Raw genomic sequence first — 72089 nt, forward strand, 5'->3', positions numbered from 1 at the left:
CATCAGGAGCAGGAAGCTGAGTGTTCATATCTTCAAAAGCAACATGAAGTAGAAACAGTCAACTGGAAATACAAAGTGCTGTTAATATCAAGGCTGCTCCACCCAATCTTCCCAAAGCAGCACAAACAAGTGAGCAACAAGTGTTCAAGTTCCTGAGGCAATGGGGGACATTTCTCATTCAAGTTCCATGTAACAAACAGTGACCATGCACAGAACAGTTTTCTATGTCTGTAACTTATTGAAGTGAATTATTTAAATTCAGAGAGTTCTGGCAACTGAAGGCCCAGAGGTGAATCAGAACGGAAATTGGCTGGTACAGACAGTTCTCATAACTCCATTATTCTTAAACATTCAAAGAAGGATTTCTTCTAGCCAGATGCAAATGTGAAGTCACTAACTCTTCTTTTTCTTCACTAATAGCAAAGCATTAATGTTCCAAATTTTTTCACCAAAATTAATGGTGTATGGTTTTAGTTGCACTAAATGCTTTTATATTGAAAATATAGCCCTGTCTTTTTTCCCCTTTTTTTAATTTATTATATTTGTGTTTTAATTTTACACATCAGCCATGGGTTCCCCTGTCTTCCTCCTCTCCACCCACGCCGCCACCCTCCCCCCACCCCCTCCCCTCCATTCCCATCTCCTCCAGGGCCAAGACTCCCCTAGGCATTCATTTAAACCTGGTGGATTCAGTACAGGCAGGTCCAGTCCCCTCCTTCCAGGCTGAGCAAAGTGTCCCTGTGTAAGCCCAAGGTTCCACACAGCCAGCTTATGCACTAAGGACAGGTCTTGGTCCCATAGCCTGGGTGCCTCCCAAACAGTTCAAGGTATTCAGTTGTCTCACTTATCCAGGGCCTGATCCAGCTGGGGGCTCCACAGCCGTTGGTTCATAATTCATGTGCTTCCATTCGTTTGGCTATTTGTCCCTGTGCTTTTTCCAATCTTACAGTCCCTCCTCTTTCTTGACACTTGGACTCCTGGAGCTCCACCTGAGGCCTAGGCGAGGATCTCTGCATCCACTTCCACCAGTTATTGGATGAGAGTTCCAGCACAACTGTTAGGGTGTTTGGCCATCTGATCACCAGACTAGGTCAGATCAGGCTTTCTCTCGACCATTGCCAGCAGTCTACAGAGGATATATCATTGTGGATTTCTGGGGACCTCTCCAGTACTCTGCCTCTTCTTGTTCTCATGTGGTCATCATGAGATGGTTGTGGTGGCGCATGCCGGGAGGATTTGCTGAAGGAGCTGGAAGCAGGAGGATCACCAGTTCCAGGCCAGCCTGGGCTAGCCTTATCTTAGGTACTATTTAAAGAACACAGTTGATTTCATTTGTGATAGATAGTTTCATGTAAATTCTTTGATACATGAGATGTGTTCAGAGTTTCTGTCATTGCTATGGTGATATTTATAAAATTTTCTAGAATATTTCCTTATCATAACAAAGTTTTATAAAGATAGCAATCATTTCATTTCCCAGTGCAGATTATGACATTGTGTTTCCTAATACAGACACTTGAGTGGACATCACTGGATTTCTTACTATGTTTGGCAAATGATGCTAACACTGGGCAGCACTAGAATCTGGTCATGGATAACCAGATTCACTTTGTGAAGAACAAAGAGAAGTCATGAGGAGAGTAAGACACAAAAATATTTTCACGTAAATTCTTTGATAAGTGGGCTGTGTTCAGAGCTTCTGCCATTGCCATGGTGATATTTATAAATTTTCTTAGCACATTTCCATATCATATTTACATTTAATTTGTAAGTAGTTTTATAAAGATTGCAATCGTTTTCAGTGCTGATTATGACATCATGTTTTTCCTGATACAGACACTTGGCTGGATATCATGGATTTCTGACTACAATTGAGCAAGTGTGTTTACATTGGGAGGTATTGGAATCTGATCACTGATAATCAACTTTACTTTGTGGAGAGGAATACAGAGAAGGCTGGAGAGGAGTAAGACACACAAATCTCTTTGCAATATTCCCACACATGAGACCTTCATATACTCTGGGTCCTCTGTTGCTATTGTCCATCAGGAATCGTAAGAATTTTAAAAGCCTCTCCAAACACTGTCTCTTCAGAGACACTGACAAGACTTTATGATCAGCTTTTAGATACAGAGAAGGCTGGAGAATATTAAGACACACAGACACACACATCTCTTTGCAATATTCCCACACACGAGACTTTCATATTCTCTGGGTCCTCTGTTGCTAATGTCCTTCAGGAATCATAAGAATTTTAAAAGCCTCTCCAAACACTGTCTCTTTGGAGACACTGACAAGAATTTTATGATCAGCTTTTAGATAGATAATTGCCTATCAAATAAAGTTTGTGAAAAGTTGTTGACTCCCAAAGCAAGAGCTATCATTGCCTCTGTAGGTGAAATGAAAATTACAGTTCAGAAGGGACATGAGGTCACAGCCACAGACCTGTATTTCACACTTAAGATGCTTCCCTCTCCTTGATGCTGAATTTCAGAAATTTCAGGATGTTATACAGTGTACACTGACCAGAAATTTCTGCACAGAGTAAGTTAGGTGAGCAGTTTGTATTTAATCTGGGAAGTAAATCCAGCTACCAAGGGAAATCTTGGGAAGTGATTATTTTTGGAACGTTGATTCAGAAATAGAAAACATATGCAGTAAAATTTTTTGACTTTAGATTCTATGACTATCTTCAGTTTAATGTGTTTCCAAAATCTTGATTTTTTTTACCATATTTTTGACTTAATCAAGGGATTAGTCAGAATAAGCATTCAAATGTGTATTAATGATAACTTTATTTCTTCTCTGTGTATGTGTGCATATGAATGAGCATGTGGGCAGGGACATATAAGTTCAGGAGTATACTGTGTGTGTGTGTGTGTGTGTGTGTGTGTGTGTGTGTGTGTTCAGAGAATAACCTCAGGTTTCTTCTTCTGACACATTTTGTATTTTAAAAATATTATTGTAATATTTTTAAACAATGTCTAACTGGCCTGAAACATTCTGAATGTTTTCAGTTGGGTGGTCATGGAGTCCCGTTGATCTTCTTTATTTTTCATTCCAGTGCTTTGGTGACAGATGTATACTACCAAACCTAGATTTTTATTGACCTGTGGAGGCTCAAATCAGGCCCTCATATATTCAAGCAAGGACTTCTCCTACGGAATCATCTCAAAAATCTAGAAATATCTTAACCTTAAGGGTACATTATTCCATAAAATGTTAGTTCTCCAATGTAATATCTAAGAATCAATATAATATCTAAGAGTTAATGCCAGTAATCCAGAATCTGCAGCAAGAAATTTGAAGAAAGTTATAATCCAAACAACTTTACAAAATTGAAGCCTTTGTTAAGGTCTTTACAAAAAAAATAGAAATATAACATTTCTTATTGGCTTTGTCCCAACCCTACATCATGTCACCAATAATAGTGTTCTGTTTTGTTGTTTTTTCATGTTGTATTATGGGACATTCAATTATATCTATGTTAACCTATAAAAATGGGATTACTCTTGATCTGTGTTTGCTTTTCCTAAATACATTCATAATTTATGAACTGTTACTTTTTCGTTGTATTTGTTTTTTGTAAGTTTCTTCATCTTTCATTCACACTGCTTCAGAGCACAGCATCATCTGAGTATCAGCTGAGGCTCTGTACTATTAGAGGACATGTGGGGAAGTCTAACATTGGAAGCTAAAATTTACATCAGAACTGTGACTTTGATTGCAAACCACAAAATGGGATGATTGACATACAGTATTATACAACTTCTATTATGCACAATTTATCAGATTCCAAAATGCTTTCTATAATGTAATCACCATTTTCTGTGGGTAAGATGAATGTTCTGCTGTTTATCCCAAAGAACAAAGGAGGAAGATCACTGACTCAAACCATCATGGCCCAATGAAAACAAGCAATCACTTAAAACAAGCTATTTTTATTTGTGTAGTCAGACTACCTCCTCCTAAGGTGGGGTTTGAGAGACAAGCCTTGGAAATGAGAAAAACAAGGGATAAGGTTTTTAGACCTCAAGTGTTGCAGGATTGCAAATGGGGGATTTTGCAGGCACAGTAGTTGACCTTACAGGAGGAGAACATAAGAATTACAAGTTAGTCATAATGACTTCATGAAACAGAGACGTGATTTTAAAATGATCATAATGTAGTCATAAAAACAGGTAGTTATCAAAAAGTTGAAGACAAAAGTAGTGTTACAAACTGTTGGAAACAAAGACACATTGCTGTTTCCCAGACCTACAAAACCATTTGTAATTAAGGTTAAGAATGGGACATAGCCCAATCTTGGAGCAACAGATGTTCAATCATAAGCAGGAATGAACCCAGTTTGCCTTTATTGTAAGATGGGTTTTGAGCCTAACATGAAGGCAAGCTTGTTCATTATTCCCTACTTGTCTTATATATCCCTTTCAAATATTTTATAAGTCTTAGCATTCTTTATCTGTAGGTGTATAAAATTTGTAATGCATGCATGACCTGTTTATACATTATGTCTGTTTGGTGAGCATGGAAAGAACAAAGGTAATATAGATAGTCTTTCTGTTCCTTTTGTCAAGTATTTTTCTTTGGAAATAAATATTCCAGCCCTTTGTTAAGAATAAGGGGTGACCTACTCTCCTCTGTCTGAATTAGGGTTCTGCTATGTGAGCCCAGTAAGGCTGGAATATTAGCCAAAGGTGGGAAAGAGATTATGGAATTGGAGGATTCATCATAAACATCTCATTTACTGACCCAACTGAAGAGACAGGGAGCAATTACATCAACTGGAATAGTTTATATTAGCTCTCAAAAAGTCCAGGGCTTTCTGATTTTGTAGGACTTCTGAGGGTTTCCACCATGTAGATAATCTTTGGAGCAATTTGTAGTCTTCAGCTGATTTTCAATTGTGTCAACCAGCTGGGTGGAATTCTGCCAAGTCAGATGTAGACTGGGGACAAAAGATAAAGTGAAAGAATTTAAAGAAAACTTTTACATTTGGACTTTCCCACTCAGGAAGAGGCAATACTGGAGACTTGCTCAGACTTATACACATTGATGTGTTAGGTCTTTATTGTAAAATTACCTATGTAACTTTCTAAGTATTAACCATATGCTACAAGTTGTAAGTCAACTTTTGTTACAGATTTTTCATATTTTAACTATATAAAATAAACTTGTAAATTCTGAGGTACCCAAAGTTCATATAATAGTCAAAAATTGTGAGATAAGATGTACATCTTAGCACAATTTTAGGCAGCTAAATGAAACCAATATTCTAATTTTGTAGCTGCTCTGCTTTCCTCCCTTTTTCGGCCACAAAGTCAGGTGACTTGTCTGACATAGGACCGAAACTATCCAACTCCAGGAGCACCTTTCCAATACAGCAGAACAACATAATACAATATTTCCACATTACCCACACCAAAAGACATTTGTATCACTGCTAAACTGAACCCAGTGACCATAAAAAAAAACTGAGCATTGGTTATTGAAATAGCCATGGCAAGAGGCAGCAGAGGACTTGGTCCTGGGCCAGGGGAATGCACACAGCTGCCTATAGTGGCATACTGTAGAGGAGGGTGTCTGAAATACTCCAGCCCAGAAGTGTGGGAGTGATGGCAGCTACAGCTTGGTCTGGCTCCCATGTGTGTGTGAAACACAGGAACACATACAAGGGACAGAGACAGCAAAACCTAAAACAGTACACAAAATGTACAAGACATGGAATCAGTGAAAACAAATTGCATACTTCAGCAGGGACCATGACAACAACCATTGACATCTTTCAGAGTTTTGCCATTCAAAAAAGAAGCTTTTTAAGAAATAAGAGGCTTTTTCTCAATTTCTTCCTTTCACAACCCAGCTACTAGGAACCCATGAGATGTTGTTGGGTTTCCTGGTTCAATTAGGCTAGGCCTTTCTGCTTTCTGTCTCAGCTCTGGGTAATGCTTAACATTCAGTGTTGAGCTTATCCAATCACTTGATTCCCTGTATTACAGAAGGTCCTAGTGTTCCTTGGCTTTGTTGAATGGCCTAGGCATTTAAACCTTCCAAATGCATACTCAAATGGAGGATTCCATGATTTCTTGGCCCTCAGTCTCACCAGGGAATTCCCAGGGTCCAAAGGCAGGTCAGAAAAAGAACTGGTGGTTTGGAACAAAGGCCCAAATAATTACCAGATGGGCTGTGAAATGTCTGCCTTGTTGCCCTGGATGAGGAAATGTCTAACCTTATCAAACATTCCTCACCCTAACTTTACTAGATTAGGAATGCCACAGAACCAGAAAAGAAATAGAACCAAGCATCACTAAAAGAGTTAGAAAATTCCTATGACTTGCTAGAGTAGGCCACAATAAAAAAGAAAAAAAGGTGCTTTCTGTTTTCCTTTTTTATGATACTGCCATTTGTTCAGGCAGTCCAACACACTGAAAGCATGCCTTAGGGGCTTTGGAATAGGCCCAAGGTGTTCATGACTGTGGGTAGCTCTTCAGTCCTCGCATGTAAGGGTACCCTTGGGGCCCTAAAGGGTCCACTTTCTTAATTTCTAAATTTGGGTTAGTATCTTGAACTCCATTATTAATCCTAAAGATGGAGAAGGACCTCTAATCCAAAACATAATTGACAAATTAATGAAAACTAGCAAATAAAGCAAACATTTTCATTCATGCACACAAGCTGCCTCCCTCAAAAGCAGGGTTCCAGAAGCCAGTCTGAGACATGGAGAATACAAGGGGGTTTCGTTGTTGTTTTGAGACAGGGTTTCTCTGTAGCTTTGGAGCCTCTCCTAGACTAGCTTTGTAGACCAGGCTGGCCTCAAACTCACAGAGATCTGCCTGCCTCTGCCTCCCGAGTGCTGGGATTACAGGCATGTGCCACTACCGCCCTGCGAATACAAGGTTTTTTATAGGTCAGGGGTTGGGTTTTCCTAAATGGGGAATTTCACAGGCAACATAGGTGGGATTGCAGGAGTAGAACATAAGCATAATATAAGCATAAGTCAAAATGGCTTTCTGAAACAGTGATTGCAAAGTGGTCATAAGATAGACATAACAACAGATAGTCCTAAAAACATTTTGAAACAAATGTAGTGCTTGCTAGGTGGTTATAAATTTTCCAAATAAAGAAAAGGTTGCCATTTCCTGAAAGAATCAATATATGACTATGTGTAATTAAGATTATAGGTGGGGCACAGCACAATCCTTGAGAAACAGAGGTTTAATCTTAAACAGGAATGAACCTAGTTTGTCTGAATTATAAGATGGCTTTTGAGCCCAAGATGGAGGTAAGTGGTTAATCTAAGTTATCCTTATGTTCTGCTCCTGTAACCCTGACTATATTTTGCCCACCCATCACGAACCTCCCTCTCAGTTATAAAATCCTTGTCTTCCTCACATCCAGGCAAGACCCCCAAAACCCAACTTAGGGGGAGGCACCCTCTGTACTAGAATCAAAAGTTTTTGGTTTAATTAATTGCTTACTTTCATTAAAGTGGTCCCTCTCTTCCCATCGTTGGGATTAGCAGTACACCCAAACATATGGAGAGCTGGTGTTTCCTACGTGTCTGTTACAATGACACCACACATTGAATTTCATAGTAAAACTGGACATTCATCATCTGTTAATTCCTAACTAAGTTTATCGCTTTCTTTCTGACTTCCATTAAAGTGATTCAATTACTTTCATTCTGCTATCCATTTACGAGTATGCCACATAATACTTCCTGTGTCCCTATACTCCACAGTTCTTTATCTGAGTGAAAAAGTATACCTGCCTATGTCTGTTTCTGTTTTTATAACACTTAATGATATATAGCTCTTTGCATAATTTCTATTCTGCCACTTAACCTTCATGGTTATTGAGATTTTACTGTATAATAATATTCTATTGCATAAGAACAGAAACATCCTCACTGTTGTAAAGATACATATTCATTTCTATGTTTAAATTTCAGATGAGATATGCATGGATTTCCTTCATTCTGTTGCAAGAGTGGTTAAAGCCATTTTGTCTTCAAGATGACTTATAATTAGAAGGTCATCTTAATATTTAAAACCCAACATCTATTCAATTTGTACTCACTGGTCATTGTTTCTACAACAGCAACTTGAACTTACTCTTAATACTGACATTTCAAAACAGTATATACATTTCAATAAATATATACATTTGAAGAGTTCAGAAGTTTCACTGAAAACATACTTTTACAAATATTGTTGACAAAATAATTTTGCTAGTCAAGTCCTGTTGTGTTGCTACAATATCTTTGCAATCTTGAGCACGTGTACTTTTCCCATACCAACAATCACATCTCAAAATTTCAAGTTATGAATTTGCTCTGAGAAGTGGCTTTTGCAGCTGTTTAAGGAAAATGTTTTAAATGACAGAATGGACCACAGGATTTGTTCATAGGGATAGTGTTCTTACTCCAGAGTACAGTTGGTATTCTTGGGAATTTCTCACTTCTTTCCTGCTACCTCATCCATTACTATACTGAACAGACCTTAAAGACCACAGATTTGCCCATCTGCCCTGGAACTCCCATTTGGACCAGAGGTGAGTGCCTGGGATTATACTCAGAGAGGCAGCCGCCCCTGGGTCCCACCTCTAGGCACCATCCTGGGAGGAAATGCCCAACTTGGCCCCAGTTTCTGGCCAATCTGTGGGCCCTGTGGGAAGGCTCCCCTTTTCCAAGACTGCAGGCAGCCCCTGCAGTCTCCACATCCTGCCCCCACACCCATTTGCCCAAGACCCCAGCCACTTCCTGAGACTCAGAGACCAGCCCCCAGCTCCCATCCGCCCAAGAATTCCCATCTGGACCAGAGAGAAACCCTCAGGTGGACACTACAACCTCAATGCCTTGTTCCCACACCCATCTGCTGGAGACCCCAGCCACTTCCAGAGACTTGGAGAACAGTGCCAACATTCCATCCTGCCCCGGAACTCCCAACTGGACCAGAGAGCCCCCAGCACCTATCCATCCCAGAATTCGTATCTGGACAAAAGGAGCTCCCATCTGGACAAGATAAGGAGACCCCAGGGACTTCCTGAGACGCAGTCCAGCACCCCAGCTCCTATCCAGCCAGCACTCTCATCTGGACCAGAGCTCCCATCCAGCCCAGAGCTTCCATCTGGACCAGAGAGAGGCTGCCTAAATCTGTCAGCTCTGTCTGGAACAAGTACTCTTGTAAGACCAAGAATGAACCCAAGAGATGGGCAGACGCCCAGGCAGAAGTATATACAACAAAATAAAGAACAATACAGAATGACCAGAATGTAGCTCTTCTCCAACAGCTAGACCTGAACATCATGGAATGGAAGAAGAAGAAAACAACCTTATAAGTAACATCATGAAGAAGCTAGAGCCTTATATAGAATAAATCAAAAATAAAGTAGAGGAACAGACAAACAAAAAATGGGAAGAATGCTATAAAAAGCTAGAGGAAATGACAATTAAAGCAGAAGAAAACAATAAGTCCCTGAAAGAAAACCATAAAAAGCAAGGGAAACAGTCCAAGACCTGAAGAGGGAAATAGAACAAATGAAGAAGACACTAGCAGAAGGAATGCTAGAAATAGAAAATCTGAGTAAACAAACAGGAACTTCAAATGCAAGTATAACCAACAGAATGCAAGAGATGGAAGAGAGGATCTCTGGTGTTGAAGATACGTTAGAAGAAGTAGATTCATCAGTAAAAGAAAACACTAAAACTAACAAAGTCATGACCCAAAATGTCCAAGAAATTTGGGATACCATGAAAAGACCAAACCTATGAATAATAGGGATAGAGGAAGGAGAAGAATACCAACTCAAAGGCACAGAAAATATATTTAACAAGATCATAGAAGAAAACTTTCCCACCTTAAAGAAAGAAATGCCTACGAAGATACAAGAAGACTATACAAAACCAAACAGACTAGACCCCAAAAAAAGTCCCCCTGCCACATAACAACTAAACAACTAAACATACAGAATAAAGAAAGAATATTAAGGGCAGCAAAGTAAAAAAAGGTCAAGTGACTCATAAAGGCAAACCCACCAGAATAACACCCAATTTCTCAATGGAGACTTTGAAAGCCAGAAGGACCTGGAAAGATATAGTGCAGACACTAAGAGACCATGGATGCCAGCCTAGACTAATATACCCAGCAAAACTTTCAATCATCATAGATGGAGTAAACAAGACCTTCCAACACAAAACCAGATTAAAACAATACTTATCCACAAACCTAGCCCTACAGAAAGCACTAGAAGGAAAATTCCAACCTAAGGAAGGCAGATACACCCTTAAAAAACAGGCAATAGATAACACCACAGCAGTAAACCCCAAAGAAGAGAAGTACACACACACTACCTGCTACGGCCAGCGGGGTTTCAATGAGGGCGACCCACCTGTGGGAGCGAATGAAAGGACAGGGCGACACAAGAGACAGCAGCAAGACAGTATTCTGATCAAGCCACCAAACTTTATTTCTCTCCACAAGGCTTATATAGCATAAGGGGGGAAGGGGCAGGAAGGAGGGAAAGGGAAAAGGGGCGTGCAGAACATGGGAGGGGTGCAAGACATGTGAGGCAGATAGTGCAACTGTGAGATGTCGGCTAAGGTCACTGGTCAGGGGCTGTTTATTCTGTTGCTAGGCTACCTGACCCTGGAATGCTCTTTACTTCAGTTGTCATGGCACCTGACTGTGGGATGTTCTCTTATCTTTGGAGGCCTCTGGTTACTGCTCTGGGAAGGGGCTTATAACTTGTTCTTTGGTCTAGCTAGTACTTTCCATGGCTCATATTTGGTTCCTGCCATCTTGGTCCCTAACAACTACCACCAAAAATAAAAATAATAACAGGAATGAAAAATCACTGGTCATTAATACCCCTTAATATCAATGGACTTAATTCACTATAAAACTACACAGACTAACAAAATGGATACGAAAACAGGACCCATCTTTCTGCTGCATACAAGAAACACACCTCAAATTCAAAGACAGACACCTCCTAAGAATAAAAGGCTGGGAAAAGACTTTCCAATCAAATGGTCTTAAGAAGCAAGTTGGTGTAGCCATCCTAATATCCAACAAAATAGACATCAAACTAAAATCAATCAAAAGAGATGATGAAGGACATTACATACTCATTGCAGGAAAGATCCATCAAGATGAAGTCTCAATTGTGAACATTTACGCCCCAAACAAAAGGGCACCCACATATGTAAAAGAAACATTACTAAATCTTAAATCACATATAAAACCCCACACATTAATAGTGGGAGATTTCAACACCCCACTCACTGTGGACAGATCGGCCAAATTGAAACTTAACAGAGACATAATGGTCTTAACTGATGTTATGGCTCAAATGGACTTAATTAATATCTACAGAACATTCCACCCAAACAAAAAAGAATATAACTTCTTCTCAGCACCCCATGGAACCTTCTCTAAAATCGACCACATACTAGGCCACAAAGGAAATCTCAACAGATACAAAACAATTGGAATAACCTCCTGTGTTCTATTGGACCACCACGGTTTAAAGTTAGATTTCAACAACAGAAAAAACTACAGAAATCCTACAATCTCATGGAAACTGAATAATGCACAACTGAATCACCAATGGGTTAAGGAAGAAATAAAGAAAGAAATTAAAGCCTTCCTAGAGATCAATGAAAATGAATACACCACATACACAAACTTATGGGACACTATGAAAGCAATGCTAAGAGGGATATTCATAGCACGAAATGCCCAAATAAAGAAGTTGGAGAAATCTCACGCTAGTGACTTGATACCACACCTGAAAGCCCTTGAACAGGAAGAAGCAAAGTCTCCCGGGAGGAAGAGACACCAGGAAATTGTCAAATTGAGAGCTGAAATCAATAAAATAGAAATAAAGAGAACAATACAAAGGATTAATGAAACAAAGAGTTGGTTCTTTGAGAAGATCAACAAGATAGACAAGCCCTTATGCAAACTAACCAAAAGACAGAGAGAGAGCATCCAAATTAACAAAATCAGAAATGAAAAGGGGGACATAACAACAGACAATGAGGAAATCCAGAGAGTCATCAGGTCATACATCAAAAAAACTCTATTCCGCAAAACTGAAAAATCTAAAAGAAATGGATAATTTTCTGGATAGGTACCACATACCTAAGTTAAATCAAGACCAGATAAACCATTTAAATAGTCCAATAACCCCTAAGGAAATAGAATCAGTCATTCAAAGTCTCCCAACCAAAAACAGCCCAGGACCAGATGGTTTCAGCGCAGAATTCTACCAGATCTGCAAAGAAGACTTAATACCAATACACTTTAAATTGTTCCACACAATAGAAGCAGAAGGAATATTACCAAACTCCTTCTATGAGGTTACAATTACCCTGATTCCTAAACCAAACAAAGATGCAATAAAGAAAGAGAACTACAGACCAATCTCCCTCATGAACATTGATGCAAAAATACTCAATAAAATACAGGCAAGCAGACTCCACGGACACATCAAAACAATTACCCACCATGATCAAGTAGGCTTCATCCCAGGGATGCAAGGGTAGTTCAACACACCAAAATCCGTCAATGTAGTACATCATATAAACAAACTCAAAGAAAAAAACCACATGATCATCTCACTAGATGCGGAAAAGGCATTTGACAAAAATCCAACACCCCTTCATGATAAAGGTATGGAGCAATCAGGAATACAGAGAACATATCTAAACATAATAAAGGCAATCTACAGCAAGCCAACAGCCAACATCAAATTAAATGGAGAGAAACTCAAAGCAATACCACTAAAATCAGGAACAAGGCAAGGCTGTATCCTCTCCCCATGCTTATTCGATATAGTACTTGAAGTTCTAGCCAGAGCTATAGGACAACATAAGGAGATTAACGGGATACAAATTGGAAAGGAAGAAGTCAAGCTTTCCCTATTTGCAGATGACATGATAGTATACATGTGTGACCCCAAAAATTCAACCGAGGAACTGATACAGCTAATAAAAACCTTCAGCAACATAGCAGGATACAGGATCAACTCAAAGAAATCAGTAGCCCTTCTATATACAATAGACAAAAAGGCTGAGAAGGAAATCAGAGATACATCACCCTTTACATTAGCCACAAATGATATAAAATACATTGGGGTTACTCTAACTAAGCACGTGAAGGACCTATATGACAAGAACTTTAAGTCCCTGAAAAAAGAAATTGAAGAAGATGTCAGAAAATGGAAAGATCATCCATGCTCATTCATAGGCAGGATTAACATAGTAAAAATGGCGATCTTACCAAAAGCAATCTACAAATTCAATGCAATCCCCATCAAATTAACAACACAATTCTTCACAGATCTGGAAAGAATAATACTCACCTTCATATGGAAAAACAAAAAACCCAGGATAGCCAAAACAACCTCTGGAGGCATCACGATCCCCGACCTCAAACTCTACTATAGAGCTACCATAATAAAAACAGCTTGGTACTGGCATAAAAACCGACATGTGGACCCATGGAATTGAATTGAAGACACTGACATTAATCCTCACACCTATGAACATATAATTTTTGACAAAGATGCCAAAAATGTACAATGGAAAAAAGAAAGCATCTTCAACAAATGGTGCTGGCATAACTGGATGTCAATGTGTAGAAGGCTGCAAATAGATCCATATCTGTCACCATGCACAAAACTTAAGTCCAAGTGGATCAAAGACCTCAACATAAATCCAGTTACTCTAAACCTGATAGAAGAGAAAGCAGGAAGTACTCTTGAATGCATTGGCACCAGAGATCACTTTCTAAATATAACACCAGTAGCACAGACACTGAGAGAAACAATCAATTAATGGGACCTGTTGAAACCGAGAAGCTTATGTAGAGCAAAGGACACAGTCAACAAGACAAAGTGACAGCCTACAGAATGGGAAAAGGACTTCACCAACCACACATCTGACAGAGGGCTGATATCCAGAATATATAAAGAACACAAGAAATTAGACATCAAAATGCCCAACAGTCCAATTAAGAAAGGAGCTATAGAAATAAACAGATAATTCTCAACAGAGGAAGTTCAATGGCTGAAGGACATTTAAGGAATTGCTCAACATCCCTAATTATCCTGGAAATGCAAATCACAAGGACTCTGAGATACCACCTTACTTATGCCTGTCAGAGTGGCTAAGATCAAAAACACAGAAGACAGCTTATGCTGGAGAGCATGTGGAACAAGGGAAACTCTCCTCCACTGCTGATGGGAATGCAAGCTTGTACAGCCACTTTGGAAATCAATATGGAGCTTCCTTAGGAAATTGGGAATCCATTTCCCCCAAGACCCAGCTGTAGCATTCTTGGGCATATACGCAAGGAACGCTCAATCATGCCACAAGGGCATTTGCTCAGCTATGTTCATATCAGCTTTGTTTGTAATAGCCAGAACCTGGAAACAACCTACATGCCCTTCAACTGAAGAATGGATAAAGAAAATATGGCACATATACACAATGGAGTACTTCTCAGCAGAGAAAAACAATGACATCATGAGGTTTACAGGCAAATGGATGGATCTAGAAAAAATCAACCCAGACTCAGAAGGACAAACATGATATGTACTCACTCATAGGAGGATACCAGATGTAAAACAAAGATGACTAGACTGCTACACAACTCCAGGGAGGCTATCTAGAAAACGGGACCCTAGGAAATACACAGGGATCACCCAATGACAGAGAAATTGATGAGATCTACAGGAACAACCTGGACATCAGTGGGAGTAATGACGGGCAAGGTTTGAGGGAAAGAAAGCGTAGTTAGCAGGAGATCCCAGATGGATCAAGAACAGAAAGGAATAACAGACCATGATAAATGAAGACCACATGAGAACAGGAAGAGGTAGAGTGCTGGCGAGGTCCCCAGAAATCCACAATGATACATCCTCTGTAGACTGCTGGCAATTGTCGAGAGAAAGCCTGATCTGACCTAGTCTGGTGATCAGATGGCCAAACACACTAACAGTCATGCTGGAACTCTCATCCAATAACTGATGGAAGTGGATGCAGAGGTCCTCGGCTAGGCCTCAGGTGGAGCTCCAGGAGTCCAAGTGTCAAGAAAGAGGAGGGACTGTAAGATTGGAAAAAGCACAGGGACAAATAGCCAAACTATGGAAACACATGAATTATGAACCAACGGCTGTGGAGCCCCCAGCTGGATCAGGCCCTCTGGATAAGTGAGACAATTGAAAAGCTTGAACTGTTTGGGAGGCACCCAGGCAGTGGGACCAGGACCTGTCCTTAGTGCATGAGTTGGCTGTTTGGAACCTTGGGCTTACACAGGGACACTTTGCTCAGCCTGGAAGGAGGGGAATGGACCTGGCTGTACTGAATCCACCAGGTTTAAATGAATCCCCAGGGGAATCTTGGCCCTGGAGGACATGAGAATGGAGGGGAGGGGATGGAGGGAAGGTGGGGCTGGGGGCGGGATCGGGAGGACAGGGGAATCCATAGCTGACATGTAAAATTAAAACACAAATATAATAATAATAATAATAATAATATTTTTTAAAAACTTAGGATTCACATATTATGGCAAAAACTTGAAATATCAGAGACACAGGGTAGCAGCCACAGTAGCTTTGTACATTTTTGATTACTCACTCCAAAAGGGGCTGATATCCTCTGTCAGCCCTGCCTTACCACTTTCTGTCTCCTCTCTTTACAGTCTTCCATATCTATATATGATCAGCTAGTGGCTATCTCTGCCCTCTGACACCCAGAAAGCTTTATTTGTATGAACACTATCAAAATATCACACAAGAAGCCCTCACGAGCACACATGCACAAGCATATTGTTAACAAAGTCACACAAAATAAAAAATATAAAATAAAAAACACTTTTATCAGAGATACAGTGTTGACAAAAGGTATATCTCCTGGTCTGTGATGATGTTTATTTTTGTGGTCTATAAGATAAAGCTTGCCTGGATATCAGAGTGTGAAGTTAGCCATTATTTAACCATAGAGGCCAGGCAGTGGTGGAACACACCATTAGGCCAGGCACTTGGAATCTCTTGCCTTGATCCTAGTACTTAAGAGGCACAAGCCTTTAATTCCAGCTTTATGGCGGAGAAAACAGACATATGGCATGGCAGAGAGAGGAATATAAAGCAGGTGTAGACAGGGGCTCAGCCCTCTTCAACTGAGCAGTTGGTGAGGTAAGATGTGGCTATGTCTTGCTCCTTTGTCTCTCTGATCTTTCAGCATTTACCCTGATATCTTGCTCTGGTGATTAAACCTATTAGAATTCTCACTACACTTGTCACTTGAATTTTCTACATAGAATTCTCCATCACTGCCCACTGCTAGACAAAGAAACTGCAACACGTCTTTGGGGACCTCTTTTGTTTGGATTATCCAGAGTTTTCCTCATTGCATTCCACAGACCTTCCAACTTCCACACTTACACAGAATCATAGGCTGTTAGTATATACCTTCTCCTAATGGCCTTGGTATCTAGGGTCCTCTAAGTCACAACACCTACATCTCCTACAGTATTTTATTAAAGTACAAGGAGGAAGCAAAAGGATAGTGAAGCCCAAATCCTGGAAGTTACAAGAAAATTTGACATTAAAAAAATCTTACATTTTAAATTAGATCCAAAGGTGAGAGAAACATTGAGAAAGCTCAGAATTTCAGAGAAATCATCATCAGCCTTCAGCAATAACCCAAAAGGATGTATACAGGAAATAGAACAGGAGTACATGTTTAGTTCCATCCTGCAGATCTGGGTTTAGAATGCTCCTGATTACCAGCTCTCTTGTTTCAGGAAAAACTGTATGAGGAAAATGTGTTAAGAAATAAAGATATTTTTATATTTTTTGTTGCTTAGTTTTGTTTTTAAAGGAAAAATTCCTCAGGAAAAAAATGAGCTGCTGATGTAAGAAAATTAGCTCAAATAGTTTTCAGGCAGAATGGTTAAATTTGATAGGCATTTTGAAAGCATGCACATCTCTTGTCTGTTTGTCTTGGTTCCTCTTATTTGTGCTTTTCCTGGCATGAAGACTAGACAATGCAGCGTTTCTGGGGTTCCTCTGTCAATGGGAATAGCTAAGCCTTCATATTGTATGTATGCAACAGTCCTTCTTCCTCGTCTACCTTTATATAACAACAGTCTGCTGTATATAGTAAAATTACTGAGCTTCCTGGGACAATAGATCTCTATCAGAAGGCTCAGTCCTTCTTATACCATCTTTTCTGTGTATGAAGTGCCCAAAGATTGCTTTCCATCATGATTCTTAATCCAGTTGACAATCAAAATTCACAGTCACAGGGGAAATATAATCTTCTTTCCCCTTTATCTAATGAATATAGAGACATGATCAATCTGGCATTCTACTTGACCATCCAGGACATTCTCACACACTCACTCCCTTCCTCATACTTGTCCCTTCTCATAAAATTTCCAAACTCTGCAACTATGGGATATTCTTCTGACAAATCTTTAAAACTGTGGAATGGTGAAGGACATAGCCTGTAAAATTCATACTTATATAATTTGTAAATTAATGATTTAACATTAAAAAGCCAATCTAGTATAATTTTTATTAAGTCCTGTGTATTTGCTGACATATCTTTCTTTCTCCTTTTTTTCTGTTTCTTAGTCTGTATATTAAAATAGCTGTGGGCCTGGATTCAAGAAATTAATTCAGGAAAGTAGGAATATCTGCTTCTATGACTGCACTTCTTTTCCTGAAAATGAGTTTTCTAATGAGATAGATAAAAAACATAAATGCAGGTCTTACAGAAAATTCTTCCACCTCTTCACATGATTCTGCAATATCTAAGATATTGCAAAGATCTACAGGAGCAGAGAAATAAAGCTTTTCTTTCATTCATTGAGAAAAGTAAATAACAGATTTACTAATATCTCCTCTTTAAGTACCCCATGCTGGGCATTCAAATTTGTAAGTGATAGATACTGTTCATCCATAGATGATTTGATCTACCTAGAATAAACCATCTGTCCCTATCACTAACTGGGTTTCATTTCCCAGGTAATTTAACACAATATTAATTGCTTACACTATTCAAAGAATTTTAGTGACGTTTAGGATCACTTTAAGACTTGGAGTTCTTGCATTTTTCTAATAATTCTTCCCATAATAGTGTTTTATTCACATCATGTGATTTAGAAGTTGTTTTTAATCTCCCCAAATTGTGTTTCTCTCTATCTGTCTGTCTCTGTCTCCATCTCCCTTCCACCATGTCTGTGTATTGCTTTCAAGCATAATTAAAAACCATTTATTTCTGAATGAGTGGGCACTCTTCGCTACTATCCTGCTTCATATGAATACAATAGACATTTTATTAAATAATAACCTCAAAAATGTGAACAGTCTGCAATGTCGAGAAATTCAAAGACCTCAGCTGTGGAATGACTAGAACAATCTTCACTTAGCCAAGTAGATCATGAATATATTTAGAATATCTTCCATTTTGAAGAAATAAATTACCAACTACTATTTTCATAAACATTACTAAAATTGAATTTATAGTTGTATAATTTCTGAAAATATTAAAGTAATACTTTTTTAATAACCTTAGAATTTCATACTATATATATATCGATCATATTCATCTCTCTAAATCCTCTCAGATATTCCTCCACCTCCAAACTGATTTGCTCTCTCTTTTATTTTTAAAACCATTGAGTCCAAATTTTATTGCATCTATAATTTTGGCTGGGGGGGGGACTTTTTAGTGTATATTGACCCTACCATGGGTGGCACATTTAAAGAAACTGTCTCCTTCTCCCAGCCTCTATCACATATCAGTAGCTCTTCTGCACACATCCAAGTCTCTTTACAAGGGTTTGGTCTGGCATTAGCATACATGAGTTTTGTACATGTTGTAACACCTGTTGTGACCATGTATATGAAACTGCCCTGCTGTGTGGAAAACAGTGCTTGTACTCAACCACTGCCTGTGCCTTTTATATTTTTTCTGGCCCGTCTTCCAATAATCCTTACTTTGCTGTACAGTAATTTGCATATTTGACATATTAGGTTCATAAATATATTTCTTGTACACAGAGTTGGAGTACATCCCTCATTCCCATCCTAGATGATTCCAGCTTAAATTACTATTTTACTTAATTACTATCGAAAATAATATGTATCTCACCAGAGAAAATCATGCATCAGTATTAAACACATCTTAATTGAAAGTAGTACTGAATTAATTTTGCATACTAAGTTAAGCCTGTCTTACAGAAAAGTTGATACTACAGAAAAAAAACTCTTTGCAACTCTTGTGTCATGGGCCTTTAGTAAGTGGATATTCAGTTTTGTATTTGAAGATTCTATTGTAAAGTAGAAAGCAAGCAGCAAAATTCACCTCCAAAGTAAAACAGATGAAATAACCATAGAGTGAATGAAAAGTAATGAAGTATGTTTTAAGATCATGCTCACTAAAGTGTTAAGATAACAAAGGAAACAAGAAATAAATGACCACATAAACTTGGATAATTTTAACAATAAATTAGTATAGCTTATCTACAAAATAAAATAAAGAATGTCTAGTTAAAAGGATGGTTTTTCAGGACTCAAAATTTTAACATTATGAAAATATTGCATAAATGGATCTATGAAAATTTTTTCAAATATTTCTTTTGTTTTTGAGATTATAATATGTTTTAATTTAATTTAATTTTACATATCACACATGGGTTCCCCCTGTACTTTCCCCTCCCGCCCCTTTCCAGCACCCCCCCCCCCGTTCCCATGGACTCCTCTGGGGATTCAGCTCAACCTGTTAGATTCAGTACAGGCAGGTCCAGTCCCCTCCTTCCAGGCTGAGCAAAGTGTCCCCGCATAAGCTACAGGTTCCAAACAGCCAGCTCATGCACTAAGGACAGGTCTTTGTCCCAATGCCTGGGTGCCTCCCAAACAGTTCAAGCTATTCAATTGTCTCACTTATCCAGAGGGCCTGATCCATTTTGGGGCTGCACAGCTTTTGGTTCATAGTTCATGTGTTTCCATTATTTTTGGCTATTGTCCCTGTGTTTTTTCCAGTCTTGGTCTCAACAATTCATGCTCTTACAATCCCTCCTCTTCCTCAATAATTGGACTCCTGAACCTCAAGATGGGGTCTGGATGAGGATCTCTGCATCCACTTCCATCAGTTATTGGATGAGAGTTCCAGCACAACAGTTAGGGTGTTTGGCCATCCAATCACCAGACTAGGTCAGTTCAGGCTTTCTCTTGACCATTACCCGTAGTCTACAGTGGAGGTATCATTGTGGATTTCTGGGGACCTCTCTAGCACTTTGCTTCTTCCTATTCTCATGTGGTCTTCATTTATCATGGTCTTTTATTCCTTGTTCTCCCTTTCTGTTCTTGATCCAGCTGGGATCTCCTGCTCCCCTAAAGTCTCTTTCCTTCGAACCTTGCCCTTCATTACCCACACTGACACCCCAGTTGTTCATGTAGATCTCATCTTTTTCTCTGTCATTGGGCAATCCCTCTGTCTGTCTTAGGGTGAAACTGAGAAGCTTTTGTAGAGCAAAGGACATGGTCAACAAGGCAAAGCAATAGCCTACAGAATGGGAAAAGGTCTTCACCAACCACACATCTAACAGAGGGCTGATATCCAGAATATATAAAGAACTCAAGAAATTAGACATCAAAATGCCCAACAGTCCAATTAAGTAATGGGCTATACAACTAAACAGAATTCTCAACAGAGGAAGCTCAAATGACTGAAAGACATTTAAGGAATTGCTCAACATCCCTAATACTCTGGGAAGTGCAAATCAAAATGACTCTGAGCTACCACCTTACACCTGCCAGAATGGCTAAGATCAAAAACACAGAAGGCAGCTTATGCTGGAGAGGATGTGGAGCAAGGGGAACTCTCCTCCACTGGTGGTAGGAATGCAAGCTTGTACAGCCACTTTGGAAATCAATATGGCACTTTCTCAGAAAATTGGGAATCCATCTCCCCCAAGACCCAGCTACATATACCCAAGGATTGCTCAATCATACCACAAAGGCATTTGCTCAGCTATGTTCATATCAGCATTGTTTGTAATAGCCAGAACCTGGAAACAACCTACATGCCCTTCAACTGAAGAATGAATAAAGAAAATGTGGTACGTATACACAATGGAGTACTATTCAGCAGAGAAAAACAATGAAATCATGAGATTTTCAGGCAAATGGATGGATCTAGAAAAAAATCATCCTGAGTGAGGTAACCCAGACTCAGAAACACAAACATGGTTGGTATGCACTCATTCATAGGAGGATACTAGATGTAAAACAAAGATGACTAGACTGCTACTCATAACAACAGGGAGGCTACCTAGAAAACAGGACCCTAAAAAAGACATAGGGATTGCCCAATGACAGAGAAATGGATGAGATCTACATAAACAACCTGGACATGAGTGGGGTTAATGAAGGGCAAGGGTCAAGGGAAAGATAGCTTAGGGGAGCAGGAGATCCCAGCTGGATCGAGATTATACTATTATCATATCATCATTAACCCTTTTGCTTTCCTCCCTAAGGACACATCCAGCTGCTCATCCTTGCTCTCTTTCAAATTCAGGGTCTTTCTCCAAATTCAAGATGAAAATCACAATTTTTCTGCAGGTGGAGTATTAAAATATATTTTTGAAAACCTAAAAGCATGTCAGTAGTTATTTAAATGATCCCACTCCCCACATTTCAATAGCTTCTCCAGTGAACTTTTTTATTTTTGTTTGTTTGTTAATTATTTGTTTCTTTTCAATACATCCCAACCACACTTTCCTACATCCAAATAATTATTTTCCCTCCCTCCTCTGCTCCCATTTTCTATCCTGCTACACCCTCTCCTCTGATCCACTCCTGCTCCCTTTCCCTTCAGAGAAGAGCAGGCCTTCCAGGAGTATCAACCAAAGAGGGCATAACAAGCTATAGTAAGACTAGGAACAATCCCTCATCTCAAGCCTCTGAGAGGCAACCCAGTATGAGAAAAAGGGTCCCAAAAGCAGGTAAAAGGGTTAGAGACACTTAACTCCCACCATTAGGAGTTCCACAAAATCACTAAGCTAACAACCATAGCATATATGCACAGGACCTAGTGCAGACCCATGTAGGCCCTGTGATTGCTGATTTAGACTCTGTAAGCTCCTATGAACCCTGCTTATTTGAAATCTGTGGGCTGTGTTCTCCTGGTGTTCTTGACCACGTTGGCTCCCACAATTCTTCCTCCCTTTCTTCTATGGGGTTGCTTGAGCTTTAAGGGGAGGGACCCAATTGAGAGCTTCAATCCCTTTGGGTTCTTTCTTTGCCTAATAATTGACAATGGGTCTCTGCATCTTCTCCCATCAGCTGCTTGGGGAAGCTTCTGAAGACAATTGGGCTAGGCACCAATCTATGAGTACAGTTGAATGCCATTATGAATCATTTTATTGATTTTTTTCTACCTAGTGAACTCTTCTAAATCTTCAAAAATGTAATAATTCTTACTCACCCAAGCTCTTTTCATGAGTGGACAAATATCAGCAACACAGAGCAATTTATTTAAAAAAATTAAATTGTGACCAATATCTGAAAACATAATGACTTCCAAAATGGAAAAAAAAAAGTACCAGGAAAAGCAGAGAATGCATAGAAGTAAAAAGAAAATAATGTTAGGCTTGTTTGATTTATACCACTATGAAGAATATGGGCTGTATGAGGAGACTGTCAGTGGGTGGCAACTGTGAAATGCAGTCACGTGTCTTTAGGTGTGTGTTGCTAAAGAGGCTGCCTGTGCTTCAGGATTGGGCCCATTCTCATGAGAGTACTGGCAGCAGTAAATCTATTTAGTGGGTTTCAAATTGTAAGAATATGTGCTTGAGAATGCAGGGGAAAATTGAGAGCAGGGAAAGAATTAGAGAGAGGGCTTAGGAGATGGTTTGGATCTACACGTTTTATTCACATACAAATATTAAATAAAATAAAATAAAATCTCTAATAAAGGAGATGAATCTGAAATGAGGAAATATATTGTTTATTTGCTTGTGGTGGAAACAACACAGGGAAATGACTTAGGTAACAATTCAGTGAGCTAAGAAATGTCTTAGGAGAAAAGGATCCACATTTGTTTTTTAACACATGAGGGTCAATGTGTGAAGTGTCCAGGAAGAAACTATGGGGAAACAGAAGAATCACTGTCTCCAAAAATCTGTGAGGTTTCAGGCCTATAAAAAACCCCTTATGGATGGCATTCTCCATCATTGCACTGTGCTTCTCTGCACTCCTAGCTGTGGCTCTTGGAATCTTTGTGAATAAACAAAGACACTCAACTGTCAAGGATAATCATCAGACGCTCAGTTACACCAAGCTCATCACAATCACTATCTGTTTCTTCTGTTCCTTACTGTTCTTTTGCCACCTGTATCCTGCAGCAAAATGCATTTGAAATTTTGTTCACTGTGACTCTTTCCACTGTGGTTGCCAAAGATATTATTGTGGTTATTGCCTTCAGGGTCACTTTTCTAGTGTGAATTGTGGGGTGATTAATAATATCATGGGCCCCGAACTACATCATTTATATCCATACCCAGACCCAAATTGTTCACTGTGGAATCTGGCTTGGAACAGGTCTTCCCTTTATTGACAAAGATACTACAGTGAACATGATGACACCATCATTGTGTGTCACATGGGCTCACCTCTCGTTTTCCACTGAGGTCCAGGATACCTCTATTCCTTTGCACTTGAGAGTTATACCTTGGCCCCTTCCAGAAATATGTCTAACAATTTTAATGAAGAGAAGTTACTGTCATTCAGAATGCTGTGTCTTTCCATGTCTGTATCATATTCCTCCCTGTCTACCACAGTATCATGGTGAATGCCATGGTTGCCATACAACTAATCTCCATCATAGCTTCCCATGCAGGAACTCTAGGCTTCATCATCATTCTATACCCTCATTATTCTAAATCTTTAAAAACTTCCCCTTAAATTGGGGACTATGAGCTCTCACTCAGGCAATACAACAACTATCCTAGCAAAAACAAATCACATCTGTTCGTGCACAAGCATATGGGTCCAGTATTGAGTTAATCTAAGCTGTACTTGGATTGCCCATTGCCCTGATATTCTAGTACTACATGTAAAGTTTTTGTTAGCCTCCATTCCATATACATCTCACCTACAATTTCTTATTTCATTTTAAGAACTGCTTTCAGACAATCTGATGCTTTTGTATTCTGTGTGGTATAACATGGATGAGCTTTACACAATGAAAGATTTCATGCAGGAACATAAGAGTAAACATCAGTCCTTGAGAAAGAGCGTTAGAGAACAATAGTGAATTACATCACAGACAACAGCAATTGTGACTTACAGGGAAAGAAATATTTCCTATTAAAATGAAGGGAGAAGTTGAAGAGATGATTTGTGGTTAATAGCACCTGTTATTATTTTAGAGGACCAGAGTTTAATTCCCAACACCCACATAGCAGCTCACAATACATTGTAATTTAAGTTTCAGAGCATCCTACAGCTCTCTTAATTTTCTATGGCATCAGCAAGCATGTGATTCACAGACAAACATGAAGACAATAAAAAATAAATATTAAAAATAAAGCTTGGAAATGGGGGCTGGAGAGATGGCTTAGTGGTTAAGGGCACTGGATGCTCTTCCAGAGGTTCTGAGTTCAATTCTCAGCAACCACATGGTGGCTCACAACCATCTATAATGAGATCTGGTGTCCTCTTTTGGCCTGCAAGGACACATGCAGACAGAACACTGTAAACACAATAAATAAATCTTAAAAAATAATAATAAAGCTTGGAGATCAATTTCATTAAGAGAAAGATTAAATTAAAAACAATAGTCCTTCCTAGACAAAGTAACAAAGGTACTGGGTGGGTTTGTATAGGAGAAATTAGTGACTTCGTAGTTTGTTTCTTTTGAAAATATTTTATTTTTATTAATATATTGTATCTTTCATGTTTATCCTATTCATTTACATTCATGCAGATCACACTTCTCTAAGTTAAAAATTACATTACAATACTTCATCAATGCCCTCCCTTAGAAAGGACAATGTGATGAGTTTCAGGTAAGACAGGGGCTTTGATATGCTTTTAAGCATTAGTATTAACTCCTCACTATAATCTTTCTCTATGATTTATGTTTTGACACTGGCAATGGAAGAAGTACATACTATGTAGGGATATAAATTAGGATTTGAAAATCACAGCACTGGTGACTTCTCTGCATCATAGAGCCACAGTGTGAGTGCAATCTAATACTTTAGGCTGTTTATGTGGCTTCTTAAAATGACCAGGGTTTTTAACGAGCAGGCAGGCCTATGATAAAATATTTCTGTCAAGAAGAGAGAAAAGTTATTTTAATGGATTTTTGGTGAAAAAATTGAGAATCCCATGGTGAGAAATATCATTCTTTATTTTTTTCCTGTCATGATCGGACACCGGACAACCTGGGAATTGAACCTGGTTCCTCTGGAACATCAGTTATTGCTCTTAACCACTGAGCCATCTGTTTCCTCTCTGAGAATATTCATATTTTTGTCAGGTCTGCATCCCAGTAATGTCTGATTCTTTACGCTAGATGCAAACTTCCTGTTACTCTTCTAAGTCATGAATTGAAAGATATGATAATTAGTATAGAAGTAACTTCCTCTGTGCCCATGCTGAAGAGATAAGAAAGTTGAAGTCAATACTAGAAAGTTTCACATTATAGTCAGGACTTGATCCTGTGTGCCAAAGTTGATATCATCTATTAATTTTCTATATTTTAGACATATTTCAGCACAGCACAATTTAGCAAAAAGTTTCCTGGTGATAACATTTCCTGGTGATAAATAACTCAATACCATTGGCATAATGAAAACTATTTGTAAAGTGCAGGTGACATCTTCTATAACTATGAGTTCTGTAGACTGACTGCATGTAAACACTTTCCATAAAAATACATTTGGTAGGTGGAAAGTCTCAAGGCATGTGTCTGGGGGAGAATAGTGTGTAGTTCCAGCCACAGAGATAGCAAAAAGGTGACCAGGATATTAAACAGTCCACTACCAGCTTTCTAGGTGGAAATTAGATTCTACATCTCTGCCTTTGAAAGGAAAGCCTCGTGCGCTTAACATTCCTAGCTCCCCTGGTATCTGTGAGCACAAGAAGCTCTATGCCTTCCATAGTGAAGAAGCTCATAATGTAAACAAGAATCTTGATTTCTGCACTGAAATTAAGTGGCACATTTGTAGCTGAGGAATTCAATGAGGTCATTGATGTTCCAAAATGAAAAATAAACTCACTGTGTTGTGTGTGGACATCAAATTGGTCTGCATATATTGACATATTATAAAATGAAATCCTGAGACTCCTAGACTCATTATGTCAGGAATACCCCCACTGGTTAGCTTTAGCTTTGGCAAGTATAACAGTCTCCTTGTTTTATATGCTGTATGCTACATTTTTCACCCTCTCCCTTTTCTCCCATTTTTTCACCAGCACAGCAACCTCAGATGCAGCATGTTTACCTCAGCCTCAGCTATTAACAGGGGAAAAGTTTCTTGCTTCATACTTGTGACCAAATCATCCCAAGAGGAGTTCATCCCTGAGATCTTGTTCATCAACTTGGCTGAAGTCATGATACCTGTGGCTACAGAAGAAGATCCACAAACATATTTTCCAAGTTGTTTTTCACCTGAATACAGTGCCCCAGATGCAAAGCCTAAGGGAAAAAGAAAACATTCCAGAATTCTCAGTGGCAGTGGGCAAGCAGGCAACAGAAAGTGCTTGCATTGATTAGTGTGACAGCCTCCCTCGTCAACAAGATTAGAAGTACATATACTCACAAACATGTGAGTTGATTATATACCTCCTGGACACCTTAGTATCTGCATCTAGCATATGCACAAACTGGCAGACACACTTGTTAGTAGAATGTCTTCATGGACTTTTATCCTTGGGATTCTCCTGCTTGCCACTCTTGTATGTGCCTATAGCAGCTCTGAATGCTATGTCAAAATCAAAGAAGATATTCACCATGAAGGAGATGTGGTGATCGGTGCATTTTTCCCTATTCATATTGTCTATACAATCAACAAAATTCTTCATCCATCTCTAGTACACTATTTCAAAGACTTCCACCTACAGTAAGTGCTGTTATTCATGTGTTCTTTTTTTAAAATTCATATTTCTTTTTTTTTTACCTGAGAACCGAACCCAGGGCCTTGGGCTTGCTAGGCAAGCGCTCTACCACTGAGCTAAATCCCCAACCCAATTAATATTTCTTATGACAAAGATGATGTATGGATCTAAACTTCCATTTTCCATATAGCTTTCAGCATGACAACCTGGCTTCTCTTCTCAAATCCATTTTATTGTATGTTCCTGTTCACTTCTTTTTCTCTTCATAAGATAAAAAGTGGATGTGGGAAAATATTTATTGAATATTTTTTCCAAAATTGATATTTTTAATTTGTGATCTGATTTGCCCTGTGTTTACTGCCACACGGTTTTGATTGTTATCCACATTATGTCTTCACAGGAAGGATGGTTTTCTCAAAGGTTGACCTAGTAATCAAGAGAATTCTAGAAGGCTAGATGTGTTCCTTAAAGAAAAGTTGATGCCACTGAAAACTGTGTCTCTTGAGTGCCAGGGGTGATGCTAGAGTGTCAAGACCTGCCTGTGTTAGATGAACTGATTCAGGATCAGGGATATCAGATTTAGAAGTTGGGCTGACTTCTTTGCTGTCGAAATACCTCTGCCTGTGTAGGAGTGTTGTATTATATCCTTTGTCTTCTAATCTTTTATTATCAGATATGTTTATCATTTACCTATTTTATTTATGCATTTCTAACAAGTTTTATTCTCATTCTCATGTATTTGTTCATAGGAAACACTGACTTGGATGGTGGTGACAAAGAGCTGGTTCTTTTTTTTCCATTCTAAGTCTTCAGTTTAATAGCTGAGAATTTCTTAAATAAATATTTTGTATGTCTATTTTTGTATCAAGCAGATGTTTTTCCGTTCATAGAGAAAAATCTGACTAATAGCCTTTGTCCCAGAGCTTGTATCTCAGGAAGAAAGGGATATGAAGCTGACAAAAAGTAAGTGAGCAATAAATATTTGAAAAAGATAAACATCAAGAGGGAGAAATTGCTTTTAATCCATAAAATACAATAGCATGACAGATTGGATAGGCAAGGAATTGGGGCTGTTTCTTATTAAGTTAGAAATAAAATCAAATTAAATATGTGATAGGGGAATACAATTAGGATTTTAAAAGCTGACTATAAGGGTCTCTTGTTTTTCCCTATTTTTTTCATACAGGGTAGAGCACATGAAGTCCTTCAAATCTAAAAGCCTTCTTTCATGCTTCTGATGCATCCTTTACTTCAGTGTGGGGAAGTACATACATATTGTCTTTCTTATTTTAAAGTATCATGATAATTTAATTTAACATTTCTTGGCTTTCTAGAAACAATATTTAGTAATTTAAAAACCCATATTTCACTTAAAAAGGTCAAATAAGGAGGCATTAAGATGCAGCCCACCAGAAAACTCTTATTTTTATATACCCAACATAATATGCAAGAAAATCAGCATTTCTATGAATCTGTGAATATTTTCATATAGATTCTTTTTTCAGGGTAATCATATATTTCATGAAAGTGGGTATTTTTTTACCTGTTTTTTTGTTTAATCTGTCAGTACACTAGGTGCTAAACCAGTACCCCTTGTTTGGTTCTTCATCATGTCCTCTACAACCTACAATTGCTCCTGGTACATCAAACTCTCCATCCCCTGAACATCCCCATTGACTTAATAAACATACCATACTACGACCTGAGTGAAGGCTCCACAGCCTCAAAGCTCCTTCATTTCTTTCTTTTTTGGGGGGAGGGAGCTGAGGATTAAACCCAGGGCCTTGAGCTTGAGCTTGCTAGGCAAGCAGTCCCCAACCCCGAGATCTTCTTTTTTTGTTGTTGTTGTTGTTAAATTGATTCTAATTATTTGATATTCTTTTTTCCCCTTTTTTTATTACTATATTTGTGTTTTAATTTTATTCTCTTTTGTTTGTTTGTTTGTTTGTTTGTTTTTTGAGACAGGGTTTCTCTGTGTAGCTTTGGAGCCTATCCTGGAACTCACTCTGTAGCCCAGGCTGGCCTCGAACTCACAGATCTGCTGCCTCTGCCTCCTGAGTGCTGGGATTAAAGGCATGCACCACCACTACCCGGCTGTGTTTTAATTTTACACATCAGCCATGGGTTCCCCTGTCCTCCCCCCTCTGGCCCTCACCCCAACCCTCCACTCATCCCCTCCCCTCTATTCCCATCTCCTCCAGGACCAAGACTCCCCTGGCGATTCATTTCAACCTGGTGGATTCAGTTCAGGCATGTCCAGTCCCCTCCTTCCAGGCTGAGCAAAGTTTAAGTCCAAGATTCCAGACAGCCAGCTCACGCACTAAGGGCAGGTCCTGGTCCCACATCCTGGATGCCTCCCAAACAGTTCAAGCTATTCAATTGTCTCACTTATCCAGAGGGCCTGATCCAGCTGGGAGCTCCAGAGCCTTTGGTTCATAATTCATGTGCTTCCATTTGTTTGGCTATTTGTCCCTGTGCTTTTTCCAGTCTTGGGCTCAACAATTCACACTCTTACAGTCCCTCCTCTTTCTTGACAATTGGACACCTGGAGCTCCACCTTGGGCCTGGCTGAGGAGAGCTCCTTCATATCAAGTGATAAAATGAATTCCAATCTTCAGTGAATGACCACATTACTCACAAGGCTTAGAAGTTGGGGAGAATTTGCTGTTGCTTTTAACCAATATCTTTTTTAATTGAAAATTGATTTTTCTCACAGACAGTACATCCCAACCACGTTTTCTCCTCCCTCCATTCCTATCAGCTACTTCCCACCTCCCCTCTTCCCAATCCACTCTACCTCATTTTCCCTTCAGAAAGGAGGCCTCCAAGAGACAACAACCAACCATAACAAAAAAAAAAAAAAAAAAAAAGACAAAGAAAATGCTTCCTATCAAGGCTGGACCAGGCAATCCAAAAGGAGTAAAAGTCCCAAGTGCAGGCAAAAAAGTCAGAGGCACACTTTCTCCCACTGTTAAATCCCAGAAAAACACCACGCTGACAGGCGTAAAATATTGGCAGAGGATCGGGTACCAACCAATGCAGGCCTCATGCTTGCAGCCTCAGTCACCATGACCTCTTATGAGCACTGCTTACTAGATTCAGTGGCCCATATTATCCTGGTGTCCCCCATGCTTTCTGACTGTAACAATATTCCTTCCTCCTTCTCAATGGGATCCTCTGAGTTCTGAGAAGAGGGATTTGATGGAGACCTCCAGGTTAGCCACTTCACATAATAGTGTTTTGCTGTGGTACTTTGCACCTAATTCCATCTGCTGCCATGACACTGGGCAAGGAACTTATCTATGAGTATATCAGAATAATTTCATTAATTTTTTCCAGTCTTGTTTGGTTTATTCTAGGCTCTGGCCTATGCAGTCTCAGGTTCCTGGCCATCCAGGCAGCATTGGTCATGAGCTACCTCTTGAAGCAAAGGTCTCAAGTTATAATAGACAGTGGTTCTTCATTCCTGCAAGATTTGCCAGTTCTGCTCCACCATTACCCAAGCACATTTTATAGTCAGGATAGATGGTAGGTCACATATTTTGTCGCTGGTTTGGGGTTTATGTTTCTTTTTAGGTAGACTACAGAGTATCTTCCCTCCCCAAAGAGAGTAGAACATAGAGGTGAAAGCTCCACGCAGGCAACAGCTTGACTGATCTATGATGTGTGAGCTCTGTGGATGTCCTACACAAGTAGGCCCTGCTGTCAGTTTTGGGAGAGTGAACCTCTCTCCTAGTATCAGCCTGGATTGTTTGGGAATCACCAGAGGACGAACTTGGCCAACAACTCCATGAAATGAACAATGGCCCACCACTGCAAGCTTTGCTAGCTACAGAAGATGGCCAGTTCATATTCTACATCTTTTATTACTAGAAGTCCTCACTAAGATCCTCCTCCAGAAGTTTCCACAGCACTAAGTTTCCAAAGAAGCCCCCAAATGACCCCTAATTCCAGCTGTCTTTCCCTGCTCCTACTCTCTCCATTCCTCACCCCCAGCTGATCACGCCTGTTCCTGTGCCGACCTGCCCCTATCGAACTATTTGTAATCTTCTACATTCAGATGTCCAATTTGAACCTACACCATTTGTTGAAGGTGATTTCTTTATTCTAGTGTGCTTTTCTTTCTTTATCAAAAATCAGAAAGAATTACATGTCTGTGTCTATTTATTACTAGGTGTTCAATTAATATTAATTGATGGACACTTCTGTGTTTATGCCAGTATCATTCAGGTTTTTTTTATTACTGTACCTCTGTAGCACAAATTGAAATCAGGGATGATGATAGCACAGTATTGTTTTTTATTGTTCTGGATTGATTTAGCTATTCTGGGCATTTTGTTTTTCCATATGAAGTTGATTGTTGTTCTATCAAGGACTGTAAAGAATTGTGTTGGAATTTTGATGGGCATTATATTGCATCTGTATATCACTTTTGGTAGGATGGCCAATTTAGTTAAGTTAGTCCTACTGATGCATGAGCATGGGAGAGCTATTCATCTTCTGATATCTTTTTCAATTTCTATCTTCAAAGGCTTGAAGTTTTCATCATATAGTTCTTTCACTTACTTGCTTTAATTTACTCTGAAATTTATATTACTTGTGGCTATTGCTTTTAAAGTATGTCTTCATGATTGTTTGGATTTTTCAGTGTCTGTTGTAATATACCATTTTTTGTTTCTGATTTTGTTAATTTGGATATTCTTTCTCTGTTTTTTAATTTGTATAAGGGTTTGTCTACCTTGTTGATTTTCTCAAAGAACCAACTGTTTATACATGATTCTTTGTATTATTCTCTTTCTTTCTATTTTATTGATTGCAGCCTGAAGTTTGATTATTACTTGCCCTGTACTCCTCTTGGATGTGATCACTTCTTTTTATTCTAGAGCTTTCAGGTGTGCTATTAGGTTGTTAGTATGAGAGATCTCCATATTCTGTGTAGGCATTTTATTGTTTGAATCTTAGATGGTCTTTTAATAAAAAACACAAAGCCAGATATTAGGATGAAAGCTGAAAGATCAGAGAATCAGAGCAAGCTACAGCCAACCTCACCTCTCTAACTCCTCAGCAGATACTGTTTCCTCAGACTGATAGCCTCTGAGTCTTCACCCAAAAGGGTCTCAGCTGAACTGCTTTAGTTCCTGTTTCCTCAGTTTGGCCATCACTTCCTGGGATTAAAGGCATGTGTGCTTCCCAGTACTGGGATTAAAGATGTGTGCCACCACTGCCTGGTTATGGTTCCAGTGTGGCCTTGAAATTACAGAGATCCAGATGAATCTCTGCCTCTTGAGTAATAGGATTAAGGGTGTGTGTCACTGTCTGGTTTCCCTGCCTAATCTAGTGGCTGGCTGTGTCCTCTGATCCTAAAACAAACTTTATTAGGGTACACAGTATAACACCACAGCACTTAGTGTTATAAACTTTCCTATTTTCACAGCTTTCATTGCATCCCTTAAGTTTGTATATACTTTGTACTCATTTCATTCAACTCCAGAAAGTCTTTAATTTCTTTATTTCTATCTTAAACCAGTTTTCATTATGTAGAGAATTGTTCAGTTTCTATGAGTTTATAAGCATTCTATTGTTTCTGATATCCACCTTTAATTCATGATGGTCAGACAGTATGCAGGAAGTTGTTTCAATTTTCTTGTATCTATTGAGACTTGCTTTTTATCTCAGTATGTAGACAGTTTTGGAGAAAGTTCTATGAGGTACTGAGAAGAAGATACATTCTTTTGTGTTTGGATGAAATGTTCTGTAAATAGGTGTTAGGTCCGTTTGGTTTCTAGTATCTGCTAATTCTAGTATTTCATTGTTTAGTTTATATCTTGATGACTTCTAGGTTGGTGTCAGTGGGGTATTGAAGTTTCCTATTATTACTGTGTGATGATCACTATGTGATTTTATCTGTAGTAGTGTTTCTTTTACAAAACTGGATGCCCTTGTGTTTGGGGCATTGATGTTAAGAATTGAAATGCCATCTTGGTGGATTTTTCTTTTGATGTGTATGTTGTGTCCTTCTACATTTCTTTGGATTAATTTTAGTTTGAAGTTGATTTTAGTAGATATTAAAATGGTCATACCACCTTACTTCTTAGGTCCATTTGTATGGTATACCTTATTTCAAGCCTTTACCCTGAGGTAATACCTATATTTGATGCTGAGAAGTGTTTCTTATATGCAGCAGAACAATGGATAGTTTCGGCATCCATTATGTTAGGCTGTTTCTTTCTATTGGGGAATTGAGACCAGTGACATTGAGAGATATTAAAGACCAATGATTGTTAATTCCTATTATTTTGTTGGTGATGGTGGTATTGATGGTGCTGGGGTTGGTGGAGTGGTGTGTGTGTGTGTGTGTGTGTGTGTGTGTGTGTGTGTGTGTGTGTTTGAATGTGTGTGTGTTGGGCTTCCTTATTTTGTTCTTTTCTAGTATGAGATTATTTCTTGTGTTTTCATGGGTATAGTAAGCCTCCTTGGGTTGGATTCCATATGGGATCTCTAGATACATATATTTTTAATTTTATCTCTATCATGGAATATCATATTTTCTATGCATGATGATTGAAATTTTTCTGGGTATAATAATCTGGGCTGGAATCAGTAGTCTTTGGGGGTCTGCAAGATATCTGTTGAAATTCTTCTATATTTTAGAGTTCTCACTGAAAAGTCAGCTGTAATTCTTTTTTTTAATTAAGAGATTTTTCCATTCATTTTACATACCAACCAGATTTCCCTGCCTTCCCTCCTCCCACTGCCCTAGCCTTCCTCCACAACCCACGCCCCCCCATTCCCACATCGACCAAGGCAAGGTATCCCATGGGGAGTCAGCAGAGCCTGGTACATTCAGTTGAGGCAGGTCCAAGTCCCTATTCCCAACAACAAGGCTGTGCAAAGTGTCTCACCATAGGCACTAGGATCCAAAAAGCCAGCTCATGCACTAGGGACATTTCCCAGTCCCGCTACCCTAAACAGCGCCCTAAACAGTTCAAGCTAAACAACTATCTCACTTATCCAGAGGGCCTAGTACAGTACCATGGGGGCTCCTCAGCTATTAGTCCACAGTTCATGTGTTTCCACTAGTTTGGCTAGTTGTCTCTGTATTTTCCCAATCATGGTCTCAATATCTCTTGCTCATAGAAACCATCCTCTCTCTCATCAATTGGACTCCTGAGCTCTGCCTGGAACCCAGCCTTCGATCTCTGCTTCTGCTTCCATCACTCACTGGATGAGGGTTCGATGATGACAGTTAGGATATTTCGCCATCCGATCACCAGAGTAGATCAGCTCACGCACCCTCTAAATCATTGCCAATAGTCTAGGGGAGAGTCAGGTTTTGTGGATTCCTGGGGACCTCCCTAGCACTCTGCTTCTCCCTAATCCCATGGTGTCTTCATTTATCATGGTATTTCTTTCTTTGACTCACATTCTGTTCACATTCCAGCTAGAACCACCCATTCTGCTAAGCTCTCTTTCCCCTGACCCTTGCACTCCATTACCCCTACTCACATCCAAATTGCTCCTGTAGATATCATCCATTTCTCCATTGCTGGGCAATCCCTGTGTCTTTCCTAGGGTCCTCATTATTAGCTAGCCTCCATGGAGCAGAGGGTTCCAATCTGGTTATCCTTTGCTTTACATCTAGTATCCATTCATGAGTGTGTACATACCATGTTTGTCTTTTTGAGTCTGGGTTACCTTACTCAGGATGATATTTTATAGTTCCATCCATTTGCCTGCAAACCTCATGATGTCATTGTTTTTCTCTTCTGAGTAGTACTGCATTGTGTATATGTACCACATTTTCTTTATCCATTCTTCAGTTGAGAGGCATCTAGGTTGTTTCCAGGTTCTGGCTATTAAAAATAATGCTGCTATGAATATAGTTTAGCATGTATCCTTGTGGTATGATTGAGCATTCCTTGGGTATATGACCAAGAGTGGTGTATCTGGGTCTTGAGAAAGATTGATTTCCAATTTTCTGAGAAACCGCCATAATGATTTCCAAATGTTTGTACAAGTTTGCATTCACACCAGCAGTGGAGGAGTGTTCCCCTTGCTCAGCATCCTCTCCAAAACATGCTGTCTTCAGTGTTCTTAATCTTAGCCATTCTAACAGGTGTAAGATGGTATATCAGAGTCGCTTTGATTAGCATTTCCCTGATGATTAAGGATGTTGATCAATTCCTTAAATGACTTCAATCACTTGAGATTCTTCTGTTGAGAATTCTCTGTTTAGCTCCATACCCCATTTTTTTTTAATCAGACTGTTAGATATTTTGATGCCCAGTTTCTTGAGTTCTTTATATATTCTGGAGATCAGTCCATCCTCTGTCAGATGTGGGGTTGGTGAAGATCTTTTCCCAATTTGTAGGCTGTCGTTTTGTCTTATTGACCATTTCATTTGCCCTTCAAAAGCTTCTCAGTTTCAAGAGCTCTCATTTATTATGTGTTGCTCTCAGTGTCTGTGCTACTGGTGTTATATTTAGGAAGTGGTCTCTGGTGCCAATATGTTCAAGACTATTTCCTACTTTCTCTTCTATCAGGTTCAGAGTAACTGGATCTTTGTTGAGGACTTTGATCTATTTGTACTTAAGTTTTGTGCATGGTGACGATGTGGATCTATTTGCAATCTTCTGCATTTTGACATCCATTTATGCCTGCAACATTTGTTGAAGATACTTTCTTTTTTCCATTGTATACTTTTGACTTCTTGGTCAAAAAATAGATGTTCATACTTGTGGGGATTAATGTCAGGGTCTTCAATTTTATTCCATTGGTCCACATGTCAGTTTTTATGCCAATACCAAGCTGGGTTTTTCTTTACTATAGCTCTATAGTAGAGCTTGAAGTCAGGGATTGTGATGCCTCCAGAGGTTGCTTTATTGTACAGGATTCTTTTAGCCATCATGGGTTTTTTGTTTTACCATATGCAATTGACTATTGTTCTTTCCAGGTCTGAGGAATAATTGTGTTGGGATTTTGATGGGGATTGCATTGACTCTGTAGATTGATTTTGGTAAGATTGCCATTTTGACTGTGTTAACCCTACCTATCCATGACAATGAGAGATCTTTTTATTTTCTGATATCTTCTTCAGTTTCTTTCTTCAGGGACTTAAAGTTCTTGTCATACAGGTCCTTCATTTTCTTAGAGTTACCCCAAGGTATTTTATATTAATTTTGGTCATTGTAAATGGTGATGTTTCTCTTATTTCTTTCTCAGCCCATTTATTACTTGTATATTGAAGGGTTAATGATTTTTTTAGTTAATCTTGTATCCTGCTACGTTACTGAAGGTGTTTATCAGCTGTGAGGTTCCTTGGTCGAATTTTTGGGGTCACTTATGTATACTATCTTATAGTCTGCAAATAGTGAAGGTTTAACTTCTTCCTTTCCAATTTGTATTCACTTGATCTCCTTTTGTGGTCTTACTATTCTAGCTAGATCTTCAAACACTATATTGAATAAATATGGGGAGAGTGGACAGCCTTGTCTTCTTCCTGATTTTAGAAGAATTGCTTTGAGTTTCTCTCCATTTAATTTGATGTTTGCTGTTGGCTTGCTGTAAATTGCCTTTATTATGTTTAGGTATGTTCCCTATATTCCTGATCTCTCTAAGACCTTTGTCATGAAGGGGTGTTAGATTTTGTCAAAGGCCTTTTCAGTATCTAATGAAATGATTGTATTTTTTTCTTTCAGGTTTCTTTATATGGTGCATCACATTGACAGATTTTCATATGTTGAACCAAACTTGAGTCTCTGGGATTAAGCCTACTTGATCATGGTGGATAATATTTTTGATGTGTGCTTGGAGTCTGTTTGCCAATATTTTATTGAGTATTTTTGCATCAATGTTCATGCGGGAGATTGGCTTGTAATTCTATTTCTTTGTTGCATCTTTGTTTGGCTTGGGGATCAGAGTAACTGTAGCCTCATAGAAGGAGTTTGGTAACATTCCTTCTGTTTCTATCATGTGGAAAAATTTGGGGGGTCTAGTCTGTTTGGTGTTATATACGCTTCTTGTATCTTCATAGGTATCTCCTTCTTTAAGTTGGAAAAGTTTTCTTCTATGATCTTGTTGAACATATTTTCTATGCCTTTGAATCAGTATTCTACTCCTTTTTCTACCCTATTATTCTTAGGTTTGGCCTTTTCATGGTGTCCCAGATTTCCTGGAAATTTTGTTTTATGACTTTTTTGGCTTTGGCTTTTTCTTTGACTAATGAAATATTTCCTCTATTGTAACTTCTATACCAGAGATTCTGTCTTCCATCTCTTGTATTCTATTGGTTATGCTTGCATCTGTGTTTACTGTACATTTACTCAAATTTATATTCCCAGCATTCTCTGTTTGTATCTTCTTCATTATTTCTATTTCACTTTTCAGGTCTTCAACTGTTTCCCTCACATGTTTTATTGCTTTTTCATGGTTTTCTTGGATTTCTTTAAGGGATTCATTGATTTCTATCAATTTTTTGTTTGTCTTTTCCTCTATTTCTTTATTGATTTCATCCGATTTTTCTGTTTGTCTTTTCCTCAATTTCTTTAAAGAATTTTTTATTTTTTCTTGAAAGGACTCTAGGATCTTCATGAACCTATTTTTAAGGTCGCTTTCTTCTGCTTCTTCTACATTGTTATGTTCAGGTCTTATTGTTGGGGTAGGGCTAGCTTCTGGTGATGCCCTATTTCTCTCTATGTTGTTGTTTGTGTTTTTGCATTGATGTATGCCCATCACCTCCTCTAATAGGTACAAGAGGTGCCTGTGTCTGAGCGAGTTGCTATTGGTCCACTCTGTGCCTGCTATGTCTGTGTCTCAGGGAGCCCCTCTGTGACAAAGCTTAGCTTGTGATCTAATTGGAGCTGGCTGATTCTGTATTTCAGGGAGCTGCTCTTGGCCCAATCCAAGATAGCTGATTCTGTGACTCATGGAGGCACTCTTGGTCTTATCAGCGCTCTTGGTCCAGTCAGAGCTGACAGATTCTGTGTCTCAGGAAGCCTCTGTTGGTCCAACGGGAGCTGGCAGATTCTGTGTCTCTGAAAGATTCTCTTTGTCCAATAGGGCTGGTGGATTCCCTGTCTCAGGAAATTACTCTTGGTCCAACGAGAGCTCTTGGTCCAATAAAAGCAGTTTGGTTTCCTTGTCTCAGGAAGTTACTGCAGTCACAGACAGATGGGTATTGGGGCAGTGCGGGAAACTTGTAGAATACAGGGAATTATGGGGGGTTTGGAGGAGGGGTCCTTCCAACAAGTTTTTTCCCTGCTGTCCAGTAACTAGGGCAGATTTGGGTGGGGGTTCCTGGGCACTGGCTGTGTCCCAGGGCCTGGGTCCTAGAGGCAGGACTCTCTGGGTGGGAGAAGAGTCCATCAGCTGTAATTCTAATAGGTGTCCTTTTTGTTGCTTCATCTTTTTCCCTTCAAAGTTTCAATAATCTTTCTTTGTTCTGTAGATGTTGTATTTTGATTATTATGTCAAAGGCGAGTTTCTTTTCTGATCCAATCTAGTTGGTGTTCTCTAAGCTTCCTTACCTGTGTAGGCTTTACTTTCCTTAGGTTAGCAAAAATATCTTTTCTCTGCCTTTCAGATGGGATTCTTCTCCTTCCCTTACTCTTATATTACTTAGGTTTGGCCTTTTTATAGTGTCCCAGATATCCTGGATGTTTTTTAGATGTAATGTTTTTCTTTGACTGATGTATCTATTTCTTGTATTGTATCTTCAATGCCTAGGGTTCTCTCTTTTATCTCTTATATTCTATTGGTGAAGCACATCTTTGTATTTCCATTTTCGTCCCATAGTTTTTCATATGCAGCATTCCCTCAATGTGGGTTTTCTTTATTGCTTTTATTTCCATTTTCAGGTCTGGAACAATTTTGTGTTTCCTTCAATTGTTTGCTTTCTCTTGGCTTTCTTTAAAGAATTTATAGATTCATCCAATTGTTTGTTTGTGTTTTTCTTGAATTTTTAAAGAGATTTACTCAGCTTGGTAGTGGTGAACATACCTTTAATCCCTGCACTTGGGAAGCAGAGCCAGGTGGATCTCTGGGAGTTCAAGGCCAGCGTGGTATACAGAGTAAGATCCAGGACAGGAACCAAAATAATACAGAAAAACCTTGTCTCAAAAAAAACCAAGAGAGAGAGAGAGAGAGAGAGAGAGAGAGAGAGAGAGAGAGAGAGAGAGATTTACTCATTTCCTCTTTAAAGACCTCTATCATCTTCCTATAGTTGATTTTAAGGTATTTTTCTTATACTTCAACTATGTTGGCATATTTAGGGCCTGCTGTGGCATAGTAACTGGGTTTTGGTAGAAACACACTTCCCTGGCTGTTATTGATTGTATTCTTATGCTGGTATCTATGTATCTGAGGTTAGAGTGATTATAGTTACAGGAGTTGATTTCTGTGTTTGTCTTATTTGAATTGGTGTTTTCTTTATTGGTTTCTGTTTCTCCTCTGGATCTTAAGAGGGTGTGTTGGGTGTGTGATGCCTGTTTTACTTGCCTGCTCACCTGTGAGTTTGTGGGGAGTACTTCCTGGTGTTGGAGGCAAGGAATGAGTAGTCAGAGTGGGAATGAACTCTGAGATCCACAGCAGACATGAGTAGTAGGGAAGGGATGCTGCAGGGGGATGGGGTGAAACTGAGAGAAAGAGAAAAATTTCCACAGGCAATTTACCTGGTCTTCTGGAAGGCATGTCCAGTAGTGGGGCAGGGGTGGTCCACATGAATTGAGGGCTGGGAAACACCTATGATATGGGGGAAGGAGGTGAGTAGGCAATGATAGTGGAATCCCCAGAGGGGTGGACAGGGGTGAGGGAAGGCTGCAGCTGGTATTGTGTTGCAGCAGTAGGGAAGATCTGAGGGACTAGAGAGAGTGGAGAAGCTCTATGCACAGCCATACACACACGTTTGCAAAGAGTCCTTATGCACTCTCCTCCATTGTGTTTCCTCACTTTCACATATACAAATATACTGTAATGTAATTATCACATTTTAAGGAGTCACAGATGTAATTATAGCATTATGTTTTAATTCCAAACCAAATTCATGTTAGGAAAATAGTATTTTTATTACACAAGATTATCAGCCTTGTTATAGAACATATTTCCTAAATGCAGTCTTCATAAAGGATAAACCACATAAATATATAAAGCAACCAAAATGTCTTCTGCCTTCCTTCTAACTTAGTTCTTTATTTACTGTGATATTTATCTTTCATCATGCTTAATGAAATTGATGTATCCTAAGTATAATAAAATATTTCTTGAATATTTCATATTTTAATATTTTTACTATGTATGTATAAATTTTACTAAGTACTAAAAGTCAAAACATTTCTCTGAAGATAATTCTAAAATGTTACATGATGCTTGTTTTAAAAATTTTGAAATTTATATTTAATGTTCAAAATCACATGAAGACTCACTTTGACTAAAATTTATCTGCTTATGTTTTCTGGTAATTATTAAAGCTTTTTTTCTTTTCAGAATCACAAATAAATAAATATAAGGACATACACACTTAAACAAATGTGTACTACATTCATTTTAGGAATGGAAAACTATAAATGTGCCCTTTCCAATTTTCTAGAACATTTCTCATATAGATAAAGCCATCCTGGTTTTTGTATTCATATCTTCCTTTCTGTATATTAGCAGTGGAAAAGATTCTAACCCATAATAGTATCTTGATTCTGAGCACTTCCCCCTATAATTGCCTGTGGTCTATTGGCATTTCTCTTTCAATGAATTACTGCCCTGTGGGATTTCCTGCTTTTCTCTGCAAATGGTTAAAGTAATTCTTGAATGTCCTCTGAATTTTTTATGGAAGACTATTTGTCCTGAATTTATTTACTTGACCCCCATATCTTTGTTGTCTGTCCTGTTGTAGCCATTGAACTTTGTTCATCTCCAACTTGTCTTTTCAATTGGCACTTGGATCTTGTCTTTTTTAAATTTTATTTTATTAACATGTTTCATTCATTTTACATACTGACCACAGTTTCACCTTCCTCCTTTCCTCCTGTTCCTTCTCTCCCAACTCCCATCTACACCCCCTCCTCATCCACTCCTCCTTTCAAATCTTGTCTTCTAGCTCCTAGTTTTCTAAGAGTATTTCACAGAGAAGATGTAATTTTCTGAGATATTTTCCATTACACCCAAAATCACAAACACGAGAAACCCAACAGAAAAATAGCAGCCTCCCTGATGTAAGTGTGTTTGGCAAGTCTCGCTGAGGTGAATGCTGACACTGTCGTGGTCAGCACTGTGGGGATTTTTTGTTAACCATTCATCTCAAACTGTAAGGTACAGGAACATATATGTACAACCCATTACTGTATTTACACCCAGTAACAACTCAAACTTTTATGGATTGATTTTTTCTGACATGAATAACAAAACATAGAATTATGTAACGTTATTTTTGCTTTTTTTAAAATCAAATAAGTAAACAATGATATCTCTTCTGATTTGCATTGGAAATTATATGATGCTGGGAAACATTTCAAAAAACATATAAATATTTTGAGATTTCTAACCTTTCCTATTGATATATCTGCAAATTCTGCTGCCATTATCAGCCTACTGACTATATTATGTATGATCAGTTATGCAAACTGTCAAAGGAGAAAATAAATGCTATGACTACAAGGCCAAGACTCTCCTGGGTAACTATATTTGCAAACAGGCCCAGTCTGTATCCTTTTTACATGTGTTTAAAGGAGAATTAATCTCCTTCTTGGTGCCTGTGTCCAGCATAAAGAAAACAAAATCTTTCTCTATGAAACTGCAAATGTCTCTTACTATAATGATTTTGTTATCAAATCAAGGAATAATTTATAAAATACAGCATTGTAGATATTTTATTAATATTATTAGTGAGTTTAAAATGACATATCACAATAATACTAATCTCCAAATCTCCCCAACTATTCAAAAATTTCCCCCACTCACCCCCACACCACACTTCATGTCCTCTTTTTCACTTTTAAACAGACTATATTAAAGCAAATGTCCTGGTCCTCTGGCTCTTAACAATGTTCTGTTGCCTCTTCAAAATGTTCTTTGAGTGCTAGAAAGGTCCCCAGAAATCCACAAAAACCTCCACTACAGACTACTGGCAATGGTCAATAGAGAGCCTGAGATAACCTACTCTGGTGATTGGATGGCCAAATACCCTGTCATGATACAACTCTCATCCAGTGACTGATGGAAGCAGGTGCAGAGATCCATGGCCAAGCCCCAGGTGGAGCTCTAGGAGTCTAATCATCAAGAGGGAGGAAAGATTATAGTGAGACCATGATTGGAAAAAGCACAGGGACAAATAGCCAAACTAGTGGAACCTTAGATGTAGGGGTTATGTAGTAAATGCATTAATATGAAGCAGACACCCCATGGTTAGTGAATCTCTGCATTTATACCCAGTTGTAGAATCCTGTAATGGTCTGTGTAGGCTTCATAGAGTAGTTTCATTAATTCAGGATGAGAATAATACTCATATGTGGATTTAATTGTAAGTACTTGAAATGCAGTTACAGGTTATACTGGTTTAGAAAAGTAGCAGAAGTTGATTCTCCTTTAGACTTAATAGCCTCACCAGTCACAAATAGCTGGATAAATACATATTGCCAGACAAGGATTTCTTCCTATCCAACAGGTTTGAAGATCAATAAGGCAACTGTAGGTTATTCCAGGTCATAATTGACATAATTCCACCTATCAGAATATCTCATCATGTTTCTTTTGTAGGGATTCATTTGTCTTAGAACCGGATAGGACTCCTGCTTACTTTTCTCCAAAGGAAGATTGCATGGCTCTTTCTGTAACTATGAGAGCTACTCCTCTGTGAGGAGGTTCAATGTCAAATAGAGATTGATTCATCCACATTCTGATTCTGAAGTGTGTGGTGTCTTTAACAACTGGGCCTTAACTTCTTTTTCTGGAAGCCACTAAGGGCACTGGTAGTAGCCTCAATTATGTGGGTGGGGTCTCTTGAAGTCCCCTAACCAACAACTAAAATGGAGGTTTCCAATACCTGTCACTGGTTTGTTTAGTTTCTTAAAGCAATTTTTTCTGAATTGCAAACTTTGACATTAAGATAAAGGATTTCTCAGAAAGCAAAAGGCTTCAGACATAAATGAAATTACCTGAGTTCAGAATCTGAGAAACTACATGAGTGTACATATGTAATCCAGTAATCATGTGTTTTAATGTGGAAAAACACACAAGAAACCCTGGAAGTATTTAATGGAGACAATCAGGCATATGGAATGGGAACTCTAAAGAGAGCCTGTTGAAAAACCTTGGAAAGCTGTGATTGATCCTTGACATTGTGCTTTGTCTTGCACACATAATATTTAAAATTCTTGTACTTTCACAGACAGTGAGACATATATGCACATAAATGACATATAACTATTATAAAATCAAACAAAAATGATATTTTCAAAGAAATGAAACTGTTTCTCTAGAGCGTTTCATTAACATCATATCTATTGATTAGGATATTTTCTTAGGAAATTGATGGCCTTAATCAAAGCATAGGAGCTTATTATAATTAGAGAACATAAAAGACCAAGGTCAATCAACCAGGAGATGTGTTATTTTATGAGTATTTTTATTCATGTCCACAGAGAATTGGTAGCGTATCTAACATAGAAGAAATATAAACAGAGCTCTCTTGCAACTATCAAAATGGAGGCATACTTACAAGATCTCATTTCCATATTAAAAACATATTATGCTCATCAGAATTCCAGTCACTTGAAGAAATACATTAAGTATGGATGTTAGGGAAACACTAGCATTTCAACTAGAAAATATATTGAACTAAATCTGTAGATGTGTATAGTCTGTACTCTCTTGTGTATTTTCACGTTATCTATGCAGGTATAATTTTAGGAACTATGAATTTCTTCTGGCTCTAGTTTTTGCTGTTGAGGAGATCAACAGGAACCCATACCTTCTATCAAACATATCCCTGGGGTTTGATTTCTATAATCTTCCATACAACGAAATACAGATTCTTATGAATGCTGCAATTTGGCTCACAGGAATGAGCAATCCCCTCTCTAATTACAATTGTGGAAAGGAGAACAAGGCAGCTGCTGTGATCACAGGAACATCATGGAAAACATCCGCCCACATAGGGACACTCCTGCAACTCTACAAATTCCCACAGGTGAGTTGTGGTACAGAAAAAGAAAACTAGATCTCTGTTAATGACATTTCACGTGTCGTTGAAGGAAAGAGGAGGACAGTTAGATTACGCATCTATAAAATGGACATGTTCAGACACTTGGTGATAGACCCACACTTAGAGTACTTAGAACAGAAAGGAAGAAGACAATGGACCAGTCGAGATATGTGGTTAAAGCTGAAAGATGTGGCAGTAATTTTCTGAGAAACTCAGTCAGAGGGATTTGTCTTTAAAATAAGAATGAACATAACTTCAGACTGAACACGTGTTGCTTTTGATTGAGATTATCTTTGATGCCAATGTTCTTTCCCTTGTTTCCTATCCTATTTTCTCTTCAGCTTACTTTTGGGCCTTTTGATCCTATGTTGAGTGACCAAAGTCAGTTTTCTTCTGTCTACCAGATGGCCCCCAAAGACACATTTCTCTCACTTGCCATTGTTTCTTTGATGCTTCATTTCCACTGGACCTGGGTTGGTCTACTACTCCCAGATGACCACAGAGGGACAGAGATTCTAGGAGATTTAAGAGAAAAGATGGAGAGTACTAGAGTATGCATAGCTTTTGTAGAAATGATCCCCGGCACCTGGACTTTATTTTCCAATAAATTTTGGAAAAATCTGGGAAAGATCCAAGAATCACTTGCCAATGTCATCATTATTTATGGGGACACTGATTCTCTACAAGGTTTAATGAGAAATCTAGGGCAACAGTTTTTGACACGGAAAGTCTGGGTTATGAACTCTCAATGGGATGTTACCAACCACGCTGATTATTTCATGATAGACTCTTTCCATGGGAGTCTCATTTTTAAACACTACCATGAGGAGATGCTTGGGTTTACCAATTTTATTAGAACAGTTAATCCATATAAGTATCCAGAAGACAATTACCTTCCTAAATTGTGGTATTTGTTCTTCAAATGCCCACTTTCTGGGCTGGATTGTCAACTTTTAGAGACCTGCCAACCCAATGCTTCATTGGAAGACTTGCCTAGACACATTTTTAACATGGCCATGAGTGAAGAGAGTTACAATATATACAAAGCTGTGCATGCTGTGGCCCACAGTCTCCATGAGATAAGTCTTCAGCAAGTACAATTACAGCCAAATGAAAATGGGAAGGCAATTGAGTTTTTCCCATGGCAGGTAATATGCCTTTCATTATATGGGAACATCAGCAACGTTACAGTTTGAGAATTCACTAAGGCACCAATTTAGCTACTGTAGCTTTCAATATATTATGTAAAAAGCACAGGAGAATATATAGGTTTTCACATTTTCAGAGATTGATGCAGATCCATTGCTGAGGAATGGAGTGCAAGTGTCAAGAATTCTGATTAGTCGGTATCTACTTTATATCACAAATAATCTCACAATATTCTCCTGGGAAGAAAATTCATAAGAAAAATTCAAAATTCTTGTATATGTTTCTTCAAAATCTAATTATGGAGGTGAATCCTTAAAAAATAACACAGCTTATTATAACATTATATTAACACCTAAATGAAACTTTTAAACACCATTTAGTCATCAGTACTCTTCCTTTACACACTGAAATTCTGAATACACTCTAAAAGTAAACATGTGTGACTAGTTTTTCAAGTTGAAGTTTGTCTTATTTAGCACTCAATCTACTTGAGCTAGATTCAAGTTTATTTCTTGAAGGCGATTGCCCAAAGGCAGAACGGGATCCCACTCAGAGAGGCTACCAAGACTCATTAATAAATATATTAATGTTATGTTTTACATCAGAGATTAAAATCAATGAAACACTATAACAGTTCTGTTCTATGTGTTGCATGCACTTTAACACAGTTCATGCCTTTCAGCTTCACCACTTCCTGAGGAAGATTAATGTGGACCACAACATGGCTTTAGATTGGAAACAGAAGATAGATGCTGAGTATGACATTCTCAACTTTTGGAATTTTCCAAAGGGTCTTGGACTAAAGGTGAAAGTAGGAACCTTTTCCTCAAATGCTCCCCAACATCAACAGTTGTTGTTAGATGAGCAGATGATAAAATGGCCAGAAACATTTTCAGAGGTGGGCTATCTATTAGCTCAATGCTTTCAACTTACTGTGAAAACAGGAATATATTTCTCATTGTCACGATTTTTTATTTCTCACTCAAGGCCTATCACTATGAAATTACCTCTAAGTAATAACAAAAAGCTACTACCAATAGGTTGTATTCTCACATCATAAATCTGATGAATGGAAATATTTTACTTTAATTATTTTTGTTAATGTTTGTGTACGAGTTAGTTTATGTCAACTAGATAAAATGTAGGACGTCTGTTAAAAGGGAATCTCAAGGCCTAAACTGTCTCTTGGTCCAGTGTCTTGGAGTAGGTATGTGTTTAGTGATTTACATTCTGGAAAAGAATAATAGTTGCAGTTTGTTGCTATGATCAAACACCATGACCAGCCATGACTTGGTAGAATTTATTTTCAGTTACAGTTCTGGTGGTATGAGAGTGCATTATAGACATGAGACATGACAACAAGCAGCAGCCATGGAGAGAGGAGTAAGCACCATCCATACAAAGGTAGTAGGAAAAGAAAAGTAGAATTAGGGTAAGGTTTATTAATGTTTTAAAGTCCACTCCAATGACACAATCCCTCTAGCAAATCATACCTAATAGAGTTTAAATACCTGCTCAAATAATGACACCAATGGGAAAATAAATATTTAAATACCTATGATTCTAATGGACATTTTTCCATCCAAACCACCACATAGGGTCTCTGTCATATTTCATTCACTGCCTCTAAACATTTGACAGTTTTTTTCTGATTCTGTGCTTAGAAGTTTCATCTGCAAACAGTTATCATTTTCCATTTAGGCCCCTGGGAAGAGAGAACATCATGGGTTGCATGTGTGTGTGTCTTTTACTTGTCTGGCTGCTGCAAAAGAACAAGTAATTAAAATAACAGAAGGAAACACTTCTCTTGGATGACAGTTTGAAGGCATAGTTCATTACCTTTGAAAATGCAAGATTGTAGAACTATTAGGTGAATGACATCATCACATTAATAGCCAGTATTTAGGTAGTATGAATGCTACTACTCACATCTTTCTACTTTTCATTCATTCTGAACAGCAACCAATGACATGGTAATATTTACTTCCGGAGTGTCTCTTTCACCTTAGGCAAATTTATCTATAAAACCCCTCACAGAAATGTGCAAAGGTTTGATTCCTTGATATTTCAAATTCCCATCAATTTAATAACTAAAACCACAATTGTAGTGAAAGTAATAGCTGCTAAACCTAATAATCAGTAAGTACAGAGAGAGGGTCAGTTTAGAAGAATCTCTTCCTTTTCTGTGTCATGTACCCAATGATCCAACTGCCTTATACTTGTCTCTACCTCATTAAGTTTCCAAAACCTCCAACACTGTGATAATCTCCTGATCAATCTGTAAACATGTGGGCCTTTTTGATGGGCTCAGTTGTGGTTGATATACTGTGCACCCTAATAAACTTATCTGGAGGTCAGAGAACAGAACAGCCACTAGATTAGTCATAGAGGCCAGACAGTGGTTGCACACACTCCTTTAATCCTATCACTCAGGAAGTAGAGATCAGTCTGGATCTCTGTGAGTTCAAAGCCACACTGGGGACAGAGCCAAGTGTGGTGGCACACATCTTTAATCCCAGCACTTGAGCTCTCATGCCTTTACTACCAAGTATTTGAGAAGCACACATTCCATTTTTAATCCCAGCACTAGGAAGTAAGTGATGTCTGGGCAGAGAAAGGTATACATGCCTTTAATCCCAGGCAGTGATGACAGGAAGCAGAAGGTATATAAGGTATGAGGAGCAGGAACTAGAGAGGCTTTTGTACAGTTCAGCTAAGACCCATTTGGGTGAAGACTCAGAGGCTTTCAGTCTGAGGAAACAAGCTCAGCTGAGGAGTTGGCGAGGTGAGGTTAGCTGTGACTTGTTCTGTTTGTCTGATCTTTCAGCATTCACCCCAATATCTGGCTTCAGGGGGTTTTTTTATTAATAAAACCACTTAAGATTCGTGTTCTACTCATTCTTTCAAAACCACATTCATTTATAGACATAATTGCAAGTAAATTAGTTGTATAATATTTAAAACCTCTGTATTTCCATTTCTTATAAAATCCTAAGCCTTTCAAAACCTTTCCTTTGTTCTTCCTAGATTCCTCATTCTGTGTGTAGTGATAGCTGTGGGCCTGGTTTCAGAAAAGCTGCCCTGGAGGGCAAGGCTGTTTGCTGCTATGATTGCACTCCTTGTCCAGACAATGAGATTTCCAATGAGACAGGTAAATGTGAGCTTAAAGGGAATTTTCCTACTTTCTTAAAGAAGTCTACAATACCTGAGCAAGTAAAAAGCATTGATCATGTAGTGGAGACCAGGGACCTCAAACCAGACCAATGACTCTGCAATGAACGCTAGCAAGTAGAGATGTGTGGACAAAGGGGTATACGATGTGGCTTATTTGGTTGCACTGCAGTTTCCATGAAGAGATTTCTGATGTTTTCCCTTTTTTATTCATATTTTTTTACTTTTTTCTCTCCGATTTTGTTTTATTGGAGAGTTCTAGGGTAAATGGCAGATGCAAAGGAATGGAGAAGGATGAGATCAAGATACAAAACACAGAATAAATTTCTTAATTTAAAAAATAATTGTAATCATAAAAAGGGGAAATATCTGTCAAGAAGTCAAAGGCAAACTTTTTCTTCCTTAGTTTTAGCAAGTAAAATGTCACAGTTTATTACAGTCCCCTTAAAACAGCAGATGCTAGGCATTGTAATTTGTACATATTTAGGTTTGTGATCCACTGCATATGTTGTTTACTGAAGAAACAAATTTCTTCTGCATATAATAATGTGTTTTATTTCACTATGTAATTTAATACATAATCTTAAAGTATCAAACTTGATGCTTTCCAAACTATTTCAATCACATTTAGGAGACACATAATTCTCTGTTTTATTGCATCTAATAAGTATTCTTCCTAGCTCATCCTTTTATACAAATGAAGAGACTGGAAATTTGTGTTTAATTTCATATCCACATATGCTATTCAATGTAGCTAAAATTTCAAATTTCTTAATGAATAGGATTACTACCCTATTATCATGCTCCATTTACCAGTATGTGAAACAATAACTTCAGAATATTCTGAATAATGTGAAATGTAGACACATGCCATGATCCAACACCTGGAATGGGCTACAGAATCTCCATTTATAGGAGTATGTCATGAACACATTTTTGATGCCTTCTGTGGTAAACAAAAATTGTTAACAACAGTATGTCCATATCTATCAACACAGTTGATCTATAACTTATATCAAATCTGAAATTCTTTAAGTAGTGATTTTATTTCTTATAGAATTTTGTACTACATATTTTGATCTCTAACTCCCTAACCATTTATCCTCTCACAAAACAAACCAACAAACAAACATCAATTCTAATTTATGTTGCCTGAACACTCTTGGGTGTGTAACTTGCAGTGGAGCATGAAATTACTATCAGAAGTCACATTGATAAAGTATGCTGATTCTTCCTCTTCTAGCAGATACAAAAGTCCAGTGTCTCCTCAGATAATTGTGGAACTTTATGACAACCTCATCTTCACGGTGGGTTCTTTTGTGACCTAAGATTACAAAGGTTATGTACATGCTGTCACAACTGTAACTATTTATCTGCAAATGTATGGCTGTGTCTTGACACCACTGTTTCCTTTCAGTGTTCCACTGCATCAGAGTCTTCAATCTTTGTACTCTCTTCCATAAATTACTACCTTTGAAACATAATGGACTGTATCCTCAACTGTGTGTGTGTGTGTGTGTGTGTGTGTGTGTGTGTGTGTGTGTTTATATAAGGAGTGCCACTCACCTACACCCAATTCTTTAGGTTTTCTATTTCATATTTATACTTTACAACAATATGCATATTAAAAATACATTAAGCAATGCAAAATTGAAAATATTACTGATTGAATGTTGCACAATAAGCAATTCTCTCATGAAGGAGAAATGTTACTTCTATATAAACAATTTTTATATAGTATATCATGAGCCTTTAGTAAGAGATATAGTTATGTTGCCTAAAACGTTCAATACAAAGGAGAAAATCACCAGAAAAGAAACAACTCCAAGAGGGAATGACAGAAATAACAGAATCTGAGAGATTAGCCTGATAGTAAACTCTGAAAAGCAGTTTATTAACACGTCAAGACAGCTTAACAAAACATGAAAATATTTAAAAGATTTTAAAAAACAAATTTCATTCTACTAAAAAATAAAATTGAAAATATGTTAATAAAGTTTACCAATGACATACAATTGAAATCTGGCAATGACTTCAGTTTTCAAGAAATACTAAAAAAAAATCTTTGAAATAAAAAATATGACACATAGGTCAATGTGCATTTATTTTTGTTCAAGATGGATTTCAATTTTTTTCAATAACAGAGTGTCTTCTGAATACCTAAAACTATTTCCATAGTTCTCTATCTGTGACAATATATGCTTTTCACCAAATATAATGACAAAAATTTCACAAGAGCACTTATTTGTTTGCCTCAAGAAAAATAGCAAGGGGCTTAAGTATCAGTCTAATGAGCAGGTAATAGGAAAACAATTAAGAGAAGAGGGATCACATCATCATAGACTCACAACCATTTATTTCTTTCCAGATGTGGATCAGTGTGTGAAGTGTCCAGCAGATCATTTTGCCAACATGGAGAAGAACCAATGTCTCCAGAAAATTGTCAGTTTTCTAGCTCATGAAGACCCATTAGGAGCGATTTTCACCAGCATAGCCCTGTGCTTCTCTTCACTCACAGCTGTGGTTCTTGGAGTCTTTGTAAGGCATAAACATACTCCCATTGTGAAGGCAAATAACAGGTCCCTCAGTTACACCTTGCTCATCACACTCACAATCTGTTTCCTCTGCCCCTTGCTCTTCATTGGCCGTCCCAACACTATCACCTGTATCCTGCAGCAGATCACATTTGGAGGTGCATTCACTGTGGCTCTTGCCACTGTCTTGGCCAAAGCTATTACTGTGATTATTGCCTTCAGGGTCACTTTTCCAGGGAGAGTGGTGAGGTGGTTAATAGTATCAAGGGCCCCAAACTTCATCATTCCCTTCTGTTCTCTCATCCAAATTGTTCTCTGTGGAATCTGGCTAGGAACTTCTCCACCCTTCCTTGACCAAGATCCTCATGTAGAATATGGACATATCATCATTGTATGTAACAAAGGCTCAGCTATTGCTTTCCATTGTGTCCTGGGATATCTCTGCTTCTTAGCACTTGGGAGTTACATCATGGCCTTCTTGTCCAGAAATCTGCCTAATACTTTCAATGAGGCAAAATTTCTGTCCTTCAGCATGCTAGTGTTCTTCTGTGTGTGGGTCACCTTCCTCCCTGTCTACCACAGCACCAAGGGGAAGGTCATGGTGGCTATGGAAGTCTTCTCTATCTTGGCTTCTAGTGCAGCACTTCTTGGCTTCATCTTTGCCCCAAAGTGCTATATTATCTTGTTAAGACCAGATAAAAACTCACTTCATTATATGAGGGAAATAAACCATTCCAGAAGAAGCAATATTCTCAAAACCTAGTTTAAAAATATACCTACTTCCTATGTTAAAAAATATTAAGTAGACAATATATATATAAAGAACTCAAAAAGCTAGACATCAAAATACTGAACAATCCAATTTAAAAATGGGCTACAGAGCTTAACAGAGAATTCTCAGCAGAAGAATCTCAAATGGATGAAAGGCATTTAAGGGATTGCTCAACATCCTTAGTCATCAGGGAAATGCAAATCAAAACTACTCTGAGATACCATCTTATACCTATCAGAATGGCTAAGATCAAAAATACTGAAGACAGATATAGATAAACAGTCTTATTAAATAAGAAACACAGAGCCAATTGCAGAGTTAAAAAGCCCAAGAGATCAGAGCAATAGCTAAGAGCTAAAAACCCTTTCTTACCCTTCACTGTTGCTGCTGTCCTTCCCCTCAGCAAAGAAGCCTACTTCCTGTGTGTCTGTCCTTTTTATTGACTTTCTCTTATGCCTTCTTATTGGTTGTAAACCCAACCACATGACCTCCTCATCTTTACAGACTTCCAGGTCTTCTAAGGTTGGTATTGAGATTAAAAGCATGTGTCTCCATGCTGGCTGTATCCTTGAACACACAGAGATCTGCCTAGCTCTGCCTCCCAAGTGCTGGGATTAAAGGGATGGGTCACCACCACCCAGCTTCTGCTATGGCTTGCTATTAGCTCTGACCCCCAGGCAACTTTATTAACATACAAATAAAATCACATTTCAGTACAAATAAAATATCACCATATTTCCCTTTTTCTGTTTTAATAAAAAGAAAAAAGGAAAAAAGTTAGACCTAATATAAGAAAAACTATATACAAAAGTACAATAACTATATACCATATATACAAGTAATAAATACCTAAACAATGTCTAGTTCATTTGCATTTACTGAGGGGAAGGACAGCAGCAGCAGTGAAGGGTAAGAAAGGGTTTTTAGCTCTTAGCTATTGCTCTGATCTCTTGGGCTTTTTAACTCTGCAATTGGCTCTGTGTTTCTCATTAAATAAGATTGTTCATCTACATCTGGCACCCAGTGTTTGTGGTATGAATTCATGAAAAAGCTGCTTACCTGTGGCCTTACAGGCCTCAGGTCAGATCCGAGGTACCCTCAGCAGGTTGTGGTGGCACACATTGGTAGGATTTGCTGAAGGAGGCAGAGGCAGGAGGATCCCGAGTTTGAGGCCGGCTGGGGACTAGCTACAAACGGAGGCAGTGGAACCATGGAGGCAGTGTCTGCTGCTCTGAGTCAGACTGCTTCTCATCAAGTTGTTGACTATAGTGATGCTGCTACCTGGGACAAAGTGTTTATTGCTGCTTATTCAGAGGAGAATTGCCAGGACCATCATGTTACAAGAAAGCATCGAAAAAGGTCAGTTTGGAAAAGTTTGGCAAGACAAATGATGGGGAGAAATTGCTGTGAATATTTTCTCTTCTAGGAAAGAACATTCATTGTTCTGAGAGACAGACATTTATCAGACTGTGATTGTTCCAAACCACAGAGGAGGCACACAAAAGAAAAAATGTCTGCAAGGAATCATGACCACGCCTAACAGTGACTTTGAAATCCTCCAAAAGATGACAGGAGCACACAAATATGATTCCCCTTGGATTATGATAAAGCCATTAAGCTGATTAACACTCCCAAAAGAGACTTTAAACTACAAACTACTCAGGACAATTTGAGATAGCTAGCTGAGATGATTCAGCCTGACAGATTTCTTGAACAAGGACTTGAAACAAGCCCTGCACTTTCTCATTATGATACAGAACTTGACAGTTAACCCAAAAATTTTCTTTTCAGGATCCACTAAAGATGTCTTCATCCCCAGAAAGCAGGAAGTAATTTTAAGAAAATGATGCCCACATTCCCAAGAGGTGGGGTGGGTGGTTTTTGGTTGCTTAATGAGTAATGGATATTGTCATTGTTTATGATGGTTGGTTACAAGTTATTAATTGTTAATGATCAGCAAAAAGCTGAACAAGGAAACTGGCTACAGAGTTTCTGTTTGAAAAAAAAGAAAAAAGAGAATATAGATATGAGGTAGATCAATGAATCTACTCTGAGAAAAAAGATGAAGAAATAATGGCATAAATGGGTAGATGATTGAATCTACTCTAAAAATATAAAGAGGAAGATATGAAAATGACAAAACGTAGATTATTGAATCTATTATTAAAAGAAAAAAGAGAGAATATGGATATGATCAGATAAAAAGGTCAATTACTGAATCTACTTTTTAAAAGGAACTACTTGTTTTAAATGGGATAAGTAATGAAATTTTATCAAATGCCACTGGACTGGACATTGTTAATATATATATAATGGAGTTTTTTGTCTGAATTAGTCAAATGTTACTGGACTATACATTGTTAATGTAATTCTTGACTGTATATATTGTATATACTTATTGGAGAGTTTTTCTTGTATTAATTATAAGCTTTTTTAAATTTTAGACAAAGAAGGGGAAATGTAGTGGTATTGTGTTCCCCAAAATACTGTGCATGCTAATAAACTTATCTGGGGTCAGAGACAGAACAGCCACAATATTAAACATAGAGGTTAGGCAGTGGTAGCACACGCCTTTAATCCTAGCATTCCAGAGGCAGAAATCCCTCTGGATCTCTGTGAATTCAAGGCCACATTGGAAACAGCCAGGCTTGGTGACACATACATTAATCCCAGAAAGTGAGCCTTTAATCTCAGGGAGTGGTGGTAGAAAGTAGAAAGGTATATAAAGTTCGAAGACCAGAAACTAGAAACATTTGGCTGGTCAAGCTTTTAGGCTTTTGAGCAGCAGTTCAGCTAATATCCATTTGGATGAGGACTCAGAGGCTTCCAGTCTGAGGAAACAGGTCAGCTGAGGAACTAGCAAGGTGAGGAAGCTGTGGCTTGTTCTGCTTCTCTGATATTACAGCATTCACCCAATACCTGGCTCTGAGTTTGAATTTATTAATAAGACTCTTTAAGATTCCTGCTATAGACAGCTTTTGCTAGAGAGGATGTGCAGAAAAGGGGAACACCCCTACACTGTTGATGTGAATGCAAACTTGTACAGCCACTCTGCAAACTAGAATGACTGTTTCTCAGAAAACTGGAAATCAGTCTTCCTCAAGACACAGCTATACTACTCTTGGGCATATACACAAGGAATGCTCAAACATACCACAAGGACACATGCTCAGCTATGTTCATATCAGCATTATTTATAATAGCCAGAACCTGGAAACAACCTACATGCCCCTCAACTGAAGAATGGATAAAGAAAATGGAGTACTACTCAGCAGAGACAAACAATGACATCATGAGGTTTGCAGGCAAATGGATAGAACTAGAAAATATCATCCTGAGTGAAGTAACCCAGACTCAGAAGGACAAACATGGTATGTACTCACTCATAAGTGGATACTAAATGTAAAGCAAAAGATAACCAGACTGCAACCCACAGCTCCAGGGAGGCCAGCTAACAGGGAAAGACCCTTGGAAGGACACATGGATCACCCAGCGATGGAGAAATGAATAAGATGTAGAAGAGCAAACTGGGGTGAGGGGGAGTAATGGAGGGCAAGGGACAGGGGATGAGAGCTTAGAGGAGCAGGAGGTTCTAGCTGGAATGCGAACAGAGTGGGAGAGGAAGGAAAGAGATACCATGATAAATTAAGACACCATGAGAATACAGAGAATCAGAATGCTAGGGAGGTTCCCAGGAATCCATAAAGATGACTCCACCATAGACTACTGGCAATAGTCGAGAGGATGCCTGAACTGGCCTACTCTGGTGATTGGATGGTTGAATACACTAACTGTCATCACAGAACCCTTATCCAGTGACTGATGGAAGCAGATGCACAGATCCATGGCCAGGTCCCAGGCGGAGCTCCAGGAGTCCAATCAATGAGAGAAAGGAGGGATTATATGAGCAAGAGACATTGAGACCATGATAGGAAAATTACAGAGAAAACTAGCCAAACTAGTGGAGACACATGAACTGTGGACCAATAGCTGAGAAGCCCCCATGGTGTTAGCCTAAGCCCTCTGAGTAGGTGAGACAATTATTTAGCTTAAATTGTTTATGAGGCCCCCAGGCAGTGGGATCAGAACCCTTCCCTAGCACATGAGCTGACTTTTGGGAGCCTAGTGCCTATGGTGAGACACTTTGCACAGTCTTGGTGCAGAAAGGAGGGGCTTGGACCTGTCTGGACTGACTGTACCAGGCTCTGCTGGCTCCCTATGGGAGACCTTGCTTTGGAAGAGGTGGGACTTGGGAGTGGCTTGGGAGTGAATGCTTGGGGTCATGTGGAGGGAGGACAGGGGAGTCTGTGGTTTGTATGTAAAATGAATAGAAAATATCTTAATTAATAAAAAAAGAAAATCTACGAAGCTGATGTGACAAAAGAGAGAACTTAACCAAAATCCCAAATTATATAAAGAGTATGCTCCAACACTTCAAGAGAGTTGCCAGTTGTTAATACCCAGATTCTACCTACAAGGACTCTCCCCTGACTCATAACCCATTACTTCTAGATATGTCTCACATCTAAAGTTCCTAAAAACTCCAAAAATTATGTTATCAACTTGGTACCATGAGTTGAAAACGTAAGTCTGGGGGGGGGGGGGGGGGGCAATATTTAATTCTTAAACTATATCAATAAAGAAATGGGATCAAAAGAGACATGAAGGATGTCTTGAGAAGGATGAAAAAGGAGAACAATAAAATGAAAGGAAATGTGAAGGGCAGTGAACATGAATGAGTTAGAAGGGGCCAGGATAGATTTCAATGGCCACAGGTCAGAGATCAGTACTCAGGGTTCAAGGGCAGGCATTAAAGCCGTGATAAATTAAAATATCTGAACTTTTGTGTACCATTGCATTACACATTGTTGGGCTGAGCATTTAGTCAGAAAGGCCTAAGCTATTTCAACTGAGAGCAGATACAGGGCAAGGAGAAAGCAGTTAAATTGTGATGGATTGGGCTGCTTGGAGGGGGGATGAATGAAGATGCACCTCAGAAAGGTGATAGGTTGGAGTATGTATATATACTAAAAGATCTAGGTAGATATAAAGCAGGGATGATTAGTATGTTTTAATTTCTCAAAATGACAGGGGTTGGGAAATGGAAAGTTGAAGAGTTGCTTTGGTCACAATGCCTGCCTCAAGATCATGAACTGTTTGTCAAATCCAATACCTTATTATACTGGAAAGAGTCATCAACAAGGACTTGTAAAGTTAGATCATACAGCAGTTCCTGAGACTGTAGCCAAAACACTTGTTCTCCAAAGACAAAGCACTTACTGAGTGTCAAGAGCTCAGAGATCTTTGACAGAGGTCGGTTTTTTGAGGTTGTGCTGTGAAAACTTAGCCTTAATGCTGCAAACAGAATAATAAATACAATTCCATACAACAAAATTCCTATTAATAAGACAATCTGAAGCCATAGTATTTTTAGAAATGCTTTACAATCACTTAGTCAGTTATGCTCTAACATGCAAGATATCGGGACTATGAAGGTATCTTAAAGCTGCATAACCATAGTACTCTGAATTCCTTTAGGCCTGACCAGTTGCAGACCATGATATCATGAGCTGTAGCGTCTATGAACACAGAATACTCACACATTTTGGGAAGGTGTACACTCTACAAAGAGAGGTGAAAGAAGTCCCTAACAGTAAACTCCACAAGTGTCTTCCCAAGCATAGTTCCTCAGTTTCCCCGGAGGCTTTCTTTATTCTCATTTTTAAAAAAGATCATTTGAATCTTGGTCTCAACAATTCACACTCTTACAATCTCTCCTCTTTCTTGACAATTGGACTCTTGGAGCTCCACCTGGGGCCTGGCCGAGGATCTCTGCATCCACTTCCATCAGTTATTGGATGAGAGTCCTAGCACAACAGTTAGGGTGTTTGGCCATCGGATCACCAGAGTCGGTCAGTTCGGGCTTTCTCTCAACCAATGTCTACAGTAGATGTATCATTGTAGATTTCTGGGGACCTCTCTAGCACTTTGCTTCTTCCTGTTCTCATGTGGTCTTCATTTATCATGCTCTGTTATTCCTTGTTCTCCCTTTCTGTTCTTGATCCACCTGGGATCTCCTGCTCCCCTAAGCTCTCTTTCTCTCGAAACTTGCCCTTCATTACCCCCACTCATGTCCAGGTTGTTCATGTAGATCTCATCCATTTCTCTGTCATTGGGCGATCCTTGTGCCTTTCTTAGGGTCCTGTACAGGGACAAATAGCCAAACTAGTGGAAACACATGAATTATGAACCAAAAGCTGTGGTGCCCCCAACTGGATCAGGCCCTCTGGATAAGTGAGACAAGTGAACAGCTTGAACTGTTTGGGAGGCACCCAGGCAGTGGGACCTGGACCTGTCCTTAGTGCATGAGCTGGCTGTTTGGAACCTGGGGCTTATGCGGGGACACTTTGCTCAGCCTGGAAGGATGGGACTGGACCTGCCTGTTCTGAATCTACCAAGTTGAGCTGAATCTTCAGGGGAGTCTTTACCCTGGAGGAGATAGGAATGGGGAGGAGGGGCTGAGGAGGAGGTGGGGGTGGAGGCGGGAGTGGGGAGGACAGGGGAACCCATGGCTGATGTATAAAATTAAAACGCATATATCCATATGAAAAAATATATAAAATAAATATATTTTTTAAAAAAAAGATCACTTGAAACCCATAGATCACTCAAGGTAAGGATAGACCACTGAACATAGTGACCCACATATGGTGCTACCACATCTTTTTGTCATCAGAGTATAAAAGTGACATGAAGGCCACACACACTTTAAGACCACATCTGTAAAATAATTAAAGACAGATCAACCAAGGATGCGGCCAAAAGCCGACTTGGTGAGCCAACGAGTTTTATTGGGATTATTTAAAGAAATATTAGTGAGTGCTTACTTACTGGAAGAAATAATGTTTTCAGGACAGATGCATCACCAGAGCCCATTTCATCAAGTGGCTAGGTATGTCAAAGATCGTAGAAACAAATGTTAAAATTCTGCTACATGTAGATATTGCAGTCATTTTTAATGACTTATTTGAATCAAAAAACCAAAAAGTAGGCCACAATCTCTTAATGTTTCTACATGACTTCTTGAAGTGCATGGCAACTAACCAAGGGACTCCCACCAAGTGATGAATGTTCAAAGAATAAGAACTACAGAGTACTGAACCATAATTGGGACATACATATCAAATACGCCCACTTAGACTTATCAGTTTTCTCTGAAGTGTGAGTGGAAAGATTATCAGAGAGAGGCTTTTGATACCACCAAGGAAACAATGTTTTATGGATATAACTGGCCATATGAATGTGTGAAATATAGCAAGTGACAGCTAAAAGAAGACATTGCAAACTCAAGCTTGAAGCAATGCCAAAAGAGATGGGGACAAGTGGGTTCAAATTTGCACATCTATCTGAGGAGCTTTAGAATTTGACAGCTGTGGGGAGAGGGAGTGTCAGTCTTCTTTACTAGTGTGAACCCTGGTAGGTGGACAACCTAACATGCCCCTACTGGCACACTTCTGTTCTTCAAACTTAAATGCTGAAGATTTCTTCGTTTATTCTACCTTTTGCTGTGTGGTATATTTCCACCCCATTCAAATTATTTTCCAAGAGTTAGCTCATTGGTATATCATATGTCTACCAGGACAAGAAACTTTAACTCACAAAACATGAATATATTCTTTTCAGAATCCGGCTTCATTGGCTTTATTCTTTGGCTTATTTTAATCAAGATATCTTTACTGTGATTAGATGTAACCATAAGTACAATATTCTGTTTCCAACATATTTTAGTAAATTATTGAAAATCACAGAGATCTGGGAACTGAGGACAGCAAGATGGACAGAAGGAATTCTTCTTCAGAATCTAGCTTACTGATTCTCTATTAGCTTCAACCTTTCAACATGGAAGTGTGTTTAGTTGGCAGAGGCTGAACCTTAAATTTTTAGATTTTAAGTCTATTCACTAATCTACAAACACTGAATATTCAAGACGCTTCCTGCAAAGACCTTTCTACAAATATTCTACTTCTTCCCAGTAGATTCTATCTCCCAAAATCTCCAGAATCCTCCTTAAATGATTCCATCAGGTTGGAACCAGGTATTCAAACTCTGATTGTGTGTGAGAATTTTATTCAAACTGTATCAGTAAAATTAATTGGGCTAAGATGAATGACAGTAACAGTGAAGACAAATGACCTCAGTGAAATAGAGGGATTTGGGGAGGAAAGCAGCATGTTTGTGTAAGCAACTTTTTGTTGCTATAGTAAAATAGCATGATGAAGCTCACTTATAATAGAAATGTTTCATTTGGACTAATGGTTGCAGAGGGAGTGAGCATAAAGGAGGAAGAAACATGGTCCAGATAGGAAGCCAAGAGATCACACTGGCATCCACACAGGAAGCAAAGAGTGAGAACTGAAAGTGGGATAGTGTTATAAATTCTCATAACCTACCCCTAGTAAATACTCACTCTATAGATGGCACACTACCAAAATGTTTCACACACACTCCAAACAGATCACAGTCATCTAGCAACCACGTGTTCACATACCTCAGTCTATACAACACATTTATCTGTCAAATGACTAGACTACTTTTCTTCTCCATAGGTCCATGGATGTCTTATAATACAAAATGCATTTTGTACAACTGAAATGCTGTCATAGTTCAAAATCCAAAATCTAATATTTCTTCTGAGACTCCAGGCAATTTCTTAACTTGTATGATCCCCCTATACAAGCAAAACTCTTTAATGCTTCTGACACAGACTGGTAGAGAATATGCATTTCAGTTTCCAGAATGAAATGGACACATGGCAAGGAAATACTTCAACAAAGCAATACAGAAACTCAGCAGAGATGTCACCAAAGTCTGTTGGGATAATACATTGTGTACCCTAATAAAATTTACCTGAAGATCAAAGAAGAGAACAAGCCACTAGATTAAACATAGAGGTCAGGCAATAGTGGCACACACCTTTAATCCTAGCACTAGAGAGGTAGAGATCTATCTGGATCTCTGTGAGTTCAGAGGCACACTGGAATACATGAGATTGATTCAGCCTAGGAGAGAAACAGAGCCAAGCAGTGGTGGCACATACCTTTAATCCCAGTACTTGAGAAGCACATGCATCTTTAATGGCTGGGCAGAGAAAGGTATATAAAGTGTGAGGAGAAACTGAGCTACCACCCGCTGAGGAGTCAATGAAAACAAGCTCCTAATCAAGAGCTTGGAACAAGGACACCTTTAATCCCAACACCCATAGAAGGAGCCATCTCTGTGGGACAAGAACAGAATGGATCTACACACTGTCTGAGGCCAACCCAGGGCCCAGCTGCTGATCCTGAGAAACCCAACAACTCGGAGGTGTTGCTGAGACTACCCAACTCAGCTGAAATCCATCCAGGAGAGGAATAAGAAACCTAGAGTTTGCAGCCTGAGGAAACAAGAACAGCTGAGAAGGTGACAAATGTTCAGAGACACAGACATGATTGCAAAGTGGTCATAAAATAGTCATAACAACAGATAGTCCTAAGAACATTTTGCAACAAATGTAGGCTTTGGACAGGGTCATAACATTCCAAAACAAAAACAAGATTGCCATTTCCTTAAAGAAGCAATACATGACTATGTGTAGTTAAGATTATAGGTAGGATATAGCCTAACCTTTGAGAAAAAGAATTTTAATCATAAACAGGAACAAACCTAGTTTGTCTGAATCATAAGATGAATTTTAAGCATAAGATGGAGGCAGGTTGGTTAATCATTTAACTTGTTATGGTTATGTTCTTCTCCTGTAACCCCGACTATTTTGCCCACCAAACCTCTCATTAGAAACTTCCATCTGAGCTATAAAAACCTGTCTTTCTCACATTCAAATCTGAACTCTCAAAACCCAACTAATGGGGAGGCAGGCTATGTACATGAAACAAAATCTTCGTTTATTTACTTGCTTGCTTTCATTAATTTGGCCGTGATGATTTGGGTCAGTGGTCCTTCTCTTTTCATCTTTGAGGTTAGATGTATACCAAAACATAGGGAAAACTGATGTTTCCTAAATGTCCATTACCTCACAATAACACCAGACATTGTATTTAACAAAATTGGACATTCTTCATCTGTTAATTCCTTACTAAGTGTGATCATTTTCTTCCTGATTTCCATTAAAGTGATTCAATTACTTTCATTCTCTTGTCCACATAAAAGTTTGCCACATAATACTTCCTGGGTCTCTTTACTCCACAGTTCTTTATCTGTGTGATAAAGTATGCTTGCCTATGCCTTTGTCTGTTTTTATAAAACTTTATGATACATTGCTTTTTGCATAATTGTGTTTTCACTGTTTAAAACATTCTATTATGTAAGATTAAAAGATCCTCATTGTTGTGGAGATACATAGTCATTTTATGTTTAAATTTCAGATGAGATATGCATGGCTTTCCTTCACACTGTGGTTAAAGTCATTTTATCTTCAATATGACTTCCAGTTAGAAGTTCATTTTAAAATTTAGACCCTAACATACCTTCCATATGTACTCACTGGTCATTGTTTCTGCAACAGCACCTTGGACTTACTGCTAATATTGACATTAGCAAAGTTCTGCAACTTCTTCCAATAAATATGTACAATTAAAGACATCAGCAGTTTAACTGAAAAATATTTTTTACAAATATTGTTGACAAAATAATTTGTGAGTTGGAGTCCTGTTTTGTTGCCCACAGTATCTCTGCAGCCTTGAGAACAGGTGATTTTCCCACACCAACAACTAGGCCTCAAAATTTCAAGCCACCATTTTGCTCAGAGAAGTGATTTTAGAAATGTTTAAGGAAAAGGTTTTAAATGACAGAATGGACCACAAGGGTTTGTCAATAGGAATAGTGTTCTTACTCCAGAGCACAGTTGGAATTGTTGGGAATTTCTCTATTCTTTCCTGCTACACTGAACAGGCATTAAAAACCACAGATTTGATTCTTATACACATGTTTACAGCCAACTCCTTAATAATTTTTTAAAGGATTACTCTATATAATGACAGCTTTTGGGGTGGTAGGATTCCTCAATGATTTTGGCTGCAATTTTCTTTTGTATATTCAAAGACTAGGCAGAAACATGTCCACAGGCATGACCTGCTTCTTGAGTGTTTTCCAGGCCATCACCATCAGCCCTGGAAACACTTTTTGGTTGTGTCTTAAAGTCAAAGCTTCAAAGCACATTAGTCTCTTCACTTCCCTCTGCTGGATTCACTACATGTCAATAAACATGCTTTTCCCTGTATATATGTACACCAAGGCGAACAACAATAATGTGACACATAAAAGTGGTATGGAATACTGCTCCACATCAGGTCATGATGACCTTACAAGCTCATTATATACAGCATTTTTTGTTCTTCCTGAAATTTCATTTTCTGTCATTATTATCTGGTTCAGCACCTCCATGGTTGTCATTCTGAATAGGCACAAAGAACGGGTTCAGCATATCCACAGCACCAGTGTTTCCTCCAAAAGATCAACTGAGTCCAAAGCCACCCACCGAATAATGGCCCTGGTGTCAACATTTATAAGCTTTTATGCCCTCTCTTCCATCTTATAGGGTTTCATTGCTCTCATATATAACCCTGGTTGGTTGCTGATGAACATTACTGCAATCATTTCGATGTGTTTTCCTACTTTAGGGCCCTTTGTTATGAGCTGTGACTCCATAACAAAGCCAAGGTTGTGCTTTTCCTGAGAAAGGAATTCCAAAACCCATAATCTTATCATAGGTATAAATATTATATGGTCTGTTTCTCAAAATATACAAACTTTAAGATTCACTTTTTATTTATTTATTTATTTGTTTGTTTGTTTGTTTGTTTGTTTTTGGTTTTTCTGAGACAGGGTTTCTCTGTGTAGCTTTGTGCCTTCCCTGGAACTCACTTGGTAGGCCAGGTTGGCCTCAAACTCACAGAGATCTGCCTGGCTCCGCCTCCCAAGTGCTGGGATTAAAGGCGTGCGCCATCACCACCCAGCAGCCTCTTGTCTTTCTAGGAGAAACTATACTCTGAGTTTGGGTTTTAATCTTGTTGAAACTTGGACCTGTAATATCATATAGCAGAGATGAACGACACAGGTTGTTCTTTTGTGAGAAAACAGTACTGTTTTCAGAAATATTCCTTCATATAATATTTATTTTATTCCACAAGTTACAAGTTTTGTATCTTTTCGCATTCAAATTCATTGCATGTGAACTAAGACAGAAATATGTCTTAATTTATTAACAATTGACACATAAGGTTCAAATTATATAGATTTGTCTGTACAGTTATTTCATAAATTGAAAAAGGAAATGATTAACTTAGTGACATTCTCTTCTTCACTCTCACCAATTCTAGTTTATTCCCATCCTAATTCCAAAGAAAAGTAACCTGACAATTCTACACTGAAAGTCATGGACAAAGCATTATGGCCCATCTGAGGAACTATGAGAAAATATGGGGAATTCCCTGCACCTGGTATTTAAGATTTCCATAAAACAGACCCAGGAATGGCTACAAAGAAGTTGCGTGCCCTAAACTATATCATAAAACTCAGATGGGTTCCTAGGTAAAGACCTCTATCTGCACAAAATCTCAGCCTTTGTCTACCTACTTTTTTCCCAGATAGCAACTATTGACAGTGGCTAAGTAAAGTTCCTTGGCTGATTAACTCAACCCAATTGCACAATTAGACCTATCATTGCTGAGCCATGATAGAAGCAGTTAGGTTCCATATTGTTAATTCTTTATGCATTTGAAATATGATGAGCACTAATTAAAAATTTCCATATTTTTAGATAAAAAGAAACAGCAAATGATCCAACAATCAACATCGTATTATAAATTATTACTCTAATCATACTATAAGAATATTCATTAAATTTGTTTTATTTTTAATCTATTTTTATGTATTAATTGATTCATTTTTTTCCAACCTGATCAGAGTCTCCATACCCTCCTTCCTCTTCTTCCAGTCCCTTTCCCTAACTTCCCATCTTCCCACACCTCAAATCAACTCCTCCTCCTTTTTCTTCATAGTAGGACACCTTCACATACATAACAGCCAGCCATGCTATATCAAGTTGCAGTAAGACCAGGCACCCCCTCTCCTATTGAGGCAGGTGAGACAACAAAATGCCATGAACACTTGTATTTCTAAGGAGAACTATACTCTGATTTTGGGGTTTGATCATGTTGAAATTAGTACCTGTAAGAGCATAGCAGATGTGAATACAACAGGTTGTTCTTTGGTGAGAAAATTGTATTCCCTTTTAGATTTAGAAATCTTTAGTACATTTTCTTAAATCACATTGAATCAGTTGGGTTTCAGTTATTTAATGTCAGTTTCCAGAGACTATGTGACCATATAATTTACTCAGTGGAGAATAATTCCAGAAGGAAACACAGTGAAGAATAATGGTGCATGTTGTTGTGAGATAACATTTTAAATGAATATGTTTATTACTTTTTTCACAATTTTCCTGGCTACTGCCTTCATGATATTTATAAACAAATTCATTAGAAGACTGATTCAATGCCAATTTCTAAAGTAGAGATAAAAATTCTTCTTCAGTTCAATAAAATAAAGCTCACAATTCCCTCTATGACAATGACAGTATGCTAATAATGTTGCTGTTAGTTATCCTTATGAGTATGACATTTTTTGAAGATCCTCAAGTAAAGGCTAATCTCAATTGCTTATACCCATCACAAAGATTAAAAATAGTGATGAACGAAATAGTCACCATCAGAGTGCTTGTGTTTCTGGGATTTCCCTGAGTAGTAAACACCTTTATTTATATTGCAAGCATTTTATGCTCCCAGTCCATGTATGTTGATGACTTGAGGAATAATCTCAAATGTTCCATGGACTTTGAAAATAATTACAGCTATTATTCATTAAAGGGCCAGTAGATAAATCTCTATATATCTATAAAGTTGAAGTTAATATTCTCTAGGTCCCAGTCAGTTCAGTTTTTAGTCTATCAAGAGAGAATCAGTTCATGTGTATCTCCATGCAGAATGTTGCAGTTATTTGGAGTACTGGAATTCTGACAGGTTAAATATTTTGGTTATTGGCATAAACTTCTATGAAATTTAGCATGTAAAGGATGTATAGTTGGTATTTTTAAAGGAAAATATTCATGTGTTGAATCTTGAAAATCCTATGCTGTTTTATAACAGTAGATTTTTAAACAAAGAATCTTTTCTTTAACATAGATGTTAACAAAGATATAAAAAAGAGTAGCCCTTGTGGTTGGAAGTTTTATTTTTCAATCCATCCCAGCCACACAATCCTGCAACTGCTTAGAAAATAACCACTCAGAGGTTTAATATTATTCACTAATTGTATGGTCTATGGCAAACCTCTTGCTGGCTAATTCTTATAACTTAAATTAACCCATTTCTATTAATCTATACTTTGCCACATGTTCTGTGGCTTTACTGGTCTGCTGGCATGTTGTTTCTCCTTTGGTGGTGGCTGGCATCTCTCTAGACTCTGCCTTTTTCTTTTCTTTATTTTTTTTTTGAAAAACTTTTATTCATTTTACATATCAATCAAAGATCCCACTCTTCCCTACTCCCTCCCCTCTAACCTCCCCCTCCCAACCCATACCCTATTCCTTCCTACAAGAAGGTAAGGCCTCCCATGGGGAGGTACATTTAGTAGAGGCAAGTTCAAGCCCCTCCCTCTGCTTCAAGTCTGTGGCATGTGTCCCATCACAGGTAGTGGGCCTCCAAAAAGCTAATGCACCAGGGATGGATTCTGATCCTACTGCCAGAGGGCCCCTTAAACAGACCCCAGCTTAGACTACTAGCAATAGTCTAGAGGGTGCCTGAACTGGCTTACCCCAGTAATCAGATCAGTGAATACCCTGCCATCATAGAGCCTTTCTCCAATAACTGATGGAAGCAGATGAAGAGATTCACAGCCAAACACTAGGCTGAGCTCTGGGAGTCCAGTCAAAGGGACAGGAGAGGGATTATATGAGCAGGGGCATCAAGATCATGATGGGGAAACCTACAGAGACAACAAAACCAAACTAGGGGGAACTCATGAAATTTAGATTAACAACTGTGGAGCCTTATGAGACTGGACTAGGCCCTCTGCATAGCAAGACAGTTCTGTAGCCTAACTCTGGCTTTTTCTTTTCTATCTCTCTCCTTGGATTTTCCACCTGCCTCTAAGCTGCCTTGCCATAGGCCAAAGCAGCTTATTTATTAACCAATCAGAGCAATACGTATTTACAGCATACAGAAAGATATCCCACAGCACTTCCCCTTTTCTGTCTAATCAAAAAGAAAGTTTTAACTTTAACATAGTAAAATTCCATATAATAAAACAGTTATCAAGGAAGAATTGCTGTTACAATGCCTAGTCTATTTGTATTTGGTAAAATTTAAAAAAATATTTTATCATCTATGCTATATTTGTGAGTCTAAAGTTTCATATTTAATTTATCTTTTATCATAACCCAGGAGAATTATACCTATAATTATTTAGTCTTCAACTACATCAAAGACCCCAGAAGGATATATTACCTAAGTAAACAGGAAGCACATTGTAATCAACTTCCAAAAATCTAGAATGACAGAGACAGATGACTGCCTGGAAATACACCCAAAGTTCCTCTGTAATCTTGGGGAACTTTAGCCTATAGGCCTAGAGTTTCTCAGTTGCTTTTCCCTGTGTCCTGCAGAATGTCTGGCAGTCTCCTCTGCAAAGCAGGAAACTAAAGGATCATTACACCTTGTTTTGGCAAAATTTAGTGGTCATTTTTTTCATCGGCCCTGCATGTCCAGTCAATACAACAGTTTGTCAAACAGTCCAGGCAAGAACAGGCAAGTTTCTTGCCCAAATGGCTAACTTTTGCCATGAGGAAAGAAAACTCCATATGGAGTTTTTTCAATGCCCATCATCTTTTCTGAAGTAGATTGGTGCTGCCAGGAGCAGACATGACTCAATGTCCAGAAAAGTCAAAATTCTCAAAACCTTTTTTAAATGTCATATTTTGTAGGTCTTTGAAGTATTTGAAGATTACCTACCTAATTGAAATATACCTATATATACCTAGAAAACTTAACTAACAGGATTATAATTTGATTATCATGGATGACTAATTATTAATCTGTATTTTTAATTATACATTACAATTACAAATGAGCTACACAAACATAATACCTTAAACAAGAGTAGAAATATACGTATAGTATAACAAAATTAACTTTAAATTTATATCAATAAATTAACATCAATAGCAATATAAAACATTTTAAACAAGTTCTTGTTACTCTTTAAAAGTAGATTCAATAATCTACCCTTCTATATTATTATATCTATAAGCCCTTGCATGAGTGAAGTCATCAAAGTGGTCACATAGGGATGAAATGTCTGTTTTATAAACAGTAGATTTTTTAAACAAAGAACCTTCTCTATGATGACAATATAGCTATGAAAAAGAGTAGCACATGCATGAGTAAAGTGATCAAATTTAGAATATGAACACAGGGCATGCATGAAACTGAGGGTGCAGAGAGACCCTGCATGTACTATGTTTATACCTGTGTTCAAATAAGTAGCTTTTAGAAAGTTTATGTTATCCATGTAAAAGATTAACACAGGGAACTGGTGATAGTACAGAAGGATGGTAACATACAGAAATAAATGTTATGGAAGTATAAACTACATTTAGAATGTTGCATTCAGCAGAAGATAATCTCAGGCAGCAGGCCACACCCCCCATATGGCTCTGATGTGGTCTCAGGTCTATATGGCTGTGCACTTCCTTCCTATATTTGGAATGACCCAAGGGTCCTCCATTATAAGGGTCTTGCTAGAAACCAAAGACATCCTCCAGCTGAGCAATCAATGGAAGCTACATCCACAAGCAAGCTGTGACATTTTATATAACCCAATCCCACCCCAATTCCTCTTCTATAAGATGCTAGGAGAAGCAAGCATTTCAAACGGAAACTGCAGAAAATCAACCCCTTAGCAGGCACTAAAAGACTCAAAATTGTTGACAATACTACCAAAGCCATCCTCTGATAATTTTCTCTTATCAGTCTGGGAGGTAGGTGAAAATAAGTTTCATGTTCTCTGTTCTTCCCATAACTTGGTTTGTGCAAATGATGATATTAGCAATATCTAAAGACAATCACTGACTATCATACAGTTCCATGTTTAGAGCCATGACACAGGGTGGCTGGGAGAGGTCAGAGTTAGGATGCCTCTCAGGGAGTCAAGGAAGAGGAGGCTTGAAGTGGTGTGCAGTGTCTGAACCTTTAGTTAGAAGAGAAATGATCAAATGAGAAGAGAAAATGATATAAAGGGGTAAAGTATTTTACATGTTTTCAAGGAGTTCAACATGATACATGTTTAAGCAAGGAACATAGTGAAGAACTACAAACCTGGTAAATGAAAAGAGTCACAGACACAAGGGTGATAATGTCCTGACCCGCAGTTGAGTTTTCAAAGTGAGTGAAGTGTTAGGGTAAGGGATAAATTTTATGGTTTAGTGAAAAGGAATCCAGAAATGCAGAAAGAAATCAAATGAGTCAATTCACTCTCAGGATTTAATGAAAGTTTCTATAAAGCTAAATGAGGTTAATGTTATTAAGAGACCTTTATGGTAAGCAAATATTTGTCTTTAGCCTTCTTTCACTAACCTACACTTCTGAGGAATAAGACCCTTGGACTGACAGCTGTCAAGCAATTGTCTTATTCCACACAGTCCTGAGGTGCTGTCATCAACAGGATCGCTGTCTATTGGAGGGACTGTCATTGTAGATACTGTGTGCTCAACAGTACCCACAATTAAATCCACAGTATTAAATATGGGGCCTGTTCCCCATATTTAATCTCGCCTGTTTTATCTATCTCTACCAAATTTCCACCAATACTCTACATAATGCCACCAACTAGGAACAAATGGTTTAAAAAAAAAAACAAAAAAAAAAAACAAAAACGTGAGTCAGTTTGGGATTATTTCATCTCCAAACTGTATCAGAAAAAAATGAGACTCATTGAGAAATGATAGATGTAGAAAGGGTGGTAAGTGCTCACAGAAAGATAAAATGAACAGAGAGACTAGTGAACATAGGTGGGCTAAAGGGCCTCATGTGAAAATCAGTGACTATAGAGTCATGAGATGTGGGTCAGTATTCACAGGTGAATGGGCAGAGGCACTCATAATTTCCACAAAGGTTTTGAAAATGCCTGAAAATTCAGCATCATGGCTTTTGAGGTTGTTGGTCATTTAAAACATATAGGACTGTTAAAAGCCATGATAATTTATTTGGGGATAGCTGCAGGGCAAGGAGAAGGGAGACACAGGTGATGGTTGATAGCATTTGTAGAAGTAGCTGAATATGAGACAGGTGCAGATTGAACCACTTAAGATAAAGAAAATGAATATACACCTCAAAAGATTGAGAGGTAGGTGAATACAACACACAATAGAATGGTTGGATTTCAGTCAAGAATGATGGGTTCATTTTAAACATAATAATCATGTGATTTAAGAGATAGAAGATATGTTCACTTGAATGCTTCTTTCCTCCTGATCCTAGACTCCAGTGTATAAGACACACACCAAGAATCCTAAAGTGGATTTGGATGGTGTAGAACCTAATGGGACTCTACATGGGCTGGTGGTCTGACAAATATATTCTTGTGGATAAGCATCACTGGCCCTGAAAACTGTGCTTATCATCTTCTCACAGCTGTCCTTTGCACGGTCCTGAAGACATAAGAGAATCTTTGTAACCCACCAAAAATATTTGATAAAGAAAAATACAGCAGAGGGAAACCACAGCTATGAAATGTGTTTTATTGCCCCATATTTAAAGGCAAATAGAGGAGAGCATCACTAAAAACATGGAATAAAAATCTACAGTGTGATGAATAGACATTCAGATAGAATAACAAAAGATCAGAGGAAGGTAAATGGCCCTAGGGTAAACTGGAAGGAAATTTGACACCTTTGAATAAGATTAGAAACTGCTGTGGATATCGCTCTGTATAAATAAAATGCTGATTTGCCAGTAGCCAGGCAGGAAGTATAGGTGGGACAAGCAGAGAAGAAAATTCTGGGAAGTGGAAAGCTAAAACAGAGAGACACTGCCAGCTGCCATGATGAAAAGCAGATGTTAAGATACCAGTAAGCCTCCAGAGAGGCTGTCTAACAGGAAAAGACCTGAGGAGGGACACATGGATGATCCTGTGAAGGAGAAGTGGATGAGATCTACATGAGTGGACTGGATGGGGGGGGGCAGTGGATGAGGAGTGGGGGATGAGAACATAAGGAAATGGGAGGGTCAAGCTGGAACAGGGACAGAGTGGGAGGGCAGGGAGGAAGAGACCATGATAGATGAGGACATCATGGGAATGGGAAGAGACAGGGTGCTGGGGAGCCGCTCAGGAATCCACAGGGTTGACCTCACTTTGGTCTGCTGGCAGTGGTCCAGAGGTTGCCTGGACCAGTCTACTCTGGTGACCAGTCTAGCAAATAACCTAGCTGTCATCATAGAGCCTTTGTCTAGTGACAGATTGAGGCAGATCCAGAGATCTATAGCCAGGCACCAGGCTGAGCTCTGGGAATCCAAATGATGAGAGAGAGGAGAGATACTGCAGGTGAGGGATGTCGAGATCATGATGGGAGGACGTGCAGAGATGACCGGCCACACTAGTGGAGGCCCATGAACTGTGGACTGGTGGCTGTGGAGCCCCCATGGGACTGGACTAGGCCCTCTGGATATGGAAGATGGTTGTTTGGCTCGAACTATTTGGGGGGCACCCAGGCAGGGGGATCAGGATCTGTCCCTGGTCTATGGGAAGGCTTCTGGAATCTGGTGCCTGTGGTGTGACACCTTGCACAGCCTTGGTGTAGTGTGAGGGGGCTTGGACCTGCCTAGGCTCAGTGTGCTGGTCTCTGCTGACTCCCCATGGGAGACCTCAAATTTGGTGATGTGGGGATGTGGGGTGGCTTGGGAAAGAGGGCTGGGGGATGGGAGGAGGGAGGAGGGGGGAGTCTGTGGATAGGATATAGAGGGAATAGAAAATTTCTTAATAAAGAAAAATGAGGGAAAAAAAGATACCAGTAAGCCACAAG

The 72089-nt window shown here is 38.6% G+C and overlaps 1 protein-coding gene and 1 pseudogene across 1 annotated transcript; both read left to right on the forward strand.

The window, feature by feature from the left end:
• Positions 1 to 26940: 26940 nt before the first annotated feature.
• Positions 26941 to 51952, forward strand: LOC118570495 (vomeronasal type-2 receptor 116-like). Its single transcript, XM_036169024.1, has 6 exons — positions 26941 to 27152; positions 44029 to 44320; positions 44677 to 45483; positions 46167 to 46382; positions 48512 to 48635; positions 51024 to 51952. The coding sequence occupies exons 1-6, from the start codon at positions 26941 to 26943 to the stop codon at positions 51950 to 51952; spliced, it is 2580 nt and encodes an 859-aa protein (XP_036024917.1).
• A 10854-nt stretch (positions 51953 to 62806) lies between these two features.
• LOC118570277 lies at positions 62807 to 63689 on the forward strand (annotated as a pseudogene).
• The last annotated feature ends 8400 nt before the right edge of the window (positions 63690 to 72089 follow it).

Source organism: Onychomys torridus, chromosome 19, assembly GCF_903995425.1.
Source record: "Onychomys torridus chromosome 19, mOncTor1.1, whole genome shotgun sequence".
Classification (NCBI taxonomy): Eukaryota; Metazoa; Chordata; class Mammalia; order Rodentia; family Cricetidae; genus Onychomys; species Onychomys torridus.

Bases quoted from the DNA above. Each gene is read 5' to 3' on its own strand.
- LOC118570495 (XM_036169024.1), top strand. From the start codon at position 26,941: ATGTCTTCATGGACTTTTATCCTTGGGATTCTCCTGCTTGCCACTCTT. The intron at 44,321-44,676 runs GTGAGTTGTGGT...TTTTCTCTTCAG, and splicing joins AACTCTACAAATTCCCACAG to CTTACTTTTGGGCCTTTTGA. The intron at 46,383-48,511 runs GTGGGCTATCTA...TGTTCTTCCTAG, and splicing joins GGCCAGAAACATTTTCAGAG to ATTCCTCATTCTGTGTGTAG.